At 42.8% G+C, this 71094-nt stretch overlaps 4 protein-coding genes and 1 long non-coding RNA gene across 14 annotated transcripts; 3 read left to right on the top strand and 2 right to left on the bottom strand.

Annotated features, from left to right (window-relative positions):
- The first annotated feature begins 22916 nt into the window (after positions 1-22916).
- On the top strand, positions 22917-29869 carry LOC127773854 (double-stranded RNA-binding protein 3). 5 transcript variants are annotated; one of them, XM_052300056.1, is made up of 8 exons: positions 22964-23235; positions 23384-23477; positions 23790-24049; positions 26359-26572; positions 26709-27232; positions 28744-28846; positions 29453-29517; positions 29594-29869. In XM_052300056.1, the coding sequence occupies exons 2-8, from the start codon at positions 23393-23395 to the stop codon at positions 29636-29638; spliced, it is 1296 nt and encodes a 431-aa protein (XP_052156016.1). In that variant the 5' UTR covers positions 22964-23235; positions 23384-23392; the 3' UTR covers positions 29639-29869. The 5 variants fall into 5 exon arrangements, with proteins under 5 accessions (XP_052156014.1, XP_052156013.1, XP_052156016.1 ...); XM_052300055.1 differs by having other exon boundaries at positions 29435-29517; positions 29594-29868; XM_052300057.1 differs by lacking the exons at positions 29453-29517; positions 29594-29869 and having other exon boundaries at positions 22969-23235; positions 28739-28827.
- A 7027-nt stretch (positions 29870-36896) lies between these two features.
- On the top strand, positions 36897-39894 carry LOC127773210 (pentatricopeptide repeat-containing protein At2g34400-like). 4 transcript variants are annotated; one of them, XR_008017544.1, is made up of 4 exons: positions 36897-37882; positions 37979-39223; positions 39631-39680; positions 39760-39894. XR_008017544.1 is itself a non-coding variant. In XM_052299237.1 (2 exons), exons 1-2 carry the CDS (start codon positions 36897-36899, stop codon positions 38925-38927), a joined length of 1935 nt encoding a protein of 644 aa, XP_052155197.1. In that variant the 3' UTR covers positions 38928-39593. The 4 variants fall into 4 exon arrangements, 1 of the variants encoding a protein (XP_052155197.1); XR_008017545.1 differs by lacking the exon at positions 39631-39680 and having other exon boundaries at positions 39760-39859; XR_008017543.1 differs by lacking the exon at positions 39631-39680 and having other exon boundaries at positions 37979-39321; positions 39760-39812.
- Positions 39886-43285, top strand: LOC127773212 (uncharacterized). Of its 2 annotated transcripts, none has more exons than XR_008017546.1 (5): positions 39886-40006; positions 40245-40437; positions 42346-42484; positions 42568-42656; positions 43146-43285. It is a non-coding gene; the product is annotated as an uncharacterized LOC127773212 (long non-coding RNA). The 2 variants fall into 2 exon arrangements; XR_008017547.1 differs by having other exon boundaries at positions 39886-40011; positions 43146-43211.
- LOC127773211 (uncharacterized) lies at positions 40432-49769 on the bottom strand. 2 transcript variants are annotated; one of them, XM_052299239.1, is made up of 14 exons: positions 49533-49769; positions 43875-43986; positions 43511-43746; positions 43167-43402; positions 42381-42456; positions 42048-42134; positions 41859-41939; positions 41728-41760; positions 41584-41637; positions 41450-41491; positions 41249-41327; positions 41016-41086; positions 40823-40910; positions 40432-40739 (listed from the first exon to the last, which is right to left on the bottom strand). In XM_052299239.1, the coding sequence occupies exons 1-13, from the start codon at positions 49695-49697 to the stop codon at positions 40848-40850; spliced, it is 1335 nt and encodes a 444-aa protein (XP_052155199.1). In that variant the 5' UTR covers positions 49698-49769; the 3' UTR covers positions 40432-40739; positions 40823-40847. The 2 variants fall into 2 exon arrangements, with proteins under 2 accessions (XP_052155199.1, XP_052155198.1); XM_052299238.1 differs by having other exon boundaries at positions 40432-40910.
- A 2108-nt stretch (positions 49770-51877) lies between these two features.
- LOC127774168 (uncharacterized) lies at positions 51878-53283 on the bottom strand. Its single transcript, XM_052300448.1, has 3 exons — positions 53279-53283; positions 52951-53194; positions 51878-52807 (listed from the first exon to the last, which is right to left on the bottom strand). Exons 1-3 carry the CDS (start codon positions 53281-53283, stop codon positions 51878-51880), a joined length of 1179 nt encoding a protein of 392 aa, XP_052156408.1.
- Between the last annotated feature and the right edge of the window lie 17811 nt (positions 53284-71094).

Below are 71094 nucleotides of genomic sequence, written 5' to 3'. Positions count from 1 at the left end.
GTGAAGGCAACGGCTCGGCTTATATAGAGATAGGTCGCTTGATCAGCGCGCCCGCACGATCTCCACTCCGCGTAACCGAACCGGATAAGTCGCGCGTAACTTATCTGGACTCCACGTCGTTTTCACGCACCGGAGTTTTTGGAATGTTTCCAAAACAAAACAAATCCGAATTTCCTGCAGCAAAACAAAACTACAAAAGGAGGCTGCATCTGCGCAAGGGTGAGGAGCCAATTTTGCGGACCATTCGACGCGTACGTCGTGCACGCGCGTCGCCTGCCCGGCCCGGCGAGGCGAGCGAGTGCGCGCGCGTGTTCCTCCTCTTCTCTCCACCACATACGCTTCAAGTGGCTAGGAGGGCATCCTCCCTTTTAAGGAGGTCCCCCTCTCCTAGAATAAGCAAGGTGGTACTAAACTCCCCATGCATGCCATCCAATGAGGTGGGCTTTTGTGATTTTCCAAAGAATTAATCTTCGAATGGGCTAAGACACATCTATTAATTCCAACAATCCCCCACCAAATCTCAAAATCCCACTGAGATTTGCCTTTTCCAATGTACTGTTTATATACTAGCGGTTTGATGGAGACCGATTAAGGTTGAACATCCATGTAGAACTCCAAGCTACACTTACTCACAACTTGAACAATAGACTACGCCTTGAATTGCAAGTCTTGTGCAAACAAATTAATAATGTGGATACGTGTTGGGGAACATGTTGTTGGATTGACCTAACATGAGACGCTGTAAGAACCATATGTGTTGTGTCATCAATGATCTCATTTAGTGTTGGTATTGAATCCTTAGGCCTGAGATTATCATGGTTCCCAACATGTGTAGTAGCTTACTTAGGGACCGCTAAACGCTACTCCGTAATTGCGTAGTTATAAAAGTAGTTTTCAGGTATGCTATAAAACATGTAGTGGGATATGAATAATCAAGATGGGATTTGCACCTCCTATGGAGAGATATATTTGGGCCCCTCGATGTTATAGATTATCAAATGTGATTGAGAAGTCAATCACAAGTTATATAATCTATCACAAGTTCGAATGAATGATTGAGCTATTAGAGGATATCACATATCTAGCCTAGAGCTTAATCGATATCATGAGACAAAGGGGTTCATACAAGTATACTCTAGAGGTTCAACCGATATGATTTTTGTGTATGCCCGGTCGGTCAATACGTTCTGCTAGGGTCCGCTGTTGACATGTAGACCGAAAAGGAGTTTTCGGGCACAGTAGAGTGTACATGAACCTACAGGGTCGCACGCTTAATGGGTCGGAATAAGGGGATTGGATGGAAATCCAATATGAGCTTAATTCGGATAGAGATCCGAATAGGGGTCCTGCGGACCTAGGAGGCCTGAGTCATGGATCCTATATATTCGTGAGGGGTGTGAATCACTACTGGAGAAATGGTCTTTGGAGGGTCGAGCGATTCCCACAATTGTCCCGGTTCTGATGAGAACCGAGACTAGAAATTATTTTTAGTCTCAGTTAAAAAAAAATTGATCTTTAGTTCCGGTTGGTGTTACCAACCGGTTCATCCCCTGTCAGAAGCCTGCCAAGGGGCCGAGAATCTTTAGTCCCGGTTGGTACTACCAACTGGGACTAAAGATTACCACTTTAGTCCTGGTTGATACTAGTCCCGGTTGGTAGTACCAACCGGGGGTAAAGATTTCTCTCACATCTCTGATCGGTTAAGTTCTTGATAAGATCAGTTAAGTCCCCTCGATCTCCTCCTCCCCTCACATCCGATCTCTTCCTCCCCTCCCCTCTCCTCCTCCCCTTTCTCCCCTTCCTCCTCGGCTCCTCCTCCCCTCTACTCCCCCTCCACCCTCTGCGCGGGCAAGCAGCGGGCCGAGAGGCGGCCGGCGCGGGCGAGCGCCAAGCGGCGGGCCAGACGGCGGCCAGCGCGGGTGAGCGGCGAGCGGCGGGCCGGGCGGCAGCCGGCGCGGGCAGGCAGCCGGTGGAGGCCGGCGCTGGCGAGCGCTAAGCAGCGGGCCGGGCGGCGGCCGGCGCGGGCGAGCGCGGGCAGGCGGTCGGCGGCAGCCGGCGCGGGCGAGCAGGCGACCAGCGGCGGCGGCGGCGGGCAGGCGGTGGCAGCCGGTAGGGGCGGGCAGGCGGGGGCGGCCAGCGGCAGCAGGCACCCGGCGGGGCAGCGCACGCAGGCGGTGGCCGGCGTCCTTCGTTTTCTTTTTTTTTTTTATTTGTGATTCATTTCTAGAATTTGTGATTCATTGTATGGATCTGTGATTTTTTATTTTTTGTGTAATTTTTTTTAAGGAATTGTGATGTATTTGATTTGTGTGTACAAGTAACTTAGGATTTGTGAGGTGAATGATTTGGGATGTTACTTGATTTGAGGATTGATTTGGGGATATGCATCTCACCCATTTTGGGAGAAAATACCAAGATTAACTCAATCAGTAGCAAATTAACAATGAAAAAACAAGAAAAGGGGATCAACCGGGACGTGGCTCATCCATCTTTAGTCCCGGTTGGTGTTACCAACTGGGACTAAAGATGAATCTTTACTCCCGGGACTAAAGAAGTGTCACATTCCATGAACAACAACACTACCAGAAAAATCCAAGGATTTTTCACATATGGCAAAAATTTCGCAAGATTAGTGGTTTGGAAGGGGTTGAATCGGTACACTGTGCTACACGTCGGAAGTGGGAGGAGGCTCGCCTGCTGGGTCTCCATTTGTGAAGCAGCGTGACCGGTGAATATTGGCTATTAAATAGTCTCATATTGATTGTGGAAAGATAAATGGCCTAATATATAAGTGAGGGATCCCCTCACCTCATTAGCTAGCTTTTGGGGTGAAAAGTGCCATTTACGATCCTACAATTAGTATCAAATCCTGACTAGTTCAACATCTTTGGCTCAATGGACACAGTGTGTGAACGCTTGATGGACCGTGGGTGCCCGCATGACCCGTATACCCGAGGGAGCGTTGGTGTGCGTTGAATAGCTAAGGACACCAATGTGTAAAGGGGAATTGTTGAATAATCACATATTATTTGTCGAAGGTAAGGGACCTAATATATAAGTGACGAGAACTGATACAGTGCTACCTACTAGTAATATTATACTACCATTAGAAACAATCTTAGCCGTCGGTTCATAAGGACATGTTAGAACTTTATTATCTATGTGATCAAATTAAGGTAATTTAGAAAATTAGATTTTCTTTTCCTTTTGGTAGTCTGACGCAGCCGGTGATCCACTGCATCAGCACGCCGGCGCCCCCGACACATGGACTCGCCAAACTATCCACCGCCAAAACGGTCGATGACCAAGAAACATCGCTCGCTGCCGACACCATCGGCGCCATGGAGCTGCCGGACCAGCCCATCATCGTTCCGCTGCGAGCGTATAGCTACCGCCCATGCACAAACACGATGATGACCGTAAGTTTGGGATGTCGACCATGGGATCGACATCCACACATGAGTCGGCACATTGAAATGAATTGGGAATTGCATTCATCTTCTTTTGGATTGAACGGTTTCAGTCATGCTGTCGTTAATGAACACACATCTATGGGCTATTAGAATTGCTAACATATGCTGATTGTTGGTATTTCTTAACGACATTACTAGAAATATAATTCCCAGCAATGGCGCAGAAATACTTCTGGTATATTATGGTTACAGAGTTCATCCGTAAGCGCACGGATATACCATTGTAGTATTTCACCTGAGAGTATTCCAAGGTATCGTATTTATTTTACCCCGTGGGAAGATCATGTAGAGAGAACTCAACTAATAATTTATATATTACTTGTGATAATCATATTATAAGTAGGGGTTAAGATAATCCAAGGGTAGAGTGACACACAAGCATTACTACTCATCCTCATAATAAATAATCTAAGCTAGGTGGAAAGAAAAGAGAAAGAGAATCTATTCCTATACTTCTAATATACATAGTATACATATACTCTAGTCAACTGATATACTAGCTAATACCCTCTATCCGATGCCCTCCTGGTACTTCGAGAAGCCACCCCTGACTGCTGAGTTCTTTACGACGGCCCGTCATGACCATCCAACCGGGGCTAAATACGGAGGAATACCCTCCCCAGGAAATTAACTTAGGATTATATATAGGCGCGGAGGAATACCCGTACTGAGCTGTCACCATCAGCGGCCCACCTCTCATCCGCAATATATAACCCCAAATAATGATATCCTGTAATCTAGACACCACGTCTAAACTACCAGATACTACTCTAATATCATCGTCATGACATAGAGTAATTGCATAAGCAAACACTATACCCGCACCAAAGCATCTCCCAGATAAGCTAGCAGTATACTCAGTATAACATGAACATAATGTAAAGTAGGTACTCATATACTCAGAAAGTATTTCAAAACCATAAATGTATTTAGAAGAGTATTCTAATAAAAGTACAAAGCTTACAAAAGAGGAAAGGAAAGCTACTAGAACCATACCCGAACACTTTCGAAGGCTTCCGGACTCCTAATTCCTATTCTAATTCTATTCCACCAGCTAGATACTACTAAACTAAACTTGAGAGGAATGAGAGAGCTCTTGCTTGAAGTGTGTGAGTGAAGTGAGGAGAGGAGCTTCTTATATAGAGGTAGGTATGACGGTTATGGAAGGGGAATTGTCCGAAGTACCCTCCAACCGTCATCAGGAGAAGATCTGGAGCGTCCCTGCCAAACCCTGGCCTCAACGGTGGAGATGGGGGTTCGGCCGAACCTCCTGGTTCTCCTGGTTCGGCCGAACCAGGGGACGGCCCAACCTGGCCCATATTCGGCAGGTGGCCTCCTCTGTTGTTCTCCTTCGTAGACTTGTGAATTTTGGCCCATTGTGTCGTGTCAATTCTGAGTTTTTGGCCCATTCATACATAAGTCTATCTCTCGACATCGTTCGATTGATTTATCGTTAGTGTTGATGTTGATTCTCCTCCACTTTATTGTCATTCTCTGCAAAAGGTTAGTAGACCTAATACTAGTGGAATATTATTATTCTATCATATTTATGCATTGCAAGCATCACTAGTTCTCTCCTATTTTGGTAGTATTGGCGGTCAAAACTGATCGATAACGACCGTCAACATTGATATCATCATCAAAATTTTCAAGAACTCATCACAATGCATACAAGACAAACCACGGTGGAATTGTGGATGAAAATTCAGTTTCATTGGGCATTGATGCACGTTCCATCGTCAAGGATGTCGATGTTGCCTTGGTTGTTGGCAAAGGTTCCGCCAGAGTTTGCATTCATCGTGGTTTCTGTAGTATGGAGCCTGGATCATTTGCGTCAACGACCGCAGACAGCAGTACATACAGCACCACCAGCGAAGACGTTGGGATGCATCGCTTGCGTTCATGGCGGAAGGGGCGGGAAACTATGACATGTGTCTATTGCGGAAGGGTGAACGACACGACGACACCAAGGAACATGGGTATCACACAAATATAAAGGGAATACACTAATATGAAAAATTACAGTTGTAACCTTCCACACCAATATTTGGACGATTAAGGTGGTCGTATAATTAGATCTAGCCCCTTAAATAAAAACAAATCAGCGGTTTAGGTTTATTACTGTACCAGTAGAGAGCACCGTAGTGGGACTCGTGAATGAGGGAGCCACTCTTCTTATTGGCTAGCTTTTGACAAGTGCATCTGCATCCATTCTTGATGCCACCATGTCGATAGTACAGGCTCGATATGCACTGGCCCATTGGCAATTTGGCATGACTATTGTTGTAGGTAATGGAACGTAACGTTGTTCACTGCACAGGAAGGTGAAAGGATACTTCAAGGAGATTAGAGTTAACTGGCAAAATGTAATTGTCTGCATGCAATTGCCACATACATACGTGACAAACCCAGTAGCTAACATACTCTGTGACGAATGCTTAAATAAATTTTAGGGGATAGCCATGGAATAAAGCAGACTACTACAATCTCAGGGTTCACATTCTCTACTATAATGCACTACCATAACAAGCATCGATATATGGTGGCAATAGTAAGGTGGGACCCACATATTAGTGACTGTAATGGTAGTGGTATTATTGCAGAGGATCCTCACGCACTATCTCAAATACACACATTCATCAGTCCCCCAAGGGGCAGTAGCCACAGCCCCCCGTGCACACAACTACTAGGCTACTTCTGAATCAAGTCTGTGCCATCCATTCATAAGTTCAATATCCTTTCACTCAATGACGCAATCCATTTTGTACAAGTGTTTGGACAAGTAAACAAGTTATAGAACAAAGAGATTTGATCGGGAAAGATTTGCAAAACCTAGGTGTTAAATAGTCTGGACCAGCTGCATGCATGATCTGAATCACTTGCAAGATCAACGATCTTTGGAACCAAGGAGGTGGGAGTCAAACCATCTCAGTTTCCGTGGGAGTGAGAAGCATGGGGAAATTTAGCCCTACTCATTGCTTCGGTAGGCTGGCGAACAATTCTTCAAAGCGGCTGCAGCTGATGCATATGCTTACCAACTTAGTGCATCTCAGAACAAGCGACAGCCAGCTGAACAGATCTCCATTCAGTACGCATACATGTCTAGAAGTGAGTGTGCGCGCCTCGCAAAGGCCGTGCGTCTTCTGGCCAACCCATCTCAGGCGCTTCTACCTGTCTCGTGCATGCATGTCGCAGGATGATTAGTTGATGAGATTTTGATGTGATACTTCCTCATAAGATGGCTATTAGGATTATTGCCTACCGTGTTGAGTAGCAATGTGAGGACATGCCCACATTATTATCAGCTATTTTGATGGGCCTTTCTCAGCCAGTTTCGGACTGCACCTTAAGTAAAACTTCCAATTTTTTATGCACCTTAAGTAGTACTCCCTCCGTTTCTAAATATTTGACGTCGTTGATTTTTTAAAATATATTTGACCATTCATTTTTTTAAAAAAATTAAGTAATTATTAATTATTTTCCTATCATTTGATTCATGGTTAAATATACTTTTATGTATACATATAGTTTTATATAATTCACAAAAGTTTTTGAATAAGATGAATGGTTAAACATGTGCTAAAAAGTCAACGGCGTCAAATATTTTAGGACGGAGGGAGTAGTATGCTAGATTGTGTGCGGTGAAACTTTCCCAAGGACATCCAGTTCTATATTATGTTTTGACAAGAGAGTGATTAGGATCCCTTCGGCCTGGATAATTTTTTCTCCCACTTTATAAGTCTACAGTGTACGATCGAATAAAAGAAACCAAATATACTAGAGGAGGCCTGAATGCTAGGAACACAAAAAATAAAAATCTTTTCGCGGAATTAGATGGAACCCTCAAACCTGATGGAGTGCATTGATTGGACCGCCAATTTGCCACTGATCGGATCGCCGCTCTATCACCACTCAGGCTGCCCACTAGACCAATATCCTCTGTCACCGCCGGTTGCACCGTCCATCGGTCCAACCGCACTATACATGTCGGTTGGACCGCACCAATAAGGCTAGCTTGACAGTCGGGACCTAGAAAAAAACGTCTTAACAAAACTCTTAAAAGTAAATCAACTTTATTACATCAAGATGCGTTTACAAAATGCATCTAAAGAAATATTCCCTCAACTCGCAAACTATAACTGAAGCCTCAAAGTAAACACCAATTTTTCACTACTAAAAGTCTCCTACTTGCTATTTTGAACCCCTCATATACTTATATCCAAAAATATGGTTGCTCATAGCCACAAATCCAACTAGAACAAGGAATTCTAATCACATTTAAAAAATAACCCTCGACACAAGGAAACAAACATCTCTATACAAACTTCAAACTTTAATCGTCCCAAACTTGAACTCCAAACCAAAATGGACTCTGCTTTCGTATCAAATGGATTTCTGCTTGCCGAGCCTGCTGCCACTTAAGAGAGGGCAGAAGAAGCTAATTAAGATCGACAGATCAGTTAGCAGCTTCTTCCAACATGGGGATTTTCAAATGTGATCAACATATGATGTATTTTCGATGGAAAGCTTCAACAATTACTTCTGAAAAAGCTATGCCATAATCATACTCATACCAGCTTATTGTGCTGTTTCACTACATAAACAGTGTTTGTTAGCATGTAGTGAACGAAACTCACTACGAAAAAAGATCAACTAATCAACATCTCCGACAAACATTGTACTTGACTTCTACTAGAAAACTTCATAGTATTCACGTTTTTAGTAAGATGGTGGGATGGCACTATTCGTGAAACACATAATTCTAAATCTCTAGTACTTCAGGTTCGTCATATATACTTGGCTCCTCATTAATGTAGCTGAGGATTTATGATGTATTATATATTTTATATTATATGCCGACTCTTTAAAAAAATATGAATCACTGAGCCTAAGGGCAAGCCCAATGTGTGTATGAACACTAGACAATAAGATGGGGCCCGGTGTAGATAGCAGTAGTTAAGTCTCTCTTCACAATGGTTAATATGAGTGGGAGGTGTTAAAGTGGGTCCCGCTGGGTCCCACAAGGAAAAGAAAAGATCGATACTTATCTACAAAACCGTGGAATAGAAACTTAGCAGTTAAACCGATATGTATATTTTATTATTGTGAACAGTACAACAATTGTATTCTATTCTCTTCTCTTGTGTCACACCTTAAGCTTAATGTTGTTTTTACTAGCATGAAGCTTGTGGTGTACCTCCACAGTAGTAAAAGTCATGTACTGTTACAATATTAATTGCTTAAGGTCTCCTTTTCTCAAATGCCCTAAGTAATTGAATTCAAAATCTAGACATTTGATTGAAACACTGTTTTTTTCCCATTAACCGGTGAATTACCAGCTTTTCAGAAGGAGTGTTATTTTTTCCTGGTTTTCTAGAGGGAGCGGTATTTCTAAGGAATCATGCAGAATAAAGAAAGCACCGAAACTGGTTTAAGGTTTTTCTTTTCTCGCCACGATGAATGATTCAATCTAACCACCCCCCCCCCCCCCACCCCCTCACACACAGAGAAAAAAACAAAACTCAGTCTGAGACCACCGCTCTTCTGTCCATATAAACCCTTGCTCATTCGTGTAGAAGGCTAGCTTGTGGAAACCCAACATACACACTGTTACACTTGCACAAATATATTCCTGCAAGATCAATGATCTCTGGAATCGACGAGAGTGGGAGTGTCAAACTATCTCAGTTTCTGTGGCCTGTGGGAGTGGGAAGCATGGGAAAATTTAGCCCAACTCATTGAATCTGTAGGGTGGCGAATAATTCTTCAGCGCGGTTGCAGCTAAGCGCATATGCCCATTACCAGCTTAGTGCAGCGCAGAATTGGCGATCCAGCCAGCTGAACAGATCGCCATTCAGTACGCATGCATGTCTAGGAGCGAGTGAGCTTACCTGCACAGGTTGTGCGTCTTCCGGCTCACCTATCTCAGGCTTCCACTTATCTCGTGCGTGCATCTCGCAGGATGATTAATTGGTGAGATTGCCAAGTTGTACTTCCTGATAAAGATGATTATTAATTGGTGAGATTGCCGGGTCATTATTAGCAACTTTTGGACTTCAGCAAAAGTAGCATTTCCAACTTTTTTTTATTTGCAACATCTATGCACCTAAGAGAAAACTAATTCTATGCTAGATATTGTGTGTGGGTGAAACCGTCCTAAGGACATACAGTTCTATATTTTGTTTTGACAAAAGGATGATGCATGCTTGCAATCCTTCAACTTAAATTTCATTTCTCCCGCTTTCTAAGCTCATGTTGCTATCACGAATGATCTGAGATGTACTCCCTTCGTAGTCGTAAAGGAAGTCATTTAGGACAATGTTTAATTTAAACCTTGGAAATATAAATCATGAATAACTCTCAAGTTATTGAGTTTGAAAATATAAAAATTATATGAATAGATTTGTCTTGAAAAATACTTTCATAAAAGTATACATATATCACTTTTCAATAAATACTTTTATAGAAACAAGAAGTCAAAGTTGTATTTTGGAGACTGTGTTGCTGTCCAAAACGACTTCCTTTATGACGGAGGGAGTATAGTGGATGAATTGACAGGTGAGCTGGAAGAATTAACCATCGGACAAAACTGCTTAATTAGGGGCCTCCTGCTTTGCGCATTGCGCGGTGGCTGGACTTGGTTTGCATTCCGTGCCGGTGAACTCTGATCGGTCGACTTAGCAGTCATACGGCACCGAAAAACCATCCCCGATTGATCTCAACCGGTTATCGTCCACTGCAAAATCCCAAGTCACATGCATCGGATCCAATCCAACCGGTTCTGTGCATATCTTTATCGCCTGTAAATAACATGGATTTATCAAATAAACCCCATTACATCGACCACGATAACATGGATTATAACTATCCCTTGAAGTTGTTCGATCTAGTATGTTTCTCTTTTTTTGATAAACAATTACGGTTTTATTCATCTGTTTGGCCGTAAATATTTTCTCTATCATCCATGTTGTTGAGGTTGGAAGCCTAGCTGAAACGTCACCAATACAAAGATATGTAGTTTATTAACTCAAGAGTCAAGATTAATAAGGCTTCTGATTTGAATCCAGTGGTTACCATCTCGAGTGGACCTAAGATGTACGTAGTGGATTTGAATGATAACACTAAAGAAGTGAGGGCATAGTAATTGATTCTTTCTTGCACAGAGGTTGTATTGAGAGCAGTAGTTTGTGAAGCATTATATATGGTCCTAACACTACTACAGAAATCATCTTTCGTGGTGATCATTTTAGGTTTTTCCTGACAGAAATTGCAGCCGTCACAAAGCAAAGGCTAGAGAAGATGTCGATCTTCGCTAGCGGTCATCGGCCGCCAGCGATAATTGCTTTTTGCTGGCGGTTGTGTTATATTGGCCTCCAGCGATAATCGATTTTCGCTGGCGGTTGTGTTATACCGGTCACCAGCAATAATCAATTTTCGCTGGCGGCTGTGCTATACCGGCCGCCAGCAATAATCGATTTTTGCTGATGACTGTGTTATACCGGCCGCCAGAGATAATCAAGTTTGGGGAAAAAAACCTATGCAGCTGCCCTCTAGCCGCTAGCAAAAATAAATATGCCCCCATGCTGCTACCTACATTCCCAAATCCACATCCCCAAATCTCAAATCCATAACAATTCAAATCCACATCAGATCCACCTCAAGAGAACACTACATCAATTTCTCACTTCATTTTCAACAAACAAACATCAAAATGGAGCAATACATCAAAATCGTCGTCTCCAGCGCCTTCCTCTTCCTGGCATTGGCGTTGCCGCGGTCGCGATCATCGTCGTCAGCTCCGCCGCCGCCCCCTCCCTCCGGCTTGATCTAGGAGAGGGAGAGGGAGAGGGAGAGGGAGGGGAGGCGAGGCGAGGCGAGGAGTCGCACCATCCGGCAGTGTCGTCGTCGTTGTCAGCTCCGCCGCCGCCCGCCTGCCGTCGCCACCGCGGCGGCCACCACCCCCTCCCTCCGGCTAGATTTGGGAGAGGGAGAGGGAGGGGAGGAGGAGGAGGCCCTTCAGTCGTGGCCCCTCCGTCCCCTCCCGCCGCCGCACATCCGCCGCCCGTGGCCCAGCCCGTCGTCGTGGTCGCCGTGGTTGTCGTCGCCAGTCGCCGTGGTTGCCGTCGCCAGTCGTCGTCATCGTCATGGCCCGGCCCGTCGTGGTCGTCGTGGTCGTCATGGTCACCGTCACCAGTGAGAGCGTGGGGAAGGAGGGGAGAGAGGTGGGGGAGGAGGACTGGAGGTGGGTGGGTGGAGAGGAGGACGAGAGAGGAGAGAGGCAGTGGATGGGTGGGTGGGTGAAATCATATCTCATGCGTGGTTTTAAATGCGGTCAAAACTTTTTAGTGGGGTTCTACTTTTCACTGGCGGATCTCTTTAGTAATTGCCAACAAAAACGCTGGTTTTCGCCGGCGGACATTTAAGAAGCCCGCCTCGAAAAATATATTATTTTTTATGGTGTACCTCTTAACATGGCCGCCAGCGAATATACCCCCCCCCCCCACCTCATACGTTTTTGCTGACGGTTGTAGCATATGACCGCCTGTGAAAATTATAGTGTGACGTCACGAAAAATTATTTTTCTAGCAGTGTAAATATTGACCCCTGAGGCACTGTGATGATAATGTTGCAATTAATCCAAGAATACTTGCTCTTATAAGACCCCAAGGCCGTGAAAAACCAAACAGTTCATTCATCCACAGGAAGTGAACAAGCGAAAGAGGAGAGGTGCGAACTGTCACATTCCATGGACAACGAGATTGGTGGTTTGGAATGGGATGAGTCGGGAACCTGTGCTGCACGTCAGAGTGGGACGACGCTCTCCTACTGGGTCAACATTTGTGCCTGCCCCGTAATAACAGCAGGCCTAGTGGACTGAACAAAAACCTCTTCAGCATGATTTTTTTTTTTGGTGACTGAGTTTCCTTTCATTATCATCCGGCCGAAGCCTCAACCATGATCATGTCATACACGCACGACGGAGTTTCAAGCCACGTCTCCGTACGGTGCGAAGAAGAAACTTGCTTAGCTAGAACATGTGCTATCTTATTGCAAGATCTACTAATATAAGAAATTGAAAACTCTTGAGAAGCACGACACACTTCCTGTATCTCAGTCAGAAGACCAGCAATGATGGATCGCTGTGACTCCCTCTTCATCCATAGCTGCACAAATTGAAGGCAGTCCGTCTCCACCGCCACTTTGCTCAGGCCTAAACATGCTGCAAATTTTAGGCCATCTAGGCAAGCCCTTGCTTCCATAGAACAAGCATCATAAACTGTCATACCAAGTAGCTTTCCCACTTTGGAAACCACCCAGTTCATCTCTGATAACACACGCTGTAGCGCCTTGTTTAGTGTCCTCACGAAACGCTGCATCAGTATTCAGTTTGACCCATCCTTGTTTCGGCCTCTTCAGCTTGATTATGCCTCACTGATAATAGGTAATAGGGTATCGATGTTTTGATTTCACATCGTCCAAAACAGTTTGTGAGAACAAATAAAGCGGTTAGAAACTTGTAACATTCACTGTAGTGATCCAAAAACATAGGGACATGGAAGAAACATGAAGCAACTTTCGCAATCCCCTCCTCCCAAATCTAGTGTATATATACAAAGTATAAAAATGTTGGTTAATGACCTCAATTTGCTAAAATTTATTTTACTAGTTTGATAAAAGGAAAAAACCAAGAGCTCTAAAGAAAGTTTTCCTTTTTGTCAGTTTGTGTTGAAAAGAATGATTGCCGATTCCATGAAGCAGAATTATGCAATATTTTACTTCAATTATCTCAACTTTTGTAGGATCGAAATACAAGAACTAAACCAACCAGAGAGGGGTGAATGGCTAGTATACCCAAAAACCGAAAAACTTTTAGCGGAAATAAAAGTTACCCTCGAAATCGATGGATTGCGGTCTGACCGAAGTTGTTGCGCCGGTCTGACCGCAATCCATCGATTTCGAGGGTAACTTTTATTTCCGCTAAAATTTTTTCGGTTTTTGGGTATACCAACCATTCACCCCTCTCTGGTTGGCTTAGTTCTTGTGTTTCGATACTACAAGTGGTATCAGAGCCTTGTTATCTTCTTTGAATTTTTATCGATCTAGAGTTTTTGCCATGGCTACTCCTGCTAGGTTTTCAACTAAGCCTCATGTTTTCGATGGAACGGATTTTTCTCATTGGTGTAGTAGGATGCAATCTTACATTATAGCTGAAGATTATGATATTTGGAGAAAAGTTTCTCATCCTTATGTGATTCCTGAAGAGATTAATATTGTTGCTTTAAAAACTGAGTTTGAAGAAAATTGCAAAGCTCGCAATATTCTTTTGAGTGGGATTTCTCATTCGGATTATGATCGTGTTCCTCATCTTCGAACTGCTCATGAAATTTGGAATGCTTTGAGTAACTTTCATCAAGAAACAAATAACATTAAAGAACTTCGTCATGATATTTTCAAAAAGGAGTATATAAAATTTGAGATGAAACCTGGAGAAGCTTTGGATGACTATCTTTCTAGGTTTAATAAAATTTTGAGTGATCTTAGATCTGTTGATTCTTCTTATGATACTAATTATCCACAATCTGAGATTTCTCGTCACTTTTTGAATGGTCTTGACATGTCTATTTGGGAGATGAAAGTTACATCTATTCAGGAGTCTGTTAACATGTCTACTTTGACTTTGGATTCGCTTTACACTAAATTGAAAACACATGAGATGAATGTTCTTTCTTAAAAAGTTGATTCTAAGTCGAGTGCTTTGGTTTCTTCTTATTCTACTTTGGATGTTGATGCTTCTTCATGTAAGCCTTCTTTTCTTGCTGTTTTTAGTGCCATATCCGATGATCAACTCGAACAAATCGAGAAGGAGGATTTGGCTTTGGTTGCTAACAGAATTGCTTGAGCTATGAATAATGCCAGGAACAGGAAAAGAGGTGGTCCAAATCGGTTCTTTGAATGTGGTTCAATTGATCATCTTCGTTCGCATTGTCCTAAGCTTGGGAGAGGCAAAAGAGAAGACAAAGATGGTGAGAAGACCAACAACAACAACAAGCCGATGGGTTCATACCAAGGGAGTAAGATGGAGAATCTTAGGAAGGCTTTTCAACAAGTTTGCGCCGCCTTCGAGCCACTAAGTGATGTAGATGGTGAAAGTGGGGATGATGGTAAGGGAAAGAACATCTCCGATGTTTGCTTCATGGCGCGTGGTGAATCTGACACAGAGTATGAAGATAATGAGGTAAGTGCTTTTGAGGAAGCTATTAATATTTTGAGTGAAAAGAATAAGAAGTGTGAGAAAATGTATAGAAAACAGGAATTTATCATTAAATCTTTTAAATCTGAAATTGCTAGATTAAAATCTCTTATTCCTAATGATGATGATTGCGAAAATTGTGAGGTTTTAATGAATGAGATTTCAAAAATTAGAGATGTTAATGCTGTACATGATTTGAAAAATAGATCTTCTCTTGCTTGTAGTTTTGCTTTGCACACACGCACTTTGGATGAGTTGTTTTTAACTAAAAAGTTGTTGCAAAAATATCAAATTGCTTTTCATGCTAGTTTGATGTTTAATATGATTTCTGGTAAAAAGTTAAAACAACCTCATGATGTTTTGGATTGCTCAACATGTGATTTGAATAAGTTGAAATTGAAAGATGCTTTAGGTCGTGTTGAGTTCATGGAAGATGTTGTGAAAAACAATGAAGTGCTTTCTTGCCCTAAATGTCGTAAAAGCAAAGATGTCATGGTAGATTGTGAAAATTGTGCTAATTTGGAAAAAAGAGGTTTCTTATTTGAAAAATTCTTTGCTAAGATTTTCTGATGGTAAAAAGAACCTCAACATGATTTTTGATCAATCAAAGGTTAGCACACATAATCGTGGTTTAGGTTTTAATCCTTATGCTCATAATTCTAGACATCCTCCTGTTGTGTTAGGTGTTGGTGATAGAAGTGGTGAGATTTTGGTTAAACCTGAAACTAACAAAACTGTGTTTAAATCTGCTGGTATCATGTCTACTATGAGTGCATCTTCTTCAAAATCCAATGTTGTGCATGTAAAATCTCCTGTTGTTGCTTGTGTTGCTAAATCTTCTAATGCTACCAATTTGTCTAATCATCGTGAAAAATATACTTGTTCTTTTTGTGGAAAAGATGGACATATTGTTTGTTTTTGTTTCAGATTAGCTCATAAACAGAAAAATGAGAGATAAATTGCTTTTGCAAATCAAAGTGGCAAAAATCGGGTTTTCCCTCGAGGAAACCGGTCAGACCGTAGTGGGTCCCACGGTTAGACCGGCGACCGGTCAGACCGGCTGAACAGCCTCGGTCAGACCGACCACCGGTCAGACCGGCAGTGAAGCCTCGGTTAGACCGGCCCCAAGTCAAACCGGCTGCACACCCACGGTCAGACCGGCCTCGAAGGAATTTTTCTAAAAATTCTAAAATTGATTTTGCACGTGGATATATGCCTATTGGATCTGCTGGTCATGTGTCGCAGTACTGGATTCCTAAATCTTTATTATCATCTAACCCCAGTACTGAGGCTTCGACTTCTGCTTGTGTGTAGGCTTTGGTGGCAAGGAAGGAGAACGTGTAGATCGTGGATTCCGGTTGTTCGCGGCACATGACCGGTGATAAAAATTGGTTCTCCTCCCTCAAATAGGCATCCAAGACTGAATCGATTATCTTTGGTGATGCTTCTACTAGTGCTGTTCTCGCTACAGGTTTGGTTAAGGTAAATGAAAATTTTGAATTGAAGAATGTAGCTTTGGTTGAGGACTTAAAGTACAATTTGCTTTCAGTTTCACAAATTGTTGATGAAAATTTTGAGGTTCACTTTAAGAAAACTGGAAGTAAAGTTTTTGATTCTTGTGGTGATTCTGTGCTGAATATTTCTCGCTATGGAAGAGTGTTTAAAGCTGATTTTGAAAATCCTGTTTCATCTGTGATAACATGTTTGGTTGCTAAGTTTGATAAAGATGTGATGTTTTGGCATCGTAGACTTGGACATGTTGGTTTTGATCATCTCACTAGGTTACGTGGTTTGGATCTTGTTCGTGGTTTGCCTAAACTTAAGAAAGATCTTGATTTGGTTTGTACACCGTGTCGTCATGCTAAGATGGTTGCTTCTTCACATGCTCCTATTGTTTCTATGATGACGGATGCACCGGGACAGCTATTACATATGGACACTGTTGGTCCAGCTAGAGTGCAATCTGTTGGAGGAAAGTGGTATGTGTTGGTTATTGTTGACGATTTTTCTCGATATTCTTGGGTTTTCTTTATGGCAACTAAGGACGAAGCTTTTCAACACTTTCGTGGTTTGTTTCTTCGATTGGATCTTGAATTTCCTGGTTCTTTGAAAAGAATTCGAAGTGATAATGGTGGTGAGTTTAAAAATGCTTCTTTTGAACAATTTTGCAATGAAAGAGGTCTTGAACATGAATTTTCTTCTTCTCGTGTTCCTCAACAAAACGGTGTTGTTGAAAGGAAAATTCGTGTTTTGGTTGAGATGGCTAAAACGATGTTGGATGAATATAAAACTCCAAGAAATTTTTGGGCTAAGGCGATTAACACTGCTTGCTATATTTCAAATCGGGTTTTCTTGAGATCAAAACTTGGAAAAACTTCGTATGAACTTCGATTTGGACATCAACCCAAAGTTTCACATTTGCATGTTTTTGGTTGCAAGTGCTTTGTCTTGAAATCTGGAAATTTGGATAAGTTTGAGGCATGTTCTACCGATGGATTGTTTCTTGGTTACCCCGCACATACTCGTGGCTATCGTGTACTTATTTTGGAGACTAACAAAATCGTTGAGACTTGCGAAGTTTCGTTTGATGAGGCTAGTCCAGGTACTAGACCCGATATTGCAGGTACACTGTCACAGGTTCAGGGGGAGGATGGTCGTATTTTTGAAGACGAGAGCGACGACAACGATGACGACGAGGTCGGCTTGGCCGGTCAGACCGGACGCCAGGCCGGTCAGACCACCGGCACACCTCCGGTCAGACCGGCACAAGAGGTGCGGTCAGACCGACCAGGGTCGTCGGCTGAGGGTTCTGTTGATGCTATTGGAGATGGTCCTCCGGAAATTACTACTTCGACTAGTACTGATATAGAACGTGGATCAACTTAAGAAGTTGCTGCTCCTTTGCACATTCAACGACGACATCCGCCGGAACAAATCATTGGTAATATAGGTGAGCGGACTACAAGGTCTAAGGTAACGACTCATGATGTTTGTGCAAATTCTGCATTTGTTGCTTCTTTTGAACCCAAAGATGTGTCACATGCATTAACTGATGAATCGTGGATTAACGCCATGCATGAAGAACATGAAAATTTTGAGAGAAACAAAATTTGGACTTTAGTTGAACCACCTTCTGGACATAATATTATTGGAACCAAGTGGGTTTTCAAAAATAAACAAAATGAGGATGGTTTGATTGTGAGAAATAAAGCTAGACTTGTTGCTCAAGGTTTTACTCAAGTTGAGGGTCTGGATTTTGATGAAACTTTTGCTCCTGTTGCTAGAATTGAGGCAATTAGACTTTTGTTGGCTTATGCTGCTTCAAAAGGTTTTAAATTGTATCAAATGGATGTGAAAAGTGCTTTTCTAAATGGTTTTATACAGGAGGAAGTTTATGTCAAACAACCACCAGGTTTTGAAAATCCTGATTTTCCCAACCATGTTTTTAAATTGTCTAAAGCTTTGTATGGTTTGAAACAAGCTCCTAGGGCATGGTATGATAGACTTAAGAACTTTTTGCTTGTGAAAGGTTTTACAATGGGAAAGGCTGACAAAATGCTTTTTGTTCTTAAGCATGGTGATAATCAACTTTTTGTTCAGATTTATGTTGATGATATCATCTTTGGTTGTTCAACTCATGCTTTGGTTGTAGATTTTGCTGAGACTATGCGCAGGGAATTTGAGATGAGCATGATGTGTGAGTTATCGTACTTTTTGGGATTGCAAATTAAGCAAACACCTCAAGGTACTTTTGTGCATCAAACGAAGTATACAAAAGATCTTTTGAGACGGTTCAAGATGGAGAATTGCAAGCCAATTTCAACACCAATTGATTCTACAGCTGTGTTGGATCCTGATGAAGATGGTGAAGCTGTTGATCAAAAAGAGTATAGAAGTATGATTGGATCTTTGTTGTATCTAACTGCTTCTAGGCCAGACATACAATTTGCTGTGTGTTTGTGTGCACGCTTTCAAGCTTCTCCTCGTGCTTCACATTGTCAAGCGGTCAAGCGTATAATGAGGTATTTGAATCATACACTTGAGTTTGGAATTTGGTATTCTCCTTCATCTTCTATATGCTTAAGTGGATATCCCGATGCTGATTTTGGGGTTGTAGAATTGATAGAAAAAGTACTAGTGGAACATGTCATTTTCTTCGTACATCATTAATTGCATGGTCTTCTAGGAAACAATCTAGTGTTGCTCAATCAACTGCTGAATCTGAATATGCTGCTGCTGCTAGTTGTTGTTCACAGATTCTTTGGCTTTTATCTACTTTAAAAGATTATGGTCTTACTTTTGAGAAAGTACCTCTCTTTTGTGATAATACTAGTGCTATCAATATTGCTAAGAATCCTGTTCAACACTCACGCACAAAGCACATTGATATTCGTTTTCACTTTTTGAGGGATCATGTTGAGAAGGGAGATGTTGAATTGCAGTTTTTGGACACCAAGTTGCAAATTGATGATATTTTCACTAAACCTTTGGATTCTAATCGCTTTGCTTTTCTTCGTGGTAAATTGGGCATAATTCATCCTTTTGGCATGGTTTGAGGGGGAGTTTGTACCTCATGGTTTTATCAAGCAATAATATGACAATGAGAAAAATTGATAAAAGAGAGCTTTGTTTATGCATATGGTATTTTCTTGTGCATGCTAGCAATACTTTGAAGGTTTATTTGTCTCTATCATAGCTTGTATGTATTCTAGTCTTTTCATGAGATTTAGATTTTGGCTTTAAGGGAGATGATGCATGACACTTAAAGTCTACTTGAATTAAGCAAATATGCAATGTTGATGCTAGCATATGGTTTGATTTATAAATGCTCTATATATATGCTTTATTGACTTGTTATTCCTCAAATAGCTTTAATTGCTCATTGTGAAAAAGAGAATAAAAATATAAAAAAAATGAATACCGAATCCTTGGAAACAGTCTTGACGACAAGGACGTATTCGATATGAGCAAAATAATGGGTGTCGAATCCCTGGAAACAGTCTTGACGACAGGGATGTACCCGGAATAAAAGAGAAAAATATGAGCAAAAAGGCTCAAGGAAAGAAAAAATTGAAAAAAAAATATCTTGGTTATTCTGTGCTGAAGTTTATTTGGGAAAGAGTGATAAATGCAATAGGTATATGTGTTTAGTGTTTATTCTTCAACCTATGTGCTTGTTAAGATGTTGCATTATAAATCGTATGAAATCATGAATTTCGATTGTTGATTCAAGCTTAATTGTAAAATCTTTGGTTCATAGTTATACTTTAATGCATGCTTGTTATATTATAGATGGGTTTATCTTGTTTTTATTGCAACACATGACATGATATGCTATATGTATGCTGAACTCTTGAACATTAATGAATATAATTCCTATGCTTGATGAAATCATTGTCAAAAGGGGGAGAAGTAATGTGATTATTTCATGATTATGACTTCTAGATGGATACTATACGTATGTAATACTGTTGTTTGCTACTAATAAGTCAAGTTGGAGATAGCTTGGTCTCGAAATATGGTTTCTTTGTTTATTTCATGTGTAGGTGACCCGATGCCTCGGGAGAGTATTTGCGGTGATGGACCGGGAGTCGGCTTGGGGATAAGACGACGTCCGTGGTGGTCAGAGATCATGCGGGATACTTAGGCTAGAGTTGATGCACGTGATTGATAAAGATTCCATATGGCATACGATGGAGGTATTGTGTGCGTATGGGATGCGGAGTCGAATTTGGAAGGAGTCCAAATATGGTACGATTGGTTATGTAAAGTTTTTTTCTTGTACTAGAGGGTTTCCTAAGGTGTTTAGGACTCTTAGTATGAGTTTGGTTCGTGGCTTTAGGCTGCCTACCTCATGTATAAATAGAGGGGGAGCGTGAGGCTTCCCGGTATCGTTTTTGAGAGCAATTGAGTTGAGTTTTGAGTTAGGGTTTCGAGTTTAGCCGAAATTTTAGTAAGGAGTGCTGTAGGTGTACTTTGTAAACACAGAGAGAATCAATAAAGTCATCATCTACTTTTAGAGTTCTTCAATTTGTGTTTCACCGGGTTTTGGCGGTCTAACTGGCAACACACCAGCGGTCAGACCGACGGCATCGCGGCGGTCAGACCGGCGGGTGACCTGCGGTCAGACCGGGGTGACAACAGGCGTGGCAGGGATTCCAGGGCGGTCCAACCGGAAGATCAACACCAGTCAGACCGGCGGCTACGCTTCGGTCAGACCGACTAATCTACTCCGATCAAACCGATCTCATCGAAATTGAGGGTAACTTTTATTTCCGCTAAAAGTTTTCGGTTTTTGAGTATACCAACCATTCACCCCCCTCTGCTTGGCTTAGTTCTTGTGATTCTAACCTACAACTTTAAGTTTAAGATATTTTATTAGATAACTCAAATGTATTATATTAGTTGCCAGCCCCACCACTTCAATTTTCTGATAGCAATTCATATTTGGTCGATTGGCTTTCCTTTTTTTCATGCCAGCAGGCACCTATACCTCATTACTTTAGAGCAGGTACAATAGCAACTATAAGCCAGCTATAAGCACATTTCGAGAAGATAAAAAAGGGGAGAGAAGAGTAGCAGGCTAGATTTATAGCCACCTGCAGCATGTGCTCTAAGATGCATGTGCGTATGACAAGTAGAACTAGTTATTAATTGTGTACTATATGTTATAGGTAACTATTTTATTAATTGACTATAAATGATTTAGAGCCAGTAGTTCGCTATACTATTAAACTTGCTCTTATAAGTAGCCCCTTTTTTGTTAGCATGCTCAACGCAACATTAATTTCTATACATTCAACTGGCTAGTATTCTTTCTGTTGGTAATAAGAGCGAGGCTAATAGTATAGCCTGCTGGCGGCTATAGTCATCTCTCTTTCTCTCTTATTTTATAGCTAATGCTACGGCTAACTAGCATTAACTGGTCTATACTAAGATGCGTTGGGAATGTTTTAGGATCGAACCAGATCAAATAAACCTATCATAGAGGGGTGAATGGTAGGAAAAATAAAAAACCCAAAATCTTTAGTAGAATAAAAGATTTACCTCGAACAGAGTAGATGACGAAGTCTTGTCGTCGCTGGTCACAATGCCCACCACCTACCAGTAAGACCGCCGTTTTCTGACTAGTCAGACCGTGTGCACACCTACAGTTAGACCGCCACACTCCCACCAATTAGACCGCAGCCTTGCCAGCGGTTAGACCGTCGGGACCCAGAAAAACACCGGTAGATGACAAACTCGAAGATATAGATTGAATCTCAACTTTATTGCATCAACTATCAACTAGTGTTTACAAAGTGCACCAACAACACTCCTCACCAAAATCTCGAACTAAACTTGAAACCCTAACTTTCTCTCAACTTAAGTCTCTCTACGTCAGTCCCGAACTAGGGTTCAATGAATGGAGAAATTCATCTTTCCTTTTTCCATGAAAAAAGGGGCAGGAAAAAACCGATACCGGGAGGCCATACCCTCCCTCCCTATTTATACACCCAGTCGATCTGACCGCCAGGGGTCAATCGAAATCGCTCACTTCATAAAATCAATCGTTTATAAAATCTCCAAAATATTATTAGCAAACCACCAATGTTTTTATCACATAATCTAAATCAACTCATTGATTTTGCAAATGTGAGTGGAAGGAAGCATAAGCTCACGGGGACGAGATAGGTAGAGGTGAATCAATTAGCATAAATTCGTTGATGACTTTCGGTGCAAAGAGTGTAACTACATTCTACTCAATCTCCTTATTTGTCGTGCCATTTGAGCTTCGAGGAGAGGGTTATTGTGCCAGTATCGTGCCTGGTGCAACGAGAGCTCTTATTTTCCCGGGAACCCACATGTCATCGTAGGAGCTTACACGAAGAGAAGGCCAACATGGGCATTCATTCTTTTTTAGTAAATTTCACAAAACTAGTCGTATGAGCTACGTAGACGTCACGTCAGCCAAAAAACAGGCACCATACTGCCGAGGGATCTCATTTGCACCGTTTTGTAAGTTGAAGGTTACGTTATACTTGATTTTACATTCAAGGGACGAATTTCGGACTTAGCGGCAAATTGATGTTCTTAGAGTGAACTTATTCCAAAACAATTCCTATTCCTTCCACCAATCTTCCTCCCTACTATTTCAGTCCCATTGGCCCAATAGCAAAAAAAAAAAAAAAAAAAAAAAAAAAAAAAAAAAAAACACACACACACTATTCTAACCCTACCTCCTCCCATTGGATCCATTCCCGACTCCCGAGTAGCGACCGAGGAGGCGAGGAGCGACGCGCCGGCGCCGTCGCCGGTCGCCCTGCCCCCCGCCGCCGCCCGCCGCCCGCCCGGCGCATCCCCCGCGTCCGGCGCACTCACGCGCTAACCGCCAGCGGCCAGCCGGGCGCCGCCGCGCCGGCAGCAGCCAGCAGCGCGCCCGGCCGCGGCCTCCCCTCCAGCAGAGCAGCACGGCAGGGCAGCAGGCTCCCACTCCAGTCCACACCTCCACGGCTCCACCGGCCGACGAAGGTAACTCTTCCCTTCATGGCTAATACAGGATTTAATTCATAGTTGAATCTAGCCTGTAGGATATTTTTCGTGGTTGAATATTTTTGATTTAGAATTTGAATCCAGGAATGATTCAGGGTTGAATATATAGTATATTGTTGTTTTGTAGGTTTGAAACATGAAGAAAAAAAGTGCTCCCACATCCCTTCCGCCGGAGACCGCCAACACCTCGCCCGCTCCCATCGGCGCCACCGCCGGAATCCGTATGTTTCTCTCTCCCCTTTTCTCCCCTCCCGCCCTCTCACTCTCAGGACTCTTCTTTGGTCTGAACAAGAACCATGGACTGTTCATTCCAGCGCGCTAACCACAGGTTTTGGTTCCTCTCCACTTTTTAAATGGAGATTGCTTAACGTATTTACTTTACTGGAGAGCATTCACCATCATACATGATGCATTGATGCGCCTGGGATATAGCTAATTACTACTTCTACTACATTTGTTGCCAAAACATTACTTGCATTATGCCATCTTGGTAATGCTATTTTCTGAGTTATGGTTTGCTTGATTTGGCCCAGGGGTTGAGAACTGCTACGTCTTCAAGAGCCGGCTGCAAGAGTATGCGCAGAAAGCCGGCCTCCAGACTCCAGAGTATCATACCTCCAAGGAGGGACCTTCCCATGAGCCTGTCTTCAAGTCCACAGTGGTGATTAATAACACCAGCTATGGCTCCCTGCCCGGATTCTCCAACAGAAAGGCTGCAGAACAGTCTGCTGCTGAAGTTGCCCTCATGGAAATTGTCAAGTCCATACCAGCCAACGCAAACATCCCAGCTGTTGTAAGTCACTCTCTGCTCTACTTGTGTTCTCTTTTGTTTAACTCTCAACATGATGGAATACCTGGGGCCTGTGGGACCTGCTAGTGTAGTACAAGATAAGTAAAAGTGTTGGGATAGTCAACTTATTTCAATAAAATCCCTGCTTTTCAATTTGCGCGAATCTGAAGAATGAGATAGTCACTCAGCTGATTACTCCAGAACGAATCAGGGCTTTCGAGTTTGGATAGAGTTAGGTCCTAGAGAGCAAGAAGAGGCTGGTATTTTCATAGAAGGGATTGTGAAAGCTTTGCTGTCAGTCAGCACGGTCTTATTGTTGTCTACCATCATGATTTGTTTGTATCTTTTCAAGCTCATAATTCTACTAAAGTATTGTATGAATATGACCAGAAATTGGTTGTTAAAGAGCTTCCAAACTCAAGCTTCCCCCGTTTGTGAACCATGAACAATTCAAACATCAAAGTACACGTATTAAGTTTTGTAGTCCTTTCCAAGGCCAAGACTTAGATAAATTGGATGCGCTTTTAGTTTTGAGTCCTTTGGAAATATCCTGATTGAGAAACGCCCAGGGGTCTTCTGGCTAACTCCACAAAGTGGTGGGCTAGCCGGCCTGGGTTCGAAGCCTCACCCCTTCTATTTATTTGATATTAGGTCCTTCCCTAATATTCACGTTTTTGAATTAGCGTGACTAAATTAGCAAAGTGTTATAATCTCTTACCTGGATTTCTATGTTCTTAATGCATCTTAATATGTTTTCCAGCAAGAGACTGGCTTGTGCAACATAGGAAGTCAGCAACTAAACCAGAGGGAAATGCACCGAGAAGCTGACCACCACCACTGCCTTCTGGCAACCCTTGCACGTCACCGCCGTCTTGCTGCCGCTGCCACCCTCTTCTCCTCCACTGTCCGCACTGCTCGCGCCCTCAACTCCCTCCTCGCTGCTATCTGCTCTTCCCCGGCGTTCCTCCGCTTTGCCCCCAAAGTCCTCCTGCTTGCTGCCCCGTCAGTCTCCCCTAACGCCACCAGCTTCCACATCCTCACCTCCACGCTCTGCCAGGCCCACCGCCCCACCGCCGCCACCGACCTCCTTTGCTGCATGCCCTCGCTTCTACTTGACCCTGACCTGGCCAGTTGTCGTGCTGTCCTTTCCTCCCTGTGCCAGTATGCTTCCGCTCAGGATGCAGTAGCATTCTTGGACAAGATGTGCCATTGGGGCATTTCCCCAAGCAGATCTGACTACCACGCCGTCTTCGACGCACTTCTGCAGGAGGGAAAGGTAGCGGAGGCATATGAGGTCATGAAGAATAAGATGGGATCTAACGGTGTGGCACCTGCACTTGCGTACTTCAAGTTAATAATGCAAGCTTTCAGTGAGACCGCAGAGTTCGATTCTGTGGAGGAGGGGTTCGATGAAATGCTCCTGAGAGGGCTGGTGCCGGACGTGGATGTGTACAATGTGTACATCAGTGCGCTATGCAGGAAAGGTGACCTTGCTGGAGCACGGCGGATGATGACCTGCATGGAGCACGCCGGGTGCCCACCGGATATAAGGACATTTGGCGTGGTAGTCTCCGGGTGCATGTCTGCTGGGGACATGGGCACAGTGAGGGAGTTGGTGCAGGAGGCAATAAGGCGTGGCCTGCGGTGGGATCCAACGGCATTGTCGGAGCTGATAGGCCTGCGGCAGGCAGGTGGTGGTGCCACACAGGCACATGAGTTACTGTTGGAGCCACTATTTGTGCACGATGCACTAGTGTTGGGGCAGCTGATTGGAGCATTGTGCAAGCAAGGGCTATTGGGACCTGCTGCTGTAATAGATAATTATTAGAAAGCATTGGAATGGTCTTTTTGTTACATACAGTTATTGGTCTTGAATTCTCAGAAATCTGAAGAACGGCATAAGAATCATAAAAACAGAGACAGAAAAGGCAAACCATGGACTATAACTCCAGGAATACTTGGAGCTTTCGGGTTTGTAGATCACTAGATTGTTGGCTATAGTTAGGACCCAGTGAGCAAGAAGGGAGCGTATTTGTATAGATGGGCCAGGTAGGAGGAGATTGCAGACAGTCTTTATTGTTGTCGTCTGTCATGATTTATTTGTATTTTCTCAAGCTCACAACTCTACTAAGTTATTCCCATGAATACAATAGGAAATTAGTCGTTTAATAGCTACTGAACTCATACTGCCAGGCTTTAGATAATTCGGATGTTCTTTAGTCCTTAGGAATCAGGCTGACTAAAATTAGCAGTGTTATTATCTCTTTCCTGGATCACTGTGCATTTTTTTACACATATTAATATGTTTTCAGCAAGAGACTGGGCTGTGCAAGAATCTTCTTCAGGAGTATGCACAGAAGATGAATTATGCCATTCCATCTTATATTTGCACCAAACCAGCCTCAGGCTTGGCTCCTTTCATATGCACTGTAGAGATTGGTGGAATACAATATATTGGTGCTGCAGCCAGAACAAAGAAAGATGCAGAGATAAAAGCTGCCCGAACTGCTCTTCTGGCAATCCAAGGTATTGTGCTGTTCTTCTCTAAGGGTCTTTTTTTTTAATCTTATCCAGGCTATTCACTGTTGAAATTAATATTGCTATGTTCTTTTTTGTGTGTTATGGTGAACATTGGGTCATGCATGGGCATTGCTTGGCGCAGGTCAATCAGAGGGTTCTGCAAATGGTGCGACAAAATATATCGTAGTTCCTGGTAAAAGGGTAGGTAAGGAGGTAGAAAAAAGGCCAATTGAAACCCCCAAACCACTTAAAGCAAAGAAAGGTGGTTTCAAGAAGAAATGGAACAAGAGGAAATTCATGAAGAAGGATGGTCAAGCTGTTGATGTTGAAAAGGATGAAGCTAGAGTGGCTGGAGATGCTCATGATTCTGATGTCCTAATGCAGCCAACGGTAATAACACAGGAGGCATCTTGTGGCACTTTGTTCCTGCAACCTTGTGAGGAAGCTAAAAGAGTAGAAGATGAGCCACCTAGAGATATTGAAATGGTACAACCTGATAAGGGGAACCAACACAGTGACGCTGCATTGGTGCAACCTGATGATGAAGCTAGAGTAGAACAGGAGCCATCCAGAGATATTTCAGTGGTGCAACCTAATGAGGAAGCTATAAGTGCTAAGCAGGAACCATCCATCGATGCTGCAACCCTGCAACCTAAAGAGGAAGCTGTAAGTGTAAAGCCAGAAGGTTTTAGTTTATCAACACCTGAGGTAGCCTGAACAAATAGAACATGAAAATTAGGGCCAGCTATTGATTGGGTTAAGAGGGTGGCGTACTAGTAAATATCTTTTACCCATTTTTTTCCACATATTATTGTTACTAATTTGATTGATTATGACGACACTTTCAGTTGTAATTGGGGTTCTCAAGTCATGCAATGGTTGATGTTACCTTATCTAGTAGTGCTATGTAAGCAGGACACTCAACTTTATCAACGAGGGGCTCAGGTGCGGGGCTAAAAAATGCGTCATTTTATTGAATTTATCATATGTTAATCTATACAGATGGGGCATAGTAGTAGTGTTGCTATGTTGTTGCACCATTTTGCTGCATGGTTAAAAGCAGCATGGCGATCCCCGACTCTCGTATATGCATGTTTCAGATAATAAGTCCATCTCATCTTTCTTATCAGAGCCAGCCTGTTGTTGGGATGGTCCTTGAATCTTTAATCTAGTAGGGTGGATTTATCCAGGTGACAGTATTTGCTAATTACTGATTGGCAGTTTGGCACCATGTTGGCAGAGAGACTTAGTTTCAGGCGAGTTTGGCTCAGAAGTTAATAGAAAGAGAAACATAGTTTCAGGAGTTTGGCAGCGAAGTTAATAGAAAGAGAAAATATAGTTTCAGCCGAGGTTGGCGGGGAAGTTGATATGTGAAAATGGTGAGTGGGGGCAATGGACAAAACCAGCATTACGGTAGTATAGTCATAATATTACAGTTTTTGGTTATCCAAGGTAATGCTATCATTATAGGCATATCAGATTTCCACCCACATGTTGCTCTAGCATGTGAGCATGCGGTAGTTTAAGGGCTGTAATTCTGCAATGGAATTATGATGATGGATGGGAAGCAGTGCATACTGGAAACAAATGACAATTAGGAACCTTGAGACCCCATCTGGGATAGTTTTGTGAGTTGTAATTGCTTTCGGGCAAAACAAATCACTTGTACAGTGCAGATGTTTGGTTGCCCCATATATCCTTTTGGACATCGTGGAAATGCTTGGTTCCAACAATAGAACACTCATGTTGAATAAACTATTTCTTTCCTCTTTAGGTGACTGATGTCCCTAGTGGGATTTGCATCTTATTTTTTATTTTTATTTATCTAGGGTGGACCATTGTGTTGAACTTTAGTAAATCAGTTTGTGGCATGTGCTTCATAAAAAAAAAAGAGAATATTCTAAATTAATATGACATGATGGAGAGCCCATGTACCAATTAATTGTTCCATGGTTGTGGTCAGTTTTATCTAGAAGTAGCAGATCAGCAAATAGCTTTGCTTTTCAGATGACTGTCTACGTTGGTCAGAAATCTGTCCCAATACCTTTTCTTTTCTTCTGGATGCTTCTTTTGGATATTCTATACTTCTATTTGTATTTCTATTCTTTTTATTTTCTGGTGTACTGTTGGATGTTATTGCTTTTATGCTATTTACTAATAGTGTTTTGGTAGTGCAGATGAAAACTGGCTGTGTGGCACTTGTCTTGTGTTTAAACATTAGTGTTGATCCGCCGGATGTGATCAAAATCTCCCCTTGTGTAAGAAATGAGTGCTGGATAGGTAAACATTTGGTCATATGTATATGCTTGAATTTTAGTCAGCTGAAAAATATACGTCTGCCTGCAGTTGACAGTTTTATTTCATGTTTATGGGATGCAACTCCAGTATTGTTGTATTTCTTCTCTCCACATGCAAATGTTAGTTAGAACTCATTTAAGCTATATCTTTTGTTGACTGCTCTAAATGCCAAACAAGGGTGATTATTTTGTAATCAGAGGTTATTGCAGCAAAGACTGGTCTGACACATGCTATTCTGTAAAATTACTGTTAATTTTCTGTTTGATTATAACCAAATGAGTATTAATTTTTCTGTGTTCTGTAGTTGATTATATGCATATAAAAACGTTGATCTGTGAAAGCTTGAGGATTGGTTGTGGAGGATTAAAATTTTTGGGTCTGCTTTATAAGATGCTGTACCTTTAAGTTGTGGAGGATAGGGACTTGATCAATAAAATTTATTATTTGTTGATTGTTCTAGAGTGAGAAAGCTTATCTAAAATAAACATGGTGATTCATCTTTGTGCTCCTAATGCATTTGTACAGTTGCTTTGAGTTTTTCTCATAGCTCTTTCATTTATTTATCTTCAGATCCATTTTCTATGGCAGCTCCAAAAGCCCTTGAAACTATTGGGAAAACATTACACTCACAATATGAGCGCTGGCAGCCAAAGGTGAGGCACTTCTTTTGCTGTTTATAGACTTTATTATGATGACATTACTTACGTCATGCCCGAATGATGCTTGCAGGCTCGTTACAAGCTTCAGCTGGATCCGACATTAGAGGAAGTTTAGAAGCTGTGTAATACTTGCCGTAAATTTGCTTGAACAGAGAGAGTCCTTTTTAATTACAATGGTCATGGTGTACCAAAGCCTACAGCTAATGGGGAGATTTGGGTATTTAACAAGGTGAATGTTGCAAAGACACTGCATAAGCTGCTGCATTGTTTATCCTTGTGTGTTTTTGACGAAGTGCCCTTTTTTACTTTTTGGTCCAGAGTGATAGTACTAGATAGTTGAAGTTGAAAGTGATAATGATGATTTCCTATCTGTTTCTATTGTTAGACTGTTTATAATATACTTCACTATGACTACAAATGTTCACTTTAGCGCCTAGACTGGAGTTCTAGCTCGTCTGCATCTTCATCGAAGGACTGCATTCTCCTTGCAGCCTGAGAGGCGTTAATAGACGGGGCTGCTAGTGGGCGAGCACGGTGGCGGGCTGTGGGCGGAGCGAACAACAGGCGAGCGCGGCGGCAGGCAGAGCGGACGACGAGCAGAGCGGCAGGCAGAGCGGATGGTGAGCAGAGCACAGGGTTCACTATATCGGTTTAGGGTTTTTGATCGGGGTCACCAAAATCCCGAAATTTCGAAAATTTCGGTCCGAAATTTCCGAAATTTTAAACAAAATTTAGTTGAATTTGAACAAATATTATCCAAATTCATAAAAAAAATGAAAATTTCAAAAATTTCAGCCGAATTAATATCATATCGGGGGTCACCGAAATAACCGAATTTCGGACTGAAATTTCCAACCCTGGCAGAGCAGTGGTGAGCAAGCGCGGCGGCGGGCTGCTGGCAGAGCGGACGGTGAGCGGAGTGGCGACGGGCGAGCGAGGCAGTGGGCCTGGGAGGCCACCGGCGGGCGGCGCTCTTCTTCAGCGAACCTGGGAAGAAAGCATAAAATAACTAGGGGAAAAATTAAGCATGTGTGGGGTTACTTTTGTCGAATTAGAAAAACTGGAACTTACAGTTCTATGCTTTAATTTATAGCAAAAGCGTCAGACCACAAAGTTAAGTTTTGTGACACTAACGTAAACGTGATGTATTCCTCCATCAGAATAAAATTTTCCTAATAAAATGTCATCACCCATTTGCTACTTGAATATTACAACAAGAATCGGCCCATTGCACCAGTCCATCAGCTTGTAAACCGATCATAATCACAAGACAAAAATCTGTCAGACACTTTTGGTAGAGCACATGATTTTGCCAAGTCACCATTATGCTTTCTGCTATCCATAAATATTACTTCATGTTTAGATAAAATGTGTCACATTCATCCAAAATATGTTATCTTTTGGGGCAAGGGAGTACTTCGCTTCTATGTCTAGGAGTAGGAGGGCCAAGTGCAGTGGTAGGCTAGTTTGTGCAAAGGCAAACTTACTCGCAACTTGTGTATACCTGCAAGAGCAAACGACGAACTGAAGAGAACCATCTCAGCTTGCGGTGGGAGTTGGAAGCACTAGGAAATTCAGCCCAAGTACGTCATTTCTTCGGAGTGAGTGCAGATACAGCAGAGTTACGTGACTATGCGCATCGGCGTCTTTCTGCATTTTTGGTGATTCAGCTATCTGTACAACTCCTACGAGTTCACTCGAGGGAACACAACCAGGCAGCGTTCATGATCAGCTTAGCTCGTTATTCTAACCTGTCTCAAAATCTTCGAGTAGGATACTATGCGCAACAGTCTTATACTTTTAGAAATGATAGTCAAGACCTCTTGTTTCATTATAAATAACATGTTCCATTAGAATTACTAGCTAAAAACATTCTATATGGTTTAATGCTAGTCTATAAAAGGGAGTTAGGGATTTGTCTTTTTTTTTAATTTTTATATTTACTTTTTCTAAACAAATTATGGTTGTTTGTATTATGATAGAAACCGAGATATAATCCATTCTTATTATCTAAAAAAACTAAGGGCCTATTCATTTTGAAGAAATTTCAACACATAGGGATGGAAAAAAATATGGAGGAATAGGAACACATCCACACTTTAATCTATAGGAATTTTTTCATGAGGTTTTAGTGAATGGAAAATTTCTATGTTCTCTCTACAACTTATAGAAAAGGAAAATTTTCTTTGACTTTCCTATATTCACATTTCACCGAATGGCAGTTTTAGGAATTAATCTTTTGAAATCCAACTCCTTTGAGATTTCTCCAAAACGAATCTGGCTGTGTTCTTTTGGATGGATGGGAATCCTTCTCCTCTAGCTAATCGGAACAACGGATTGATACATGATTAAACAAGTATCAGCTAAAAAAAACATAAAAATAGATTAATGTTATTTTTTAAAGCAACTCTCCTATAGAAAATTTTTAAAAAGTCTCACCGTTTAGTATTTCGGTACTGAGCGTGTGAAAAAGAGTGAGTAGAAGTTGGGAAGAAAAGTAAACATCACGCCATTTTCGTTATTATGTGTTGGGAATCCTTCCTCTCTAGCAAGCAAAATGGAGCGGTAGTTTAGTACATGATTAATTAAATATAGGTAATGAAGCTTAGAAAATTGATTGATATGATTTTTAAAACAATTTGTCTATATTTTTTAAAAAGAATATACTGTATTGTTAGCAGTTTGGGAAGTGCGTGAAAAATGAGGAAGAAGTTAGGAAAAGAGAGTAGAACGCTGCCCTAGCCGTTTCAATATATTTTGTAGGAAGCAGATCAGCTGCCTGCAGGGTGGACCAAAGGTTTGATCGTGTACATATGCAAATGAAAACACATTTAAACATGGGTACGTAACAAATGAATTATGATAGAAGTTATATAAAAAGATAATTTTCTGTTCTATAATAATATTTTTGAGTTTTAAATAGATATTATGCAGATACGTATGTATGTTTCATATATATGTCCAAATTTATACGGATGTGATGAAGCCTGAGCTCCACGAGAGACACTCAAGGCTGTTGTTGGCCCGATCTTTCAGTGAGTTATAGATAACTACGATTTGGGAGAAACGTTGACGACCTGACTACAACCGTACTAGGCATTGTTGTGTTGCGCCTTAGCGATCAATACACCTCTTCGTGGATTGTTGATCTTGCCGGTGCAGATCAACCTTATTCCTGTAAGCAAATCGAAGAAACAAGCAAGAACAAGATAAAAGCAATCTGAATTGCAGATAGGAATTGAACACGAATGATAGGTTGGGGTTCCGTAACGAGTAAACCGGCGATCTAACATATCACAGGATTACACGGCAAAATAGCAAAGCTAAACTTTAATCTAAACAAAAACCAAGAAACTCTAAAGGGGTACCTAACTATTTAAAGAGGTAGGAGGACGACCAAGGGCACTCTAGGGTCGTGCCCCACCTCGTTGGGGCGCACCCCACTTGGGCCCCACTTGGGTCGGGGTCCCAAACGAAGTTACAAGCCCAAAGGCCCATGACAGGTGACGTAGCACCTTATTTGTTCATCCGCGGATGACTTGGATGGAATTTGGCGATGAGGCTGGATCCGTTGGAAAGAAGACTCCGTGGGCTTTCCATCAAGTACTCACGAGCCGAAAACAGAGGTCGTATGCAAATTCGGCGACCGTTTGAAGTCAGCGGTGTAGTAGGTGGCCGAATCGGATTCCAGCACGTGGAGCACTTGATCTTGTTATCATCCATAATCGTTCAAAGTCAAGTACCGTGCTGGTCCTAGGCTAGAATGTACTAGAGACGCGAGCCTAGACAGAAACGATACCACAAGATAGCACTAGAAACAACTCAAGCATGCTCTGATATATAAAAGAAATCCCAATGATACAGCTGATTTTCTCTTTTCTTTCTTTCTTTTCTTTTTCTTCTTTATTTTTCTTTCTTTTCTTTTTTTTCCTTTTTTTTGGTGCGGCTTTTCTTTTCTTTTTTATGCACCTTTCTGCTTTTTTTTCTCTTTTTTTAAAGAAAAACCGACTCAAGGACCTCAATGTAAGGTTAAGGGACTCAAACATAAATATAAAAATTACAGGGACTCAAATGTAAAAGTCTAAACCCAAAATTAAAATTACACAAAAATGGAATGCTCTCGTCCTACATGTTCCGTTTTTGCAAACGGATATTGAATCGCGGATGACTTGGATGGAATTTGGTAATGAGGCTGGATCCGTTGGAAAGAAGACTCTGTGGGCTTTCCATCAAGTACTCACGAGCCGAAAACGGAGGTCGTATGTAGATTCGGCGGCCGTTTGAGTCAGCAGTATAGCAGGTGGCCAAATCGGATTCCAGCACGTGGAGCACTTGATCTTGTTATTATCCATAATCGTTCAAAGTCAAGTACCGTGCTGATCCTAGGCTAGAACGTACTGAAGATGCGAGCCTAGACACAAACGATACCACAAGATAGCACTAGAAATAACTCAAGCATGCTCTGATATATATAAAAGAAATCTCAATGATACAACTGATTTTCTCTTTTATTTCTTTATTTTCTTTTTCTTCTTTATTTTTCTTTCTTTTCTTTTTTTTCCTTTTTTTGGTGCGGCTTTTCTTTTCTTTTTTATGCACCTTTCTTCTTTTTTTTTTCTCTTTTTTTTTTAACAAAAACCGACTCAAGAACCTCAATGTAAGGTTATAGGGACTCAAACATAAATATAAAAATTACAGGGACTCAAATGTAAAAGTCTAAACCCAAAATTAAAATTATACAAAAATAGAATGCTCTCGTCCTACATGTTCCCTTTTTGCAAACGGATATTGAATCCGACACCAAAAGAAAATTTTACCTGTGTTTGACACACCTGTACAGAAATGGAGTCAGGAGGGAGGGAGTCGGACTCACAAGTCCCGGCCGCTAGATTGGAAGGGAAGAGATCCCACTCGGCCTCGGTTTGGAAAGGCACCACGTAATAAACAGAAACAGACTCGTCACTTCTTTTTTATAGTTCTGCGTGGCCCTCCAAATAGAAACCAATCTACAAATTGTAGCACTCCATCCAAAAACCGATCTACTATCCCCTTTGTCTCTTCTTCCTCACCAGCAACATCACAGGCGCACCATCACGGCACACACCATCACGGCACAACCACCGAACAGAAGCTATGCAACTCAAGAACTCAAAAACTAACCGACAGAAACTTCTGAAAACTACGAAAATAGAACCGTGGCAGCGAGCCGATTCTGTTTTCGTAGGTCCCGACGACAACAGAGACACGGTGGCGATGACGACTGTGGTACAAAACGTGACCAGAACTCGAAACTCTAAACGAACTAGACGCTAAGACCAGCAACACGACGTGACGATGCAACACAAAATTCAACAAAGCAAAAACAAAAAAGAACACTGCAATGGCACAATATGGCTAGGTAAATGATACATTTTTTTTGTCTGGCTATTTTCTGGTTATGGGTAGATAAAAACTCACCGAGCAACAAAAGCTGTGATACCACCTAATGAACCCTGAGCTCCACGAGAGACACTCAAGGCTATTGTTGGCCCGATCTTTCGGTGAGTTGTAGATAACTACGATTTGGGAGAAACGTTGACGATCCGACTACAACCGTACTAGACGTTGTTGTGTTGCGCCTTAGCGATCGATACACCTCTCCGTGGGTTGTTAATCTAGCCAGTGCAGATCAACCTTATTCCTATAAGCAAATCAAAGAAACAAGCAAGAACAAGATAAAAGCAATCTGAATTGCAGATAGGAATTGAACACGAATGATAGGTTGGGGTTCCGTAACGAGGAAACCGACGATCTAACCGATCACGGGATTACACGGCAAAATAGCAAAGCTAAACTTTAATCTAAACAAAACCCAAGAAACTCTAAAGGGGTACCTAACTATTTAAAGAGGTAGGAGGACGACCAAGGGCACTCTAGGGTCGTGCCCCACCTCGTTGGGGCGCACCCCACTTGGGCCCCACTTGGGTCGGGGTCCCAAACGAAGTTACAAGCCCAAAGGCCCATGACAGGTGACGCAGCACCTTTTTTGTTCATCCGCGGATGACTTGGATGGAATTTGGCGATGAGGCTGGATCCGTTGGAAAGAATACTCCGTGGGCTTTCCATCAAGTACTCACGGGCCGAAAACGGAGGTCGTATGCAGATTCGGCGACCGTTTAAAGTCAGTGGTGTAGCAGGTGGCCGAATCGGATTCTAGCATGTGGAGCACTTGATCTTGTTATCATCTTGTTCATCTATGATGTGAGCAATGGTTGTACCTATAGTAGCCGTGGTCACATCAGGATGTTAGTAAATATAGTAAAACGAAGATAGTACTGGTGGCCATGGAGTGTTATAAATTACCTCACATCTTGTTCAGAACCCAACAACCAATATGCCTTCTTCAAAATCATCATTTGTCATTCTAGGCATATAAGGTTCGAAACGTCTAATGGGCGATCGATCGCCCGACCCATCGGGTAGCGATCGATCCCCTCCCCTCTCCCCCCTCCCTCCTCCCTCCCTCCACCTGGTTTCCTTTTTTGGCACCGCATTACTTTCCTATTTTAGTAAATTTATGCACCTAAAGTTTATACACCTCAAATTTACACATCTAAAGTTTAGAGACCCAAAGTTTATAAGTCAAAAGTTTATATATCCGATTCAAATTTGAATTTGAATTCAATTTTTTTTATATATAGTATTTCTATACATCTAAAGTTTATACACCTAAAGTTTATATACCCAAAGTTTATAAGTCAAAAGTTTACATACCCGATTCAAATTTGAATTTGAATTATATCTGATTCAAATTTGAATTTAAATTCAAATATTTTCTAAATATATAGTATTTTTATGCATCTAAAGTTTATACACCTAAAGTTTATAGACCCAAAGTTTATAAGCCAAAAGTTTACATAGCCGATTCAAATTTGAATTTGAATTCAAATTTTTTATATATAGTATTTCTATACATAAATTTTTCTAAATTTTTGTTTTTTTAGTTTTTTTAAAAATTTTTGTATGGTTGTGTGGTGTACTGTAGTAGGAAGAGAAGGGCAGGAGGAAGGGGAGAAGAGAGAGGAGGTATTGCCTATAGGGGGAGGGGGGCGGATCTGATCGCTGGGTGATCGTCGCCTTGGCGATCGATCGCCCATTAGACCCCCCCCCCCCCCCCCCCTAAGGTTTAGCCAAAACTGAAACATAACTAAATTAGTCATGGAAGAAACTGCTGTTAAAACCATCCGGCAGGACCGGCCATGAGTAGAACGGTTTTAAGAACTGAGGGCTACAAAATAGACTTTATTTTTTCCCTGGGCTAAGGACTAGTCCCATATCCTCTCGTTCACCTCCTTGGGCCTAAAATTACGCCGCCTCAGGTCGACGCGACGCCGATGCCGCCTTCAGCCTTCGCCCAAATCGACGGCGATGCGGCGGCGGCAGCGGCCGAGGCTGAATACCGGTGCACCGGCGCGCGGAGGGGGATTTCGTCGCCAGCGATGGTCCGCATTTCCTCCTCGCCGGCGGCTACTGCCTCCTACCTCGCCTCCAATCTCCTGCCGAAATGCCGCTCCCTCGCCGCCGTCAAGCAGCTCCACGCCCACCTCCTCCACCGCGCCTCCTTCCCTTACAACCACTTCCTCTCCAAGCTCCTCTCCCTCTTCACCTCCTCCTCCTCCTCCTCCGCCGCCGCCGCCGCCTCCGACTACGCTCTCCTGCTCCTCGCATCCCACTCCGCCCCCACCGCCTTCTCCTACAACGTCGCCATCCGCTTCTTCGCCTCCTCCCGTCCCCACACCTCGCTCCGCCTCTTCCTCCACATGCTTCGCTCCGCGATCCGCCCGGACTCCTACACGCTCCCTTTCCTCCTCCTCGCCGCCGCTCGGTACCCCGCCCCATCACTCGCCCGTGCCGCGCACGCGCTCCTTGGGAAGATCGGGTTGAATGGCCACGACCACACTGTCCACTCCCTCATCACGATGTACTCCTACCTTGATGACCCTGGTGCCGCACGGAAGGTGTTCGACGGAATTCCCACCCGGGACGTGGTCTCTTGGAACGCTATGATGAAGGCGTATGGGCGGGTGGGGATGAACGGTGAGGTAGGCAGGATGTTCCGGGACATGGTGAAGGAGGGCACGGTGGCGCCCAATGCGGTGACGGTGGCTGTCGTGCTAGCGGCATGCAGGGATCAGGGGGATCTGGTGCTTGGAAGGTGGGTGGAAGAGTGGTCATGGTCCGCACGGATGGAAATGGACTCTCTTGTTGGCTCGGCACTTTTGGGTATGTATGAGAAGTGTGGAGAGATTGCAGAGGCGCGGCGTGTGTTTGACACCATCATTGACAAGGATATCGTCGCTTGGAACGCCATGATTACTGGGTAAGAACACAGTATTCTCTTTGGTTATTACCTGAAATGAAGCTAATTAGTTTGTTTTTAGCTTGAGTGTTCATATATTCATTTAAAATTATGCAGATATGCGCAAAATGGCATGTCAAATGAAGCCATTTCCTTGTTCCACAGCATGAGGATAGCAGGCATGCGTCCAGATAAGATAACATTGGCTGGAGTCCTCTCGGCCTGCTCTGCAGTTGGAGCCCTGGAGCTAGGTTCTGAACTGGATGGTTATGCCTCACGCAGAGGTTTGTACAGCAATGTTTACGTCGGGACAGCCTTAGTGGACATGTACGCTAAGTGTGGCGATCTTGACAAAGCCATAGAAGTGTTTAGGAAGATGCCATGCAAGAATGTTGCCTCTTGGAATGCCCTAATTTGCGGTCTTGCCTTTAACGGGCGAGGTGATGAAGCCATTCAGCATTTTCAATTGATGAGGAACGAGGAGGGGCTCAAACCAGACGATATCACTTTCATAGGAGTCCTTTCTGCTTGTGTACATGCTGGGTTAGTGAAAGATGGCAAGCGTTGGTTCAATTCCTTGACACCTGAGTTTCAGATTATTCCCAAGATCGAGCACTACTCATGCATGGTTGATCTATTGGCGCGGAGTGGACATTTGGAGGAAGCGTGGGACTTCATCGAGAAGATCCCTGACAAGGTAGATGCAGTGATGTTGGGGGCTTTGCTTGCAGCTTGTCGAAAATGCAAGAATGTTGAAATTGGTGAGAGGGTCATCAACAGGATCATTCAGCTGGAACCCACAAACTCGTGGAATTATGTGGTGTCATCCAAGATATATGCCAGCTCAGATAGATTGGATGACTCAGCAAAGATGAGAGGGCTAATGAGGGAAAGAGGTGTCAACAAAACTCCAGGTTGCAGCTGGGTTGAGGTTAGCGGGAAAGTCCTTGAATTCTATGCAGGGGACGAACCACAGCATGGTGGAGATGATATGTATCAAGTCCTAGACCTACTGGTTGATGAGATGAGGCTGGAGGGATATGTTCCAAATCTTGATGTGGTGTAGCCCATAAACAGAAGCAATTACTTTTAGCTGCTGAAATGTTACTGAATTTGTTTCTGGATTGGTGTTTATGTCTCTGAGGCTGTTACTATGTGGATATGTGATACAGGGAACCAGTTTTTCCCCCTCACAGCAGCAGAAGCAAAGTCTAAACAGAACTAATGGATGTCTGAGATGGAACATTGCTAACAAAGCATTTCCAATCATTCAATATGACCAGATATCTGGACTAATCCAGTGCATTATGCTAACTGAATCAGCATATCTGCGCTCTACCGCGCTCTTCAAATTATGGCATGGTAGGTGCTTCAGTGGCTTGAGCTTGGGATCCATGAACTTATTTGACAGAGTATTAGCCACCCTAGAAACTTTCAGCAGATAGGTAGACAACAGACAGGTATCATTTTATGATTTGATTTCATTGATCATAGAAGTTGTCTGAACATGCTAGATAATAGGGAAGGCAAGAATGGGAAACAGTGATTGCTAAAGAGTGTAAACTGTAAATACAACAGTCACATAGAATGGGAACTGTTTCCACTGTGCTGATCTTTGTCTCAGTGATTCTATCATCACATTTTGGCTTTGTTCACTTTTCTTGTTCCAATTATTTTATTCTTTGTCAAAATTCACATATGAACCATGGCTTTATTGGGCATAAAGTATTCTTTTGTTGATTAACTAATTTTATTCATATACATTGCAGCATGCTGGAATGAACCATGTGGACCTCTTTAAGTTCAGCTATTGTATTCTGTAATGTCAACCAGATTTCACATAAGAATGGAATATCGCCAATTACATAAATGCTAAGGGTTCATTTGGTTTTCTGCAGGAGGTCCTGCCCTGGGCTAGTGTATATGCAGCCATCCATTGTTTGGTGTCCTGCAGCCTGCAGGTGGGATGTGTCTTGGACGCCAAATTTGTTTCTCTTTGGCCTGGTTGGCACGAGCCAGAAATGGTGAGTCATGCCAACTGTCTCAGGTTAACATCCTTTGTGACACAAGTACACAAACAGGTGAAGCCTGGTTCAGCAGTGCAGGTGACCAAACGCCAAAATGTGGCATTGAAAACAGATACAGGTAAGGTAAGTCGACTCTTGTTGATGTCACATGTCCACTTACTGATAGCATAACCAATTTTGTTCACTACAGGTAGTTGTCCTTTCTTCAGTTTCCTACAGCATATCCTACCTAGAACATGAGTTTCTGCTATACAGATAGAATTAACTCAAGAATATTATTTAATGTCTAGTCCTAACCTACAGTCAGATAATTCTACTTTAAAAAACTCAGATAAATCTGGTTTGTTTATCTTCAGGTTTATAGTGGAAACATGGATGCCAAATGGCTCTTGATGCAAAAATGGGTGAAGCTATATTATTTTTCTGAAGCTTCAGCCTTGATCAAGTTTGCAAGGATCAGATGTTCAAAGAAAGGCCACAGAAAATTTCTGGGACTAGACATGCAAATGAAAAAAATATCACATGAACCACAATGATGGATATGAGAAGGTCAGTCTTAATCTGCATTTATACGTTGTTGTTTCTTGGAGGCATTTTTCGTTACAATCTAGGAGTGTGTATTAATTGATTTGAACTGAAATATTCTTATAAACCTTCGAATTTATCTGCTATATATTAAATACATGAGCCATTTTTCTTTTGTGGGAACACTAGGGGATAACTCTATTGTTACAGTACAACATAACACAAGCCTCATTAGTGTTCTCTACTTCTGATATTTTGCATCACTATGTACATTGGTCCTCTTAGTCTACTATGCCATATTGCACGTTGTGTGTAAGTACCTACAACTGATCAGCAGGGCCAGGGATTAACTTACAAAGAGAGACAACATTAGCAACTACATATGTACATCTATATTCTTGTTCTTTACCACAAACATAGAGTGCTTAGCTCTTCTATTTGCTATCTGGCTGAAGCTCTGCTGGTCTCATATTAATGCTCACCGTGAGTGCTATCAACTGCGAAATGCATAGTAAGACTGTAAGAGTTAATATCAAAGTTCATATACAAGTTATCCATACAAAACAAACCATATCAATAACATGTTCCACTATGTAGCATACCATTGCAAATCCAGCACAAGCAAGGCTGAAACCTCTGAAGTTGAAAGGTGCAGTTTCTGATAGGAACCAAGCTGTGAAGCCAAATGGAGAAAATTATGTTTATTTTAAATCATTGCCTAAGTTTGAGGGCAATTGCAGTGAATGATGAAGTAAATGTGAATGCAAAAATAGGTAAATTAAAACTAGTTTGTATTCAGTTAAAATGCACTCATAAATATCATTAAATGGCATACCAGTGAGAGGAGAAAAAACTATAGGCGATATCACATTTGCAGTTGAGCTTATTCCAGTGAGACACCCTTGAACCATTCCCTAGTTTAGTGTTTGAAAATTTCATCATTCAAATAGAGTTGTTAAATGACCAGCTCCATGTAGTTCATGGTGCATTTCTGTAGATTTACACAATCTAGTAGATGTGAACTATAAATTCCAACCTGCTCAAAAGGCCCTGCTCGTTTGGATACAATGCTCCTTATCTGTTACAAATAAAATCATCACATGACTTAAAGAAACCAGAAGGTCACACAAGGGGAAAAAAAAGATGGGGCACTTGTATGTTGCTACTTACAGAAGGGTTGACCAAAATGCTTACAATCACAAAGCTTGCACCAAGATAAGGAACCTTCAAGAACAATGTAGCATTTAGCTCAAACTAACTATGAAAACTTCAATATGGAAAAAAACAGCAATACAGCATTGATCAGTTGCATACCCATGGCGTCCATGCTATGCTATATATGAATGCCTGCAGCAGCATGCACAAGATGACATCAAATTATTCTTGCAGAAAATTAACAAAAAGCACTTAACATGAGTATGAAAGCAAGCAATGTTAGTTCTTACATGCACGCAGCCCCCCAAAAGTGCTATAATCAGTAGCTTCTGCTCACCCAACTTTGGTGCTAGGATAGGCATCATAACTAGCTGTACCATAAGTCATAATCTGCTTTAGGTACCTTAGGTACAACCTAAGCAATGTAATGATCATAACAGGAAAGGCACTGTAGAAATTATTATGAAACAAACCTATACCTGTGAAAGGCTTCCAGCAATGCCAATAACGAGCAGCAAATTGGCATACTGGTTCTTGCTATATTGGAATTGAACCTTGAGGAAATACTGCATTTGTTTTCCCAAACACAGAACTGTTAGAAGCATTTCCTTTTAATGTGGATGAGGTATTGAGGTATATTGGAAGACATCAACTTCACCAGGATGGTGTGACATCAGACTGTTTATGATTCCTACTTACTGAGTCGTTCCAAGACTACCCTTTCAAAGTGTTTACATCACTAAAATTCACATGTATGTATGTTATGCTTGTCTATAGCATCTTATCTTTTCCTACCGGAGAAAGAAGTGTACCAGTATTGCAGTTTGCAGGCCTGTCTCTCCAAGGCTGTAGAAAAATATGACAAGTGCTTCTCTCGAGAAGGTTGAGCTGAAAGTTATTCACAAGCATTCAGCAGGTAATTTGCAGATTATGTCCTTGGTACATGCATATCATGTTGCAGTTTTCATTGATCATTGACGCTTTTTGATCTATCTGTAGTGTTGGTATCAGGGAAGGGGAGTTGTTACATCATGCTGGACTTCAGTCGTTGTCAGATTGAAATAATCAACTCTATCGACAGGGAGTTGGTAGGAACAGTACTAATAACTTGATGTTTAAAACCTCTATATGTTCCTGCACTTAGGTCTGGCCGGTTAATAGCTCACTATTTCAAACTGCACAGTAGGTCGAGTTTAAACTCTAAATTTATATATTCGTTCCTTTTGTCATCATAGATATTCTGTATTACATTTGGTAATTATTATGGATACTTATCAAGTACAGTTTTCAAATTCAGGCTAAGCTTATCTATGCAAATAGTAATCCCTCCACTCACGAAATGTTTAGGACAAAATTTTGGTCAAACTTTTGAGGTTTTGGAACTTTTTAAAAGAAAAAAAAAAGTATGCGATGTGTTTATCCTAGTATTAAATTTATGGTCAGATTTTAACAGTTCGATCAAATATTGTTCCAAATATCAAATATTTATGACCAAAAGGAGTATTAATGGAGCTATATAGCTGCTCTGTTGGTTTTTGCATTGCAACTGAGGAGCCCATTTCATGTTTTACCGACAGGGGGGCTGCACAACATGTCACCTGGTGGTAAGGAGATCCGCCATGTCCGACAGCGACAGCGCTTTCCGGAGAGGCGGAAGCGTCGGCGGCGCAACGTCCTGGCTGCTGCTGCTGCTACAGGAAGGAACGCAAAGAGGATGGGAAGAGGAGTTCTCCTCGTCGCCGGCGGTGGCGCGGAGCAGCGACGCCCCGCCGTCCGTCTCCTTGACGAACGCCCTCATGTACACCGCCGCCGCCGCCGCCACCACGGCGGCCACCTGAAGGTAAGCAAACACCAGTACACCACCCCAGGATCAAACAACTTCCGCATCATCTGCACAAGCTGACCAATTTAATTACCCCGTACGCGGATCGAACGGACATGCCTGGAACGTCGACTGGACAGCGAGGAAGCGGGCCGCCACCGTGCCGGCGACGAAGCCGGCGAGGCAGACGCCGGAGAACACGCCGAAGGCTGCCGCTCGCCGCGACGGCGGCACCTTGTCGGCCACGTAGGCCAGCGAGAGGCAGTGCATGCTGCCCTCGGCGACCATGGCTGTCACCATCCTGGTGATGTAGTAGGCGTAGAAGAAGGCCTTCGTCCGGTTGCACGCTAAAATAACTAGATTGCACGCCGGAGAAGCAATTATTAGAGATTAAAACAACTCTGTAATTAAAATTCTTCCTCTTAAGCATATATATATGCACTTGATTATGCAACAAATTAACATTTGGAAGTAATAATAATACCCAACGGAAGGATGGATGCAGTTGCAGGGAGCAGCAACAACGCCTTGCGACCATATTTGTCCGACAGGTTGCCCACGATCGGAGTCGCCACAAGAGCACCCAACCCTGTAATCTGCACATAGCATAGTAATTGTCACACAGAATATTACGTACTGTGCCAGTTTAACTTTAAGGGCATGGAAAATAAAAGTACTATGTGCCAAATCTGTTGCAGTATTTCCCCGTTTGTATAGGCCAGATGCATCAGAATTCAGACTGGATTAATTACTCTTTGGTATAACAAAAAAAAAAAATCTATACTGTGCTTCTATATTGTGTAAAGGTAAATTGTTTCGTTTTCCATCTCATTATTACATACCCTGATCAAAATATTGAATTTTCCTAAGATATATACTTAGGGGCTTCTTTATTTTAGCGTAGGCTTTTAAAGTGGCTTTTCAGCCTTTTCTATAGGTATAAGTTGATGGCTATTGAATCTTAAGTTTAAAGGTGAGTAATAACTCTAATTCATAGAAGCTAAAAAGATTAGGTCTTGGTTTAACACGGCTTTAGAAAAAGACAAAATTTGCTATATGACTCAAAATTTGTTGCGATGCCGTCGCGGTTGCCAACAGCGTCTGGCTGTTCCTCCCGTCATTGTCGTCGCCGATGGCCTCAACATGCTGCGTGACCGTACCGTCCGACTACGCCGAGCGGCTGTCTGCCTTGGGCAAGCCGCTCGCAACAAGTGAGCGTTGGAAGAATACCGAGAGAAGAATGAATAAGATAAATACAAAATTGTCATTTTACGTGGTTTCTCTATTTTCTCTCTAATCAATTGGATGGATATTATATTAATGCGTCCAAAATTCTGTAGCAAATTACCACACTTTTGAAGTGTCATCGAGCAAATTCACGTTTTTATATGGTGTCCCAACTAATTACACATATTTTAAGTGTCATGTAGCAAATTTTTGTCTAAAAAAATTGATGCTAATATTATTTGATTGTTTAGGTTTCAGTTTCTTACTTATAAACCAGCTAAAGAAAAGCCTTACTATGGACTTATTTTTAGTATAACCAATTAACTGCTACAATAAATAAATATTATGAGATAGTTGCCACAACTATATATACAAAAGCCAACTCAAGGAACTTGACACTCCTTGATGCGCGCGCGTGACATTTCAAGATTTGTCAACTCACGTCTAATAATCGATATAAGTATGTGTTATATCATATATACGGTAAGTACATCAGTGAACAATTATGACGTATAACATATTCAAATATAGAAAATTATTGTATTATTAACTTATAATTGGGGGAAGGGAGGGAACCATATAATAGTAGCTTCTCCATATCCCGATAGGTCCTTGGTGTCGTTGTTCCATCCTGTTCACTTCCCATCCCCACCCCTCCACTATATAGCTCCACTATTATATGATCTTTCACTATCTGTAGCTAAAAACCCTCTATAATCCCAAACAAAGGGGCATATGGATAGTAAACTAGATGTCACCTACTACCTAACTATATATTTAATATATATCATTATTGCTTTTCAACATCGATCACTAATTTTCTATTTAAATATAATAATAATAATAATAATAATATTATTATTATTATCATCTAATAAATAAATTATATCGTAAAAGTAATTAGAAAGAAAAATCTACGTTTTTAAACTTAAATATTTTGAAAGATAGTTAAAGTTTTAATTTTTTATTCAATTAATAAAGCCACTAAAATCATACATTCAAATACCAAATAGACCAGTACACTATAAACGTGACGCGTGTACATCCACTAATAACAGACAGTTCCTCCTGCAAGCAACAAGTTGGAATTGTGATCGTGCATGCGCGTCGCTGTAACACAGTACTAGCATGGAAAAGAGAGAAAGAAGAGAGACATGCCGCGCTGTTCGTACGTACTCCGAATATCGCAAAGGAGTACGTAGCGTGGAGCGACGCGCACGCGCACGCGCAGCAAGATGCGATATAGGGGGTCTCGATCGATTTTACCCCAAATATCGCAAGCGCTGTCGCCGCTCGCCACGGCCAGGCTCCACACTGCTTTGTCGTCGTGCACTTGGCGCGTTGGCCTCGCCTAGTTTCAGCTAGAGCGACCCATCATTCATCGGGGCCCGGTTGATCGGTACGCAGGAGCCTTTATATAATAATAAATAATAATAAAGCCGGGATATGACCTGATTTCCTTTTTCTGAAATATATAATCTGTTTTTTCTGGACGAGTTTATGGGCCGGGCGCTGGATCGGTTTGGAGAAAAATCGGGTGCTGACAGCAGCATGACGTCAGCGTCCAATATACGTGCAAAACTACTTTAAACTAATTTTTCTCTTAAATTACTTATTCAAATCATGATCCGATTGCACCATTAAATTTGTTGCAATTAAATCTTCAAAACAAGACCACACATGGATATATTCCAATGAAAACTTTTTTAGCTTATTATTAAATTATTTTTAAATGTTGCACGATGTTTCACCAGGTATATCGGAATTGTTTCACTAAGTAGATAAAAATGTTTCACTCGTATAAATCGAGTGATGTTTCACCTTATATAAAAACAATGTTTCCGCAAATAGCGAAAAGAATGTTTCAGTTCACTAACATTTGATCCATACATAGTGAAATATTATAAGTACACTATGTGAAATATTTTTCTGTGGAACAAAACATAAAACGAATCCCTTACAAGGGGTTCCAAAATATGTAGGTTTTTTATTGTAATGGAATATTTCAGTTCACTGCAGCATTAGATTTATATATAGTGGAACAAAAAATAAACATGTATAGAGTTTTCTAGTGGAACATTGTGAGTACTGATGCATTAGATTTATACATAGTGGAACAAAAAATAAACATGTATAGATTTATACATTGTGAGTACCTAGGTAAAACATTTCTGGTGGAACAAAAAATAAACTATATTATCTTAATATAGAGTTTTCAAAATATGTAGATGATTTGTTACAGGTGGAGGTAAGAACCGTGGTCGGCCCAGGTGGCATACATGCGCGCGGGGGCAGGGAGCGGAGGGGAGCGCCGATTTTTGCAACCCCGCTGGTCGTCCGATCTCTATCATTCTCGTGTTTTTTTTTCTTTCGATTACAGAGAAGATGCAGGTATGTGCACGGACCTACGTGGCTACGAGTAAATCTTCAAACATTGTACACAAATTTTGGTGTACGCTCAATCCTGAATATCTGGATATGTTGCATTATTATTAAAAGCGTATCCTACGTGTGCGTAATATTTATGGTCACCATGACCGTGATATTGGATGGAATATAACTCTATTTCATGCTACTAATGGCTCCGTTTTAATTACATATCCAATTTTATCTGATTAAAGTTAAGCATGAGTGACAAAAGTGATAATATATAAAACCTAGAATTTAAATTTAGATTCTAATATATTATATTGGTTCTAATTAGTATAAACCAATGCTGAAACAGGGCAGATCCAACTTTGGCGGTTCCATTTCCCTTATTTAATTTTATTTTGCGGCAAAGCGGCACTAATGACGGTCATCTGTCCCCGTCGCTTTCATGCACATCGATGTGACATAAGAGCACTTAATTAGTTTAGTCACTTCTTCTTTAATTACTCGACTTCTTTTTCATTACCGTGGTATTAACAGTTAAGGCACTTTGCTTAATTAATCAAAGACGTACGTACGCTAGAAGCTCTAGCTAGCTTTCGACATATTCGGGAGGTGTGGTACCTGGTAAGAGCAAGTTCAATAGTATAGCCAACTGCTGGCTACAAATCATCTGTAGCTAATTTAATAGTATATTCATATAATAGTTGTGTATAAAAGTATACTATATCATTAATACTAGGTCATACCTCTCATACACACGTAACATCTTGGAGTTGTGTTGCAGCCGGCTATAAATCTGCAGCCCGTTTTCTTCTCTCTTCTTTTTTCTTCTTGATATATGGTTATAACTGGCTTATAGCTTGCTATTGTACCTGCTCTAAGAGTATAATACAATTAATATTGGTCGGTGCGACATTTTACGGTGATGTTCTAGATGCCTTTTTCCTTCTTTTGACAATCTGCTATCTGACCAGAATGCTTGGAGTACCGACACCGCTAAGTAGCGGGACAAACCGAACCAATTCAGTTTTCAACACTGGATTATTAATTAATTAATACTCAGCCCCCCCCCCCCCCCCCCCCCCCCCGCCCCCCCCCCCCAAAAAAAAACTTTCTCCCCTATTTAAGTTTTTGGATTTTTTTTGTTTGGACGATTTTCAATCTCTATACAATTAATATTTCCGTGTAAAATCAAAAAGTGTAGTTAAAAAAACACAGAAAAGAAGGTCCAGTTACACGGAAAATAAAAAGAAAAATAGAACTAAAAGCTGCCGCAGAAAAAAACCACTAAAATTACACGGTAATATTGAACTACATATGGTCCAGTTAGAACTTAGAAGGTGCCATTCAGCTGCAGCTGTCCACGGATTGAAAAACAGGATGGATTATTAGCGTATGATCAATTACATATTAACTATTATAATTTTAATTTACAAACAGATTTATTTGATATTTAAATAACTGTACATAGAAAATTTTTACATGGCTACGAGTTTGAAAAGGATGCTAATAGAAAATGAAAGTTACTGAAAATCTATGACGTCCTTAAAAGTTCCAGACAGCTAATACTCCTTTCGTCCTTAAAAGTTGTTCAGGTAATCGAAACTAAGTATCTACGTATGCCACATTAATTTGGAGAGTACAGGAGTACGATCATGAGTACTCCATCCGTCAAAAAAAAAAAAACTTAAATTTTATCCCATAAAAAACTAATTTCTATCATACTATCTACTCTTAGCACGTAAAACGATCGAGAAGTTTTATTCCTTCAATATCTTTTATCTACCCATCACTTTTACTATTTTTTTAATAATTAAGAGAATTTTAGTTATTCCCAATTCCACCTTAGAATGCTAGAAATGAAATTTTTTAGCACGGAAGGAGTAAACTACTATCAATTAAATGAACGCCACAATTTTCTTTTTCGGGGAAGGACACAATTAACATCTCAAAGACCCTCGCAAAAAAATATCTCAAAGACGAAAATGAAAAATAATAATAATGACGAAGACGCCATCTTTGCATTTCTCAGCTCACGCCATCTCCATGACCATAGAGAAAGGAAGCAACGTAACAGACCGAGAAAATCTCTCTCATCTCACAATCGAGAAGGGAAAAGGAAACTAACCCCAGCGACACAACAACTATATGCATGATAAACATATATTCCGAATGAAAGAAAAAAGAAAAACTATATATGATCATCGTCAACACGAGCGAAATATCAATTGATCTGCAAAGCGTTTACGTGACCTTTTGCCTCACACTATAGAGCTTTTCCCCTTTTCTTGCCCTTAGGGGCGGTATTTTTCTCTCGCTATATATAATGAAAAAGCACAGTCTCATACTGTTTTTCCTTAAAAAAAATTATCGATTGATCTAAGCTTAACTTCTAAAATGATGATATGGATGGATGGATGGATGGATAGATGGATTATGGATGCATATCATGGATCATTTACAGCTGAAGAGAGATCGAAATTGAACAGATGATGAATCATGATATGCATGGATGATGAGCTAGCTAAGGTAGGTAGCTTACGGCTTGCTGGAGGCCGGTGAGGTAGATGGCGAGGGAGCACTCGTCCTGGCCGGGGCAGAGGGCGTCCATGGTCACGTCGGTCATCGCCGGCGCCACCATGTAAACGCCCAGGTTGAAGAGGAACCCGAACACCAGCAAGTGCCCCAGCTCATCCGCCATTTCCATCCCCTCTCTCTCTCTCTCCCACTTTGTGTTAGTGTTAGTGTGTGTGCGCGCTTTCTTTCACTCTCTCTATTTATTAATCAAGTATACTTCTGCTTCTCTCTGCTTTTCTGTCTCTTTCTTTCTATATGGATCGGATGACGTAAGACTAGAGCCATACTCCCTCCGTCCCAAAATGTGTGTCCAGGTTCAAATCCATTTAGGATTGGGTTTTTTTTAGGACGGATGTGTCCAGGTTCAAACTCAAGATTTAATATGATTAATTAACTTGCCAACTTTTAATGAGAATACGAAAGAAGCGCGCTTGTAACAATAGCATGGGTAGATTAATATTAGTACTCTTGTAAATTGTCGACATTGTTTTCTTCAAGGTTTGCTTTTCCATTGGCGCGATGTGGGGTGGATTTAATGAGATGAGATGCGTTTGATGTACTGCCTGCTCTAAGCATTGTCAGTTGTAAAACTCTTCCTTTAGTAGTTGTTTAGATGTAGGGTGTAAAGTTTTTACGTGTCACATCGAGTATTATATAGTGTGTCGTATAGGGTGTTTGGGCACAAATAAAAAAACTAATTGCAGAACCAGTCAGTAAACAGCAAGATAAATTTATTAAGTCTAATTAATCTATCATTAGCAAATGTTTACTATAACACCACATTGTCAAATCACAGAGCAGTTAGGCTTAAAAGATTCATCTCGCAAATTTACCGCAATCTGTACAATTAGTTATTTTTTAGCCTATATTTAATACTTCATGCATGCAGGTGTTCAAACGTCGATGTGACAGGGTGTAAAATTTTTGTGTGGGAACTAAACATGGCTTAATACAAAGATGCGTAAATCTTGTGTGGGTTCTCTTAAGAAAAGGTTATGCTTTGCCACTTGTCTATAAGCTAAAAGTACATCTTTTATAGGTAATTTTTTAACGCTATAAATGCAATTTTATTTTAATACAAAGGGGGTTTCTTGCAATTTAATTTAATTAAGGGATCCAAAAGATTGAGAAAGAAAAATTAAGGGAAAGGTGGTGAGACTAACATTAAAGGTATAGTACAGACACATAGTGGGATCAATAGCAGTTGCACTTACATCTCAACCATCAATGCGGTTTGGTTTTGCTCCCGATGAAAGCAAAGTCTCTCGTGCTTTCACTTTCGCCTATTCCCTTTTTTGTTTTTCAATATTTAGCATGATCCGGTCGGACCACGGAAGAATTTGCACGCCCTGTCATACACACATATGTGCATTATTGGTGGCAGGAAAAATATCTTATAATAACTGATTCAAATCCCTAATTGAGTTGAGTAAAATCCTAAAAGAAAAAGAGTTACTTCCTTCCACTTCATAATACTTAACGTTTTGGATAACGATACAGTCTCCCAAAATATAATTTTGACTATGTTTTCTATTATTTATATACAATACATAAATATGTTTCTACTTTTATTATATTAACTCAGCTTTTTTAGTATGATGTTGTTAACCTTTTGCATAACGCTTGGCCGTTCGTTTTATTTAAAAACTTGGTATTAATATTAAAAAATATAAGTTAAGATTGTAGTTTCTTTGATAATAAAATAAGTCACAAAAAATAAATAACAATTATAATTTTTCAAATAAGAAATATAAGTTAAGATTGTAAAAAATGTAAGTAAAAAAAAAACTTGGTATTTGTCGAGGAGTGATCCTCTCTAGCGGGAGATCGTGAGACTCCCCTTCGTGAGTTCGGCCGGGGGAAGAAGCTCGCCTCTAGAAATCGCGTATCCGTCCCCAAGGCTCCTAGCTAGCTCGCACACAACCAAATTATACAGGTTCGGGCCGCTATCAAGCATAAGAGCATCTCCAGCAGTAGCCCCTACTTTCGAGTCCCTAAAGGTTAAATGGGGGCTGCCCTCAATGTTTTAGGACCCTAAATATGTCTTTATGTCTAGCAGTAGCCTCCATATCTTAGCCCCTATTTTTTTTCTCTTTTATTTTAGTATAGAATTTATATTTATATCTAGTTTAACACATAGTAATTTAAACATAAATAATTCTAGCGCGTGGAATTCAACCATATTCAAATTTGCAATTTCAAACACCACGATTCAAAATTGAATTCAAAATTTTCAAACATGAAAATGATATATCCTAGAAGCAAATATTGAACATAACCCACACATGATAGAAAATGCAATGAAACAAACTACCGAGCACCATGAAGCGCCCACAAATGTTCCACAAGATCATCTCGAAGTTGCTCATGTACCCGTCGGTCTTCAATTTCTTTATGTATCTTTAGAAATTTCTCTAACACAGGTTTATTACGTCGTTGGTATTCCTCCTTCCTCAACACCTCACTGTCCTCCTGATCATAGTCAAAATCTACATCTTCATCTCGCTCATTGTCAATGATCATGTTGTGCATGATTACACAAGCTGTCATTATGTACCATAGGGTCTCTGTATCCCAAAATCTAGCAGGACCCCTCACCATTGCAAAGCGGGCTTGTAGAACACCAAATGCTCTTTCAACATCCTTTCTCACTCCTTCTTGAACTTTTGCATAATGTATTCTCTTGTTACCTTGTGGATTAGAAATGGTCTTCACAAAAGTGGCCCAAGAAGGGTATATGCCATGAGCAAGATAGTAACCCATGGTGTATTTATTTCCATTCACCATAAACTCCAACTCTGGAGCTGTCCCTGATGTAAGCCTTTGAAAGAGTGGTGATCTCTGTAGTACATTGATATCATTAAGAGAACCTGGTAGTCCAAAGAAGGAATGCCAAATCCACAAATCTTTAGATGCAACAGCTTCAAGAATCATGGTTGGCCCATCCACATGCCCTGAGTATTGTCCTTTCCAGCCTGTTGGGCAATTCTTCCTCCTCCAATGCATACAGTCAATACAACCTAGCATCCCTTGGAACCCCCTTGGAGTGTTTATAGCCATCAACCTTGCAGTGTCCTCAGCAGTTGGTGCCCTCAAGTATTGATCAGCAAACACATCCACCACAGCCTTGACAAAGTGCTTGAAAGCTTCTATCATGGTGCTCTCTGAAATCCTCACGATTTCATCAAGACTATCGGCTGGAATATCATATGCAAGCATGCGAATTGCACCATACACCTTCTACAATGCAGTGGCACCGAGAAGACCCACTGCATTTGGTCTCTGCCTGAAGTAGTCATCATGAGCCTCCACACTAGCCACGAGCGCAAGAAGAGCTCCCTTGACATTCTGAACCTCCTCCTAAATAATTTTGCACTATATACAGGAGGATCTGCAAAATAATCAGCCACTATGCGTAAATTGCCAGCAAACCTGTCCCTATGAATTATCTCATGACCTGGGACTAAACCACGACGCTTTCTTTTGGTCCTCTTATGCTCTATGTATGTAAGAAGAGCAGCTGCAATGTAGTAGTCATCATCGTTAGACAACTCCTCCTGATCCCACCAATCGGTAATGAGATCATCGTCGTCGTCATCGTCGTCGTAGAAGTCCATGTAAAAAACACTGCCATCACAAGATCATAAAATTAATAAGAAAATTTAGAGCATATGCACACATCCAACTACACATACACGGTACAGAGTATACCCCATATACAGTATGCAACATTCAATCTATGAAAAGCAGTGGAATCGTACTAGTACAGTACCACTTACTCCTGTATATATATATATATATATATATATATATATATATATATATATATATATATATATATATATATATATATATATATATATGGTTCTAATCGATCCATTGCAACAATTGTACAGTGCTACTAAGTATAAATACAGTGATATATTCACCGTGTTTAGATCCAGTTTTTCTTCAAACTTCCAACTTTTCTATCACATCAAAACTTTCTTACACACATAAACTTCCAACTTTTTCATCACATCGTTTCAATTTCAACTAAACTTCTAATTTTAGTGTGAACTAAACACAACCATTACTAGCTGAGAATTTAGATTTTTCTTGCCGACAAAGTCCACTACAATTCTCCAAAAAAAATATTAAAAACAAGTCAGTCTCCACCAGAACCATCTACCACCACATGTCCACAAGTGTCAAGAATAGAGTTATTCAGAAAATTGATTAGTACTCTACCACTGAACCCCCGCACCACATGACCTACTTAGAGTTTCTCCAGAAAAATCAATGGGGGCAGGAGGCCAGCGTGGGGGCAGACGGCGTGCAGGTGGGCGACGTGTGTGCGGGCAGCCTCGGAGGGCACGCGACGGCCGGCGTGTGGCCAGGCAGATGGCGGGAGATCGGCGGCCGGGCATGCGCATGGACTGCCGCCGAAGGCCTTGAGAACGGCGGGCAAGAAAGGTATGGAAAAGTCTTACCTTTCTGGGGCAGTCTTGACGGAGGTGCTGGGAATTCGTCGGTGCTCGCCGGAGAAGATCCGTCGTCGCAGCCGTGCGGGAATAACAAGAAAATGCGCGAAGCAAAATTATATCCGCGCCAAAAAAAATGACGAGGGGGGCGTGCTCCGGAGTCCCCAGGACTGGGGCCTTGGGGGGAGGATTTGAGGGCCTCCTCACTTTGGGGGCTGTAGTAGGTTCCCTGCTGGATCTAGTTTTTTTATCTTAACTCTCAAAAATTAAATAGGGGCTGGATTTGAGGTCCCTGCTGGAGATGCTCTAATACCCTACTCATGTGTATGAGATTTAGACTGAGAGTTACAAGGGTTCCTAAACTCGGAAGAACACTCTTACTTCCCTCCTCCACAAGCTCAGGTCTTCTGAGAGTCGTCCCCATTCTCGGTGGGCAAAGTCCTCCTTTTATACCTCAAGGGGATACCACATGCACCGCCTCTACCTACTCTTCTTTCGGGTGGGAACCCACCCTACCTTGACTGGAACTCGACCCGTGCCTTCGCCTGGAAGCTAAACCACAGCTTGTCCTTGAGCGGGGCCCAGCGCCGTCCCTCGCCTGACACGGGGGACAGCCCTGTCATTCCCTCATTAATAGATGAAGACTTGTGGTGGCCGCCGTCCGAATGACCCCCTGATGGGACGGGTCATACCTACCTCCACTCCACCGGAAGCAGATGCGACGTGGGAGCACGGTTGTCCGTCAAGTCAGACGTGACTGAACGCGCTGATGAAGCCTAGAGGGGGGGGGGTGAATAGGCTGTCCCTGAAAACTTAAAAACAAATCGCAGCGGTAAAATTCAAACAGACCCGGAACTTCCTGGTAAGGAACTCTGGAACTTCCGGCATCTCAGGCCCGGAACTTCCGGTGTTCTAAGACAGGAACTTCCGGGTAACAGAATAGAGATGAAATTCAAATTTCGAAACAAGAGAGCCAATCTTCACAAGATGGTGCACAGGTATTCTAAGTAGAGGATATATCACAGAATCATCCACAGAAACATCACAGAAAGAAACAAGAGCAATTTTTTCCCGAAGTTCGTATCTTGCGATCCTACTCTCCGTTGAGGAGCTCCAAAGAGCTGGGTTTCGATTAACCCCTTGCCTCACTTGTACAAAAACCCTAGAGGAAATCCACAGCCTTCAACCCCAAACACCCCTAGGCAAATTTCTAGAATTGAGTGACCACCAAGATCCAACTCAATCTACTTCTAGAAATCCACCACAAGTGTGGGTTGCTCTACTTGGAAAGCCTCTAGAATCTCAGCACAAGAACTTCACTAACTTACCTCGTTCCCTTTCGGAGGAGAGGAAATCCTTCACAAACTTACCCGGGACATCCACAATATGCAACGGATTCTCGCGGGTGACACCTAACCGTCTAGGAGATCATCTCCAAGAGTAATAAGCACCGAGATGACAGCCCACGAGATATTCCAAGTGCTCACCCAAGATCCTAGTCTTCACACCTCTCCAAATCTTCTTCTCTCCCTCTCAATCTCTCATTCACACACGAATTAGGCTCTAGATTGAGTGGAGAAGGCAAGAAACACTTGGGAGAAGCTAGCAATAGCTCTAGGTTAGAAAAGTGAAAGTGGAATGGCCAAAGAACGAGCTGGAAGCGAGCTGTATATGTATAACGGCTAGGTGACGTCATCTAGCCGTTACTCACAAATTTGAACTGGAGACTAGACAGGAAGTTTCGGACCTATAGGACAGGAACTTTCGGACTATACTTAGGAAAAACTTTTTCACAAGACCGGAACTTCCGGACCTGGAAGACAGGAAGTTCCGGACTTGCACTTCAGGACAGATGGAGTATTTGCAAAAAGGACTCCTAGGGAAACTCGACACTTGGTTCACACTAAGAGCACTTGACATATCTCTGAGCATCACCTGGAACCCCTCTTAATAGTACGGTTTTTCCTAAAAACTCGATTGCAATAAATAAACTATCCTATGCACTTCTCGAGTTCCGGTCCGCTTGATTTTATACTTTTGAGGGGGTCTCCAAGCATCCATCTTCCACACCTTGGACTAATGCATCTGAAAGTAGCTTAATAAACTCATTAGTCCCTTAACCACATTTGTCATTAATCACCAAAACCCACTAAGGGGATTAATGCACTTTCAATCTCCCCATTTTTGGTGATTGATGACAACATGGTTAAAGCTTACAAAAGATTGATATAAATTTTGTTTGAAATGGTTAGAGGTGAATAAAACTCCCCCTTAGTGTATGCATATGGAAGATATGAGTGAAACTCATATGCATATCTATAAGGGAGCAACCGAGGAGAGTTTCGTTCATCTCCACCCATTCGTGGGATGCAAATAGGCAGTAAAAGTAGACATGATGTGCAAAAGATATGACATGGAAAGCACTCAAAAAGGATAAGATCAACATCACATCACAAACAATAAATAAGACACTCATAGCATAAATGAAGAGCAGTATAAATAAAGGGCAGCTAAGAGCATCTAACAGACATTACATTCACACAAAAAGAGAATTAGAACATGTCCATGAGTTCTTAAGAATAGTGGTCAAAGGATTGCCAGGTCCGGAACTTCCGGATAAGAGGATCCGGAACTTCTTGATTAAACAGACAGAGCAGGCAGCAAGCATCAAAAACAAAATTTTGACCCCCTTCGGTTGCAATTTTCTCCCCCTTTGGCATCAAGGCACCAAAAAGAGACAAAATTACAAGGGAAGAAGAGGATCAAGCCTCATCATTATCGCCATCAGAAGGAATGATCTCAGTGTCGCCGGAGTGAGGAGAGTCGATGTCTTGCCCGGCGACGTCCACTGCCTCATCGGGATCTGTAGGAACATTCTCGGTAGGGGCATCTGACTCCTCATCATCACTGCTCTCCTCGGAGTGAGAGGACTCCTCATTGAAGAAACGAGAAGTGCCAGAGGGACCCTCACCACTAGCAATGTCTCGAGCAGTCTCATAAGCAGCAAAAGGATCAACAAACTCATCATCAGAAATGTCAGAGACATCCTTGCCTGCTACAATCCAATCTTCCTTTTGATGCCTCTCTATCTTCTTTACCTTCTTAGCTGTCTTGGCACACATGCAAAAGATAGCCCTAAGAGCCTTCTTTATGGGAGAAGAAGACTCAGAACGCTGAGGTGCAGCAGAGGAAGAAGGAGCAGCTGAGGTGGAAGCACGAGTCACTCTGGTGGTAGGAGTAGCTGAAGTAGTGGGAGCATGAGGACGGAAAGGCTTGTGTTGATTGTCCTTGCAATAACAAATCCCAGTCTTGGCCTCAATCATCTTCATGATATAAGGAGCATAGATGCAGCCCCTCTTTGGCTCACACACTGTCTCATAGATCTCACTCCAAATAAGCTTCATGATGCTGAAATCTGGCTTGTTGTAGCGCATGCGACTAAGGAGGAGCGCATGCCTACCTGGAAGAGCTGTAGCATCTCCCACTTGGGGGAGCAAAGACCACCTGAAGATAGAGTACAACACTCTATAATATGGACGCAACCCTCGAGTAGTCCCCAAACAATCCTTGGGAGCATCCTTCTCATACATAAAGGTAGTGCTGGTCGGTGACAGAGCATCCTCTACAAAGATATGTGGACGACTCAGGTCATCATCATCTAACCCCAAGGCTGCAGCAAACTGTGCCATAGAAACCCTATACTGCTGCCCCTGAATGGTCCACTTCACAAAATCAATCCCCTTCTTGGTGGTGCCAAAGAAAGCAGTGGAGTAGAACTGTCCAATCACTTCCTCATTCCAGGAATACTGCAAGGGCAACAAATCTGCCACGTGCTTGCGCTCACACACCTTGCGTACCTCATTGAAGACTATGTTGTTCTTTGAGGACATGTACTGCTAGTCTAGCCACTTCATCTCTACCACTGGATGAGATCTTCCCATGATCATAGAGTTATACCAATCAACCTGCACCAAGGTCCTGAATCTGTCATCCTGAGAGTCAGCTGGCAGAGTATCAGGACTAACCATTCTGTCCTTTCCACACTTGAGTAGATTCTTCAGATAGTTCACTCTTAGGCGTTTAGGATCAGGATCAATAGCCCTTGTCTTGTACAGCCTCAAAGGATTGCTTTCAGAACCAGGCTCATCCTCATTGCCACCATCATCTGACTCAGATGCAGCTGGAGAGGGAGAGCGGGGTGCATCACGAATGACAATGCTACCAGCCCTCCTGGAATGGATCGGAATCTGACTCCCACTGTAAAAATCTCCAACTTTTTCTTTGCCCAATCTCCCCCTAGGACCACGAACTGGGGGGCTCGAGTCAGCAGGAACATCTTGAGAAAGCTTCTGTCTCTTCTCACGAGGCATAATGACCACTGCAACAAGAATCAACAAGGTTGGAGTGCAATGGTTAAATGAAACAGTAGCAGAATCAAGGTTACTGGCTGGCTGGACAGAGACCGGAAGTTCCGGGCCAAGAACACCGGAACTTCTGGCCTGCAAAACTGAAGAACAGAGGATTTAACCAGGCCAGTGCATGTGACAAAATCCTATAGATCAGCAATCTACAAGGTAGCAGGAACAATTCTATCCAAAAGGTTTTCTCCCTAGGTTCACATATTTAGAGATCGGGGCAAAAACATGATGAACCAAAGGAGAAGATCAAAAGTGCTACCTTGAGAGGGAAAATCGCAAATCGATTGCGGGATGAACCTCCTAGCCACCAATGTGGTTGATTCCACGGAGAGGAATCAAATTTCCACGGTTGGAATAGAAAATCGCTGAGAGGAGCACTGTAGCGGCGGCTAGGGTTTGGGAATCGGGGAGGAGAAGAAGTGAGGAGAGAGAGAATAGTCTCGGGCTCCCACTGGGTTTAATACCCCCGACCCCCGGAAGTTTTGGACTGGGGTGACCGGAACTTCTAGCCTGACAGAACAGAGGGCAGTCAGGCCCAAGTTCAAAGGAATAGATGAGAATTCAATAATTTAGAAATGAAAACCTATGGACATAAAGAGATTTATGATGTATATGACTAGCCAACAATCAACATTACATAACAATGGTCAATATACATCACAAGAAGGGATAAAAACCAATGTTCGCAATAAAAACACACACAAAAATTTTCGCAAAATTTCACAAAAGGGTTTTTGGATAATAGAGGGAATGTTTGAGCTTTATTCCTGGTATCAAGACCATCTTCTACACAAGAAGTGATCTCAAGACACAAAAGCTCATTTTTTTTAAATTTACATTTTAGTGACACATGTTTGGCTATGAATTAGCCAATCACCCATCACCTAATGTTACGAGAGTCTAAGATATTGAGCTCACTCCTAAGCTCGCAAAATATTTTCTCATCTAAAGGCTTGGTGAAAATGTTGGCTAATTCGCTTTCGGTTCTCACATGGGTAAGGCATATGTCTCCTTTAGTCTCATGATCTCTCAAGAAGTGGTGGCGAATGTCTATGTGTTTGGTTCGAGAGTGTTGAACGGGATTATTGTCTATTTTGGTGGCACTCTCATTGTCACATAGGAGTGGGATCTTGGTGAAGTTGTAGCCAAAGTCTTTTAGAGTTTGTTTCATCCAAAGGAGTTGGGCACAACAAGAACCGGCGGTGACATATTCGGCTTCGGCGGTAGATAATGCAATGGAATTTTGCTTCTTGGAGGACCAAGAAACAAGGGACCGCCCAAGAAATTGGCAAGTCCCGGTTGTGATTTTTCTATCAACCTTACACCCGGCATAATCTGAATCGGAATAGCCCAAAAGCTCAAAGTCACAACCCTTAGGATACCACAAGCCAAGATTAGGAGTGTGAACTAAATATCATAGAATTCTCTTGACGGCAATCAAATGGCACTCTTTAGGCTCCGCTTGAAAGCGAGCACACATGCAAACACTAAGCATGATATCGGGACGAGATGCACATAAGTAAAGCAAAGATCCTATCATGGAGCGATATACCTTTTGGTCCACACATTTACCATTATCGTCGAGGTCTAGGTGGCCATTAGTAGGCATGGGCGTCTTGATAGGTTTGGCATCCTCTATCCCAAACTTCTTGAGTATGTCTTTCACGTACTTGGTTTGAGAGATGAAGGTGCCCTCTTGTGCTTGCTTCACTTGTAGCCCGAGAAAGAAGGTCAACTCGCCCATCATAGATATCTCGAACCTTTTAGTCATGATACTACAAGCTCTAGGGGCTTGTTTGAGCCCGTAGAGCGCCTTGTGGAGCTTGTACACATGGTTTGGCAATTTGGGATCCTTGAACCCCGGTGGTTGCTCCACATAGACTAACTCCGAGATAGGTCCATTGAGAAAGGCACTCTTGATATCCATTTGGAATAACCTGAAATCATGGTGAGCGGCATAGGCTAAAAGAATTCTAATTGACTCAAGGCGAGCGACAGGTGCGAAGGTTTCACCAAAATCGAGACCCTCGACTTGGGTGAACCCTTGCGCAACTAACCGGGCTTTGTTCCTAACAACCACCCCATGTTCATCTTGCTTGTTGCGAAAGATCCACTTGGTGCCGATGACATTTTGCTTGGGTCTCTCCACCAAAGTCCACACTTGATTGCGAGTGAAGTTATTCAATTCCTCTTGCATAGTCATCACCCAATCCGGATCACCAAGCGCATCTTCCACCCTGGTTGGTTCCAAAGAAGAGACAAACGAGAAGTGTTGACAAAAACTTGCGACACGAGAGCGAGTAGTTACCCCTTTTCTTATGTCACCAAGTATGTTGTCGACGGGATGATCTCTTTGGACAGTGTGATGTATCCTTGGATGGTGCACTGGGGGACCTGAGCCTGATCAGAATGCTCTAAAGTGCCCTCAGCATCGATCCCATCCACTTGTGCCGTTGGCACGTCTTCACTGCCACCGATCCGGAGGTTCCGGACTGTAGAACCCGAAACTTCCGGGCCTGGAGATGTCCGGAGGTTCCGGTCAATAGGACCCGGAACTTCCGGCTCAGCAGACACAGCACTTGTAGGGCTATTGGATGTCGATGACGGAGGTTGATCCCTATCTTCTTGGTCATCCTGCGTCTCGACTGGTCGTATGTCTCCAATAGCCTTAGTACCTATAGCTTGACTTGGATCCACATCCCCTACAACATGTACAACAACATGCTCTTCTTGGGAGCCATTAGATTCATCAAATGTCACATCCCTAGTGACTTCAACAATACCGGAGGTTTTGTTGAAGACACGATAGGCATGTGCATTTGATTCATAGCCAAGTAAGAATCCCTCATCCACCTTAGGTGATGTCACGCCCGGAATTTCTATCCAAAATTCCAAACTCTTACATGTGTGTGAACCCTCGTCCAGGAATCAGCCGAGGCACACAATAACAAATTGATAATAGAGTACAATTATTACTCTTAATTAATAAGCGAATAAAATGTCATTACAGAGGTGGATAGTTCCACTCAATCAATAAAGATCTAAGCAGCGGAAAAAAAATAAGATAAACGGCGCAGACGACTCCACTCCACAGGCAGCTTGACCAGGGCTACACCTAATCCTCCACACCATCAGCATCACTGTAGAGCTCCTCCTCTGATGAATGATTGCAAGGTGAGTATATGACATACTCAGCAAGCCACGCAGCAAATATGCAAATGCACAGGATAACAAAGGATGGCATAGTAGGGTTTCATTTGCATAAACAGTATTTAATAGATATTTCAGAATTTAATAAAACAGTTAAGTAATAATTAAACAATATTAATCCAACGCTATACAACATACCCTGTTGCATAGGCCCAACCATTCTGAACAACCAATCCCGGCTGCACAATTCTATCTCCAAACCAGGAATATACCATTCCAAACCAGGAGCTAATCAAATTATTACCAGTCATAGTATCTTTTATTATGATGAGAGGTGTGAGACTAATCACGAAAGACATTGTTAGACCCGCCCATAACCGCGGGCACGGCTATTCGAATAGTTTTACTCTGACCAGAGGTGTACCACTGTACCCACAAGACACAGCCCCACGACATGTCACCATGCGCCTTGATACCACCACGGTACCTCAGAAAGGAGCTGTGACAGTACCCCTCGCACAACACAATCCACCACAGCGCACCGTTCCTGGATCATAATCACCCCCTTATAAACAAGGCATGGACTCCCCAGCGACTCCCGTGGGCTTATCTCGGCCACTTCTCAGTCTGGTGCCCCGCAATGAACCATGCTATACAAAAGGTAAAGCCGTTGCCCACGCTGGCTTGTGGTTGGCACGGTTAATGTTTCACAACCGAAACTCGTGAACCGGTCCTTAATTGTCATGAGCACGACCATCAAAACCATGTGCTCACAACCCACCATTATCAGGTTTTAGTTGGCAAATTAATTAATTAACCAATCATGATTAACCATCATGAGTTATCATTAAGCCATCATTAAATAATAGTGAGTCATAAGTTACCCCAATAGTGTGCTAAAGTTTCTAAGCATGGCTAAGCAATCACATCTAATATCTAGCTGAACCGATATATAAAGCTCAACTAGTCAATTTATAATAACCCAAGGTATCAAGGAATAAAGTAATCAAGAACAAAAGGGCTATAACAAACAATAGGTTAATTCCACCCAATGACATTCGAAAATAAATGCAATAATTGAATAGAAATAATAGCTTTAAACGGGATCAACATGCTCAAAGGGTTGTTTGGGATCTGTGTGACTTGCCTTGCTAGCCTCGGAACTCCTCAAATTCTTCTCCTGCGAAAACGGACTCTCCGGAAACGTCGGAATCTAAACAGAAAAGAGCAAAACACCAAAACAGCACATAAACAAGCATGAACAGTACATGTGGATATTTTTAACATGTAGATCTCAATTTTAGAAAAATTTAGAGACTTGAACCAACTAAATCCGAGCTAAGATGAATTAGTTATGAATTTTTAAAGATTAAATCGGATTAAAACACTTATATGGATTTTAATTGAATTATGACGCAATAATGAATTATTTTTGAAAAGGAAAAGAGGATTTATTGCATCAGCGGCTAGGGTTTGCGGTGGACCGGGTGCACGGCGACGGTTCACGAGATTGGACGGCCGAGATCGATCCATCCAAAACGAACGGCCGAGATCGACCGGTCCACGGCCGGACCACGGCAGACGGCATCGATGACGTCGGCGATGACGTCATCTCCGGCGGCGACCGAACCGCGCGAGCTCGCCGGCGAACGACGGCGCGGCGGCGCGAACGGAGAGCACCTACGGGTAGCAGACGACACGGCGAACTCACCGGTGACCAAAGAAGTGGCGGAAGAACAACGGACAGCGACAGCGGCGAAGAAGAAGCGGCGGCGACCTCCGGCTTGACGGTGGCGACGGTGTTCCGGCGGTCGACAGCGACGGCGGAGGGGCGGACGAGGACGGCGACGCGACGGCGACCACGACGGCGGCCTTCCTGAGCGACGGCGACGACCGGAGCGACGGCGGCGCACGGCTGGAGCGACGGCGGCGACGGCGGCTCTAAGCTACACGGTGCTAGAGCTCTACCGGCGACGAGAGGCGAAGGCGAGGGTGGCGGCGGGTAGCGGAGACACCGGGGATCCTTATAAAGGGGCAAGGACACGGCGGCGAAGGCCCACGGCGGCCGGCGACGAGAAGAAAAGTCTAGGGTTCGGAGGAGAGAGAATGATCCGATTCGACCTCGAATCCACGAATTTCCAAACGATTTTAGCCGATGATTCCAAAAGAGAAAAGATGGAGGAGATCGAGAAGATCATTTTCCCTCTATCGATTTCATCGGAAACGGAAAGGATCGGCCGGATTTGGAAGGAGACGGCGGCGGCGCGGCGCTAGGGTTTCGGGCGGCGGCGGCGCGAGGAAGACGAAGAGTCCGACAGGTGGGCCTCACCTGTCAGCGAGCGGGAGCGCGCGCGCGAGCGGCGGCTCGGCTGCGGACTGGGCCGGCTTGGGCCAGAGAGAGAGAGAGAGAGGGTTTTGGGCCGACTTTCGGCCCAAAGCCAAAAGAGACTTTTTAAAACTTTTTCCAATTTAAATTATTCATGAAATGCAATTCCATTTATTAAAAATACTTCCTTAGCTCAAATAAATCCCAGAAAAATCTAGAAATTATAGAATTAAGCAAAGTATTTAATGAAATTTTATCTGGCCCCATTTTATATTGGAATTTATTTTTTAAAATTAGATCTTCTCTTCTAGGCTTTTAAAATCATTTCTAATAATTCCAATTAAACAACAATTTATATATTTAGGATTTTTAGGGTGTGACAGGTGAGAACTTAGATGAGCGAGGCCTCTTACTTAAAATAAAATATTTGCTCCCAAAGACACGAAAATATGAAACATTAGGCTTCTTACCACTCAAGAGCTCATATGAGGTTTTCTTTAGGATCTTGTGGAGGTACAAGCGATTGATGGCATGACATGCGGTACTCATGGCCTCCGCCCAAAATACATCCGAAGTCTTGTACTCATCAAGCATTGCCCTTGCGGCTTCAATGAGGATTCGGTTCTTCCTCTCAACAATGCCGTTTTGGGGAGGATCATAGGGGGCGGAGAACTCGTGCTTGATTCCTTCTTCATCAAGAAATTCCTCCACTTGAGTGTTCTTGAATTCTCCTCCATTATCGCTTCGCACCCTCTTGATAGTGAGATCATAGAGGTTTTGGGCTTGCTTTGCGAAGCGCTTGAAGACATCTTGAGCTTCGCTTTTGTCATGGAGAAAGTACACCCAAGTGAAACGTGAAAAATCATCAACAATGACGAAACCATACTTGTTACCTTCAATGCTTATATAGGCCACGGGCCCAAATAAATCCATATGAAGAAGCTCGAGTGGTCTTGTTGTAGTCATGATGTGTTTTATAGGATGTGGACTCCCAACTTGCTTCCCGGCTTGGCAAGCACTACACACACGATCTTTCTCAAAAGAAACATTAGATAGACCAAGAATGTGTTCCCCTTTTAGCAGAGATGCCAAATTCCTCATTCCAATATGAGCTAGCATACGGTGCCATAGCCAACCCATAGAGGACTTAGCAATAAAGCATGCCTCCAGATTCACTCTATCTACGTCGAAATCAACGAGATAGAGATCACCCTTTAACACACCCTTGAATGCTATGGAAGAGTCATCTCGCCTAAAAATGGTCACATCCACATCGGTAAACAAGCAATTAAATCCTAACTTACATAATTGAGACACGGATAATAAATTATAGCTTAAAGAATTGACAAGGAGGACATAAGATAGAGATTGATTCTTGGAAATGGCAATCTTACCGAGACCCATTACCTTTCCTTTACCATCATCTCCAAAGACAATATTTTCACGACTTCCACCCTCCTCATCAAGACTTGTAAACATACTCCTCTCTCCCGTCATATGATTGGTGCAGCCACTGTCCACAACCCAACTTGAGCCACCGGAGGAGTATGCCTACAAAAAAAAAAGATCAAGCTTGGGATTTAGGAACCCAAATTTGTCTAAGTTTGGGTCCCTTGATGTTAGTCATCAAAGCCTTTGGCACCCACACACAAGTGCGGTACTCATCATTGTAATTCCCATTAAAATAAGCAACCACTTTGCCCTCTGAATTTTTGGAAATTACATATGAATCATAGTAAAGACCCTCTGGCCGGAACTTCCTGGCATTATACCCGGAACTTCCGGTCAGCCCCTTCGGCCTATCAGAAGCCCGGAACTTCCTGACAAAATGTCTGGAACTTCCTGTCTTACAGGGCAGGAACTTCCGGTCATTTTGCCCGGAACTTCTGGTTGTCTGACCAGTGAGGGGACAAGTCATCTCACTTGCTTGTGGAGCTTTTCCTTCTCTTACAAACATCAAGCATTCTTTCCCATTTACCATCACACGCTTAGACACAGGACTTCCACCAGAAAACCCGAGCCCGTGTCCATCCTTGTTAGGATAAGCGGTGATGGTCTTGTAAAGGGCATCTTTTGAATGGTATGTCTTCATGCATCCATATTTCACCAATGTGCCTAACCTTTCATTCTCTTTCTTAAGAGCTTGCATAGCATCAATATTAGTAGCATAAGAGTTTAAATCAATATTGTAACACCTAGCACAACCATTGCTAGTAGATGGGTTGGAAGAATTAGAAACCACATTTGGTTGAGAAGTGCTATTCCAAAGAGTGTCAAATTGAACTTCAAGATCTTTATGACTTTTGTCTAAACTAGCAAACTTCTCTTGAAGAGTTTCATTGACATCCCTAAGGCTAGCTAGAGAACCATTAGCCAAATTAAGCTCATTAGCTAGTTGTTCATTTTTAGCACATTCTTTAGTTAGGCTCTCCTCTAAGGCAAGGTTTCTTTTGTTCTCAAGAATAAGTAATTCTTCTTGCCTTTCGAGAGATTGTTCTTTACTATCCAAAGCTCTCATTAACTTAGCCAAATGTTGCATAGCGGGTTTGCTAAAGCTCTTAAGCACATCATCTAATTCATTATCACTTTCCTCATCACTAGAATCAATATCAAGAGAGATGTGAGAGGGCTTTTGAGTCATCACCTTGCGGCCTTGGGCCATGAAACAAGAGTAGTGGTAGGAGTCGTCATCGTCATCACTCAAGTTGTTGAAGAGACGCGCCTTGCTTGAAGAAGATGACTTGAAGGCGACGGTAGCAACACCACCTTCTCCTTCAACCTTGTCTTTTGGCTTGGGCCTGGGCTTGACCTCGGGATCTTCCTCATCTCCGAAGTACCACACCTCCGCCATGTGTGCCTCCGCCACATGAGCACGCTCCGGCTTCTTCTTGCCTCCCTTAGCCTTAGCTTCATTTGACTTGGGACAATCGGCAATGAAGTGGCCATATTCACCACAATTGAAGCAAGCTCTCTTTGATTGCCACTTTCCCTTGTCATCATCATTCCTCCCTTTGCCATAGCCACTCTTGCGAAGAAAGTGCTTGAATCTCTTGACAACAAAAGCCATCTCTTCATCTTCACTTTCTTCACAACTTGACTCTTCTTGTTTTGCCTTCAAAGCAACTTCTTGATTTTTGATCATGGCAGCATTCTTCACCATTTGCCTCACTTCACGAGCTTCCTCTTCTTGCATCTCATGAGACACAATTCTTCCAAGAATGTCACTTGGGGTGAGCCTCTTGAAGTCTTTTCTTTCCCGTATCATAGATACAAGAGTGGGATTTCTTGGACCAAAAGCACGGAGAAGTCTCTTGACAACAAAGTGATTTGTCATGTCCTCACTCCCAAGTCCTTTGATCTTGTTGACAAGAATCATCATCCTATCATACATCTCTTGTGGTGTCTCCTTGTCATCCATCACAAATCTTCCAAGCCTTCCTTCCAATAATTCAATTTTGGCCTCACGAACGGCGGGTGAACCCTCATGAGCCAATTGCAAAGTATCCCATATCTCCTTGGCCTCCTCAGGCCCATCAACCTTGTTGAACTCCTCTGGACTCAAGGCGGAGAGAATTGCATTGGAAGCTTGAGCATTGCGGTGGATGAGTTGCTCTTGCTCCGAAGTGAGCTCCATGTCATCATGGGGTACATCAACACCTGTACAAACAACTTTCCAAATACTTGGATGCAAAGAGATTAGATTCAACTTCATCTTGTGCTTCCAAGCGGCGTAATGTGTCCCATCAAATTGAGGAGCACGCCGGGAAGGCACGGAGACAAAGTTGTGAGAGGGAATGGTAAGTTTGCTGTAATCAAAAGTTATAGTAGCTCCCTTGGGTGATGGAGTTCCCTTGCTGCTCGCTCCATCTGCAGTTCCATTTTCCCCGTTCTTTCCCCCTAAGTCCGACATTGTGGATCACTCAAAGCGGTGAAGCTTGAATCAAGAGCACCTTGCTCTGATACCAATTGAACGCGCTGATGAAGCCTAGAGGGGGGGTGAATAGGCTGTCCCTGAAAACTTAAAAACAAATCGCAGCGGTAAAATTCAAACAGACCCGGAACTTCCTGGTAAGGAACTCCGGAACTTCCGGCATCTCAGGCCCGGAACTTCCGGTGTTCTAAGACAGGAACTTCTGGGTAACAGAATAGAGATGAAATTCAAATTTTGAAACAAGAGACTAAGCCAATCTTCACAAGATGGTGCACAGGTATTCTAAGCAGAGGATATATCACAGAATCATCCACAGAAACATCACAGAAAGAGACAAGAGCAATTTTTTCCCGAAGTTCGGATCTTGCGATCCTACTCTCCGTTGAGGAGCTCCAACGAGCTGGGTCTCGATTAACCCCTTGCCTCACTTGTGCAAAAACCCAGAGGAAATCCACAGCCTTCAACCCCAAACACCCCTAGGCAAATTTCTAGAATTGAGTGACCACCAAGATCCAACTCAACCTACTTCTAGAAATCCACAAGTGTGGGTTGCTCTACTTGGAAAGCCTCTAGAATCTCAGCACAAGAACTTCACTAACTTACCTCGTTCCCTTTCGGAGGAGAGGAAATCCTTCACAAACTTACCTGGGACATCCACAATATGCAACAGATTCTCGCGGGCGACACCTAACCGTCTAGGAGATCATCTCCAAGAGTAATAATCACCGAGATGACAGCCCACGAGATATTCCAAGTGCTCACCCAAGATCCTAGTCTTCACACCTCTCCAAATCTTCTTCTCTCCCTCTCAATCTCTCATTCACACACGAATTAGGCTCTAGATTGAGTGGAGAAGGCAAGAAACACTTGGGAGATGCTAGCAATAGCTCTAGGTTAGAAAAGTGAAAGTGGAATGGCCAAAGAACGAGCTGGAAGCGAGCTGTATATGTATAACGGCTAGGTGACGTCATCTAGCCGTTACTCACAAATTTGAACTGGAGACTAGACAGGAAGTTCCAGACCTATAGGACATGAACTTCCAGACTATACTTAGGAAAAACTTTTTCACAAGACCGGAACTTCCGGACCTGGAAGACAGGAAGTTCCGGACTTGCAGGACAGATGGAGTATTTGCAGAAAGGACTCCTAGGGAAACTCGACACTTGGTTCACACTAAGAGCACTTGACATATCTCTGAGCATCACCTGGAACCCCTCTTAATAGTACGGTTTTTCCTAAAAACTCGATTGCAATAAATAAATTATCCTATGCATTTCTCGAGTTCCTGTCCGCTTGATTTTATACATTTGAGGGGGTCTCCAAGCATCCATCTTCCACACCTTGGACTAATGCATCTGAAAGTAGCTCAATAAACTCATTAGTCCCTTAACCACATTTGTCATTAATCACCAAAACCCACTAGGGGGATTAATGCACTTTCAGTGACCAACGTCAGGCCGGTCACAGACCGGTCATTCTTGACCATCGTGCGTCAGTTTAGCACGCCGCACGTCTGCCCCAATGCATTAAATGCGACAAGGGGTGGTTGGGGCGCTGCGCGCATTAAAGGAAGTTTAGCCTGGGCCCCCTCCTTGCTTGCTCCCCCCGCCAAACGCTAGCTGGGTGAGGGCCTCGGGGCAAAGCAGTACAAGGGCCCGAGGGGCATGACGTGGCACCCCGAGGCCCCGACCCCCCGGCCGCTCCAGCGGTTCGCGGAATGCGGGGACAGGATCAGGCTGTAGGGACACGTGGCAAGATGGGAAGGTAGATTCCCCTCACTTCGCATACCCCCGGGCCCATATCTCCAACAGTATTAATTAATAACAATTATAATTTTTTAAATAAGAAATATAAGTTAAGATCGTAAAAAATATAACTCAATCCAACCCTATCCACACACACCTCTCTCTCTCGTGTGTTGGCTTGTGATGGCGGTGTCTGACCGTGTGGCGGCGGGGTCTGCAGGTGGAGCGGTGGCGTGGGGGAGGGAAGCGGGCCCGGCGGCGGTGGCGGCCGGGCCGGAAGGAAGAAGCGGCGCCGCTGGCACATGGAGGAAGGAAGGAGGTGGCGCCGGCGTGGAATGAGGGAGGCGGCCACTGCCAGGCCGAAAGGAAGAAGCGGCGCCGCCGGCGCGTGGAGGAAGGAAGGAGGCGGCGCCGGCATGGAATTAGGGAGGCAGTGGCGGCGTCGGTGCAGGCGCGCGGAAGGAGCGAGGCAGCGGCAGCGGCCGACGCGCGGAGGAAGAAAGGCGGCAGGCCCGACGGTAGAGCTCGAGCGGCTGGATCTGGCGAGGGAGGGGCGACGGCAGCGGCCTGCGCGCGGAGGGAAGAGGAGGGGGTGGCGGCGGTCGGCACGCGGAGGGAAGAGGACGGGGGGCGGCGGCGGTGGCTGGCGCGCGGAGGGAAGAGGAGGGAGGCGGCGGCGGTTGCGGCGCGCAGAGGAAAGAGGAGGCGCCGCCGGCGCGCGCGACGGCTGGATCCGGCGATGGAGGAAGGGGCTACGGCTGGATCCGGCGAGGGGCGACGAGGAGTGGAGGCGGTGCTCCACAGATGTCTGCCGGCGCCGGCTCGCCCTCTCGCCGCTCACGGCCTTCTCTGCAACTGTGGAGGAGAGGAGAAGAAGGGAGAGTTAAGAGAGAACTGACGGGTGGGTCCCACATGTAATAGGGTCAAATGAGTAAGGGCAAAAGGGACATTTTGTGCTTCAGTTAACACTGTTAGATGCCCTTAACAGAATAGGGCCAAACCATATCTTCAATTTTGAAAACAAGGGTTAGATAAGCAAAGTTGATAAAAGAGGGTCAAATTGGTAGTTAGCTTTCAAAAGAGGGTCAAATACGCAATTGCCCCATCTATTTATGTCTAAATATTTTTTTAAGTTATTGATAGTCAAAGTTATAAAAGTTTCACGTCAACCTTATCCAAAACATCAAGAATTATAGAACCAAATGGAGTACTCCGTAAATCACTATGAGGACTGTAGAAGCTCCTTGTCTTTCAAAAGTTTACAACTATCAACTTTGACAATCGGTCAGTGGTTATGGATACGTTGCCAACTATCAATGTGATGTTGGTGCAGTGAAAATTTGACAGGGCAACAAAAGATGTGCCGTGGACGAAAGATGGTGATCAGGGCAGTTTGGAGGATGGTGAACTGAATTTACCACATACTTAAAAAATAAACTACAAAGAAGATCACAAAAAAACATGGCAAAGAGCCAATGTTATCGAAACTAACAA

This window comes from Oryza glaberrima, chromosome 5 (assembly GCF_000147395.1).
Source record: "Oryza glaberrima chromosome 5, OglaRS2, whole genome shotgun sequence".
Lineage (NCBI taxonomy): Eukaryota > Viridiplantae > Streptophyta > Magnoliopsida > Poales > Poaceae > Oryza > Oryza glaberrima.
This window is presented reverse-complemented; position numbering and strand designations above follow the sequence as displayed.

Coding starts and splice junctions, on each gene's coding strand:
- LOC127773854 (XM_052300054.1), top strand. CDS start 23,393: ATGAAGAAAAAAAGTGCTCCCACATCCCTTCCGCCGGAGACCGCCAAC. Junction 23,478..23,789: donor CGGCGCCACCGCCGGAATCC/GTATGTTTCTCT, acceptor GATTTGGCCCAG/GGGTTGAGAACTGCTACGTC. Junction 24,050..24,806: donor ACGCAAACATCCCAGCTGTT/GTAAGTCACTCT, acceptor TATGTTTTCCAG/CAAGAGACTGGCTTGTGCAA.
- LOC127773210 (XM_052299237.1), top strand. CDS start 36,897: ATGCCGCCTTCAGCCTTCGCCCAAATCGACGGCGATGCGGCGGCGGCA. Junction 37,883..37,978: donor TGGAACGCCATGATTACTGG/GTAAGAACACAG, acceptor AAAATTATGCAG/ATATGCGCAAAATGGCATGT.
- LOC127773211 (XM_052299238.1), bottom strand. CDS start 49,697: ATGGAAATGGCGGATGAGCTGGGGCACTTGCTGGTGTTCGGGTTCCTC. Junction 43,403..43,510: donor CTGTCCAGTCGACGTTCCAG/GCATGTCCGTTC, acceptor GCTTACCTTCAG/GTGGCCGCCGTGGTGGCGGC. Junction 41,328..41,449: donor GAGCAGGGCCTTTTGAGCAG/GTTGGAATTTAT, acceptor ACACTAAACTAG/GGAATGGTTCAAGGGTGTCT.
- LOC127774168 (XM_052300448.1), bottom strand. Junction 52,808..52,950: donor ATTATTTTGCAGATCCTCCT/GTATATAGTGCA, acceptor ACTGCATTGTAG/AAGGTGTATGGTGCAATTCG.